Source organism: Malus domestica, chromosome 15, assembly GCF_042453785.1.
Source record: "Malus domestica chromosome 15, GDT2T_hap1".
Taxonomy (NCBI): domain Eukaryota; kingdom Viridiplantae; phylum Streptophyta; class Magnoliopsida; order Rosales; family Rosaceae; genus Malus; species Malus domestica.
Window position 1 is genome coordinate 5,223,034 of NC_091675.1, and position 68,413 is coordinate 5,291,446.

General features: G+C 38.7%; 9 protein-coding genes across 11 annotated transcripts; 3 read left to right on the forward strand and 6 right to left on the reverse strand.

The window, feature by feature from the left end:
• The first annotated feature begins 7,155 nt into the window (after window positions 1–7,155).
• On the forward strand, window positions 7,156–9,361 carry LOC103413011 (uncharacterized). 2 transcript variants are annotated; one of them, XM_070813503.1, is made up of 8 exons: window positions 7,156–7,281; window positions 7,318–7,485; window positions 7,583–7,636; window positions 7,728–7,859; window positions 7,959–8,067; window positions 8,167–8,208; window positions 8,288–8,344; window positions 8,570–9,361. In XM_070813503.1, exons 2-8 carry the CDS (start codon window positions 7,340–7,342, stop codon window positions 9,140–9,142), a joined length of 1,113 nt encoding a protein of 370 aa, XP_070669604.1. In that variant the 5' UTR covers window positions 7,156–7,281; window positions 7,318–7,339; the 3' UTR covers window positions 9,143–9,361. The 2 variants fall into 2 exon arrangements, with proteins under 2 accessions (XP_070669604.1, XP_070669605.1); XM_070813504.1 differs by having other exon boundaries at window positions 7,964–8,067.
• A 1,641-nt stretch (window positions 9,362–11,002) lies between these two features.
• On the reverse strand, window positions 11,003–16,177 carry LOC103455938 (long chain base biosynthesis protein 1-like). Its single transcript, XM_008395550.4, has 13 exons — window positions 15,885–16,177; window positions 15,251–15,446; window positions 15,041–15,135; window positions 14,386–14,477; window positions 13,932–14,025; window positions 13,767–13,839; window positions 13,545–13,677; window positions 12,934–13,114; window positions 12,433–12,573; window positions 12,250–12,345; window positions 11,900–12,041; window positions 11,565–11,695; window positions 11,003–11,478 (listed from the first exon to the last, which is right to left on the reverse strand). Exons 2-13 carry the CDS (start codon window positions 15,354–15,356, stop codon window positions 11,302–11,304), a joined length of 1,461 nt encoding a protein of 486 aa, XP_008393772.1. The 5' UTR covers window positions 15,357–15,446; window positions 15,885–16,177; the 3' UTR covers window positions 11,003–11,301.
• Window positions 16,178–20,659: 4,482 nt separating this feature from the next.
• Window positions 20,660–28,938, forward strand: LOC103455939 (kinesin-like protein KIN-4A). 2 transcript variants are annotated; one of them, XM_029094831.2, is made up of 26 exons: window positions 20,660–21,104; window positions 21,845–21,991; window positions 22,106–22,255; window positions 22,369–22,634; window positions 22,957–23,144; window positions 23,231–23,355; window positions 23,519–23,555; window positions 23,693–23,784; window positions 23,914–24,024; window positions 24,281–24,394; window positions 24,561–24,654; window positions 24,841–24,953; window positions 25,051–25,149; window positions 25,230–25,340; window positions 25,441–25,557; window positions 25,650–25,730; window positions 26,048–26,119; window positions 26,264–26,357; window positions 26,592–26,623; window positions 26,712–26,809; window positions 26,897–26,995; window positions 27,153–27,374; window positions 27,518–27,680; window positions 27,781–27,951; window positions 28,036–28,342; window positions 28,458–28,938. In XM_029094831.2, exons 1-25 carry the CDS (start codon window positions 20,985–20,987, stop codon window positions 28,237–28,239), a joined length of 3,120 nt encoding a protein of 1,039 aa, XP_028950664.1. In that variant the 5' UTR covers window positions 20,660–20,984; the 3' UTR covers window positions 28,240–28,342; window positions 28,458–28,938. The 2 variants fall into 2 exon arrangements, with proteins under 2 accessions (XP_028950664.1, XP_028950663.1); XM_029094830.2 differs by having other exon boundaries at window positions 20,708–21,104; window positions 24,838–24,953.
• A 294-nt stretch (window positions 28,939–29,232) lies between these two features.
• On the reverse strand, window positions 29,233–30,912 carry LOC103455940 (uncharacterized). The gene is made up of 2 exons (XM_008395553.4): window positions 30,608–30,912; window positions 29,233–29,907 (listed from the first exon to the last, which is right to left on the reverse strand). Exons 1-2 carry the CDS (start codon window positions 30,740–30,742, stop codon window positions 29,533–29,535), a joined length of 510 nt encoding a protein of 169 aa, XP_008393775.1. The 5' UTR covers window positions 30,743–30,912; the 3' UTR covers window positions 29,233–29,532.
• An 838-nt stretch (window positions 30,913–31,750) lies between these two features.
• LOC103415433 (probable inactive receptor kinase At5g67200) lies at window positions 31,751–34,679 on the reverse strand. Its single transcript, XM_008353768.4, has 2 exons — window positions 33,096–34,679; window positions 31,751–32,456 (listed from the first exon to the last, which is right to left on the reverse strand). The coding sequence occupies exons 1-2, from the start codon at window positions 34,492–34,494 to the stop codon at window positions 31,837–31,839; spliced, it is 2,019 nt and encodes a 672-aa protein (XP_008351990.2). The 5' UTR covers window positions 34,495–34,679; the 3' UTR covers window positions 31,751–31,836.
• A 5,952-nt stretch (window positions 34,680–40,631) lies between these two features.
• LOC103455945 (uncharacterized protein At4g06744-like) lies at window positions 40,632–42,549 on the reverse strand. Its single transcript, XM_008395556.4, has one exon. The coding sequence runs from the start codon at window positions 42,200–42,202 to the stop codon at window positions 40,814–40,816; it is 1,389 nt and encodes a 462-aa protein (XP_008393778.2). The 5' UTR covers window positions 42,203–42,549; the 3' UTR covers window positions 40,632–40,813.
• Window positions 42,550–44,751: 2,202 nt separating this feature from the next.
• LOC103455944 (probable WRKY transcription factor 7) lies at window positions 44,752–47,003 on the reverse strand. The gene is made up of 3 exons (XM_008395555.4): window positions 45,927–47,003; window positions 45,684–45,809; window positions 44,752–45,317 (listed from the first exon to the last, which is right to left on the reverse strand). Exons 1-3 carry the CDS (start codon window positions 46,664–46,666, stop codon window positions 45,155–45,157), a joined length of 1,029 nt encoding a protein of 342 aa, XP_008393777.2. The 5' UTR covers window positions 46,667–47,003; the 3' UTR covers window positions 44,752–45,154.
• Window positions 47,004–53,763: 6,760 nt separating this feature from the next.
• Window positions 53,764–58,187, reverse strand: LOC103455943 (cysteine proteinase mucunain-like). Its single transcript, XM_008395554.3, has 5 exons — window positions 56,219–58,187; window positions 55,226–55,461; window positions 54,984–55,124; window positions 54,279–54,731; window positions 53,764–54,164 (listed from the first exon to the last, which is right to left on the reverse strand). Exons 1-5 carry the CDS (start codon window positions 56,697–56,699, stop codon window positions 54,072–54,074), a joined length of 1,404 nt encoding a protein of 467 aa, XP_008393776.2. The 5' UTR covers window positions 56,700–58,187; the 3' UTR covers window positions 53,764–54,071.
• A 5,035-nt stretch (window positions 58,188–63,222) lies between these two features.
• LOC114824058 (uncharacterized) lies at window positions 63,223–66,743 on the forward strand. Its single transcript, XM_070813505.1, has 9 exons — window positions 63,223–63,232; window positions 63,691–63,732; window positions 63,832–63,939; window positions 64,578–64,851; window positions 65,081–65,319; window positions 65,451–65,669; window positions 65,784–65,882; window positions 65,970–66,050; window positions 66,152–66,743. The coding sequence occupies exons 4-9, from the start codon at window positions 64,578–64,580 to the stop codon at window positions 66,626–66,628; spliced, it is 1,389 nt and encodes a 462-aa protein (XP_070669606.1). The 5' UTR covers window positions 63,223–63,232; window positions 63,691–63,732; window positions 63,832–63,939; the 3' UTR covers window positions 66,629–66,743.
• The last annotated feature ends 1,670 nt before the right edge of the window (window positions 66,744–68,413 follow it).

Here is a 68,413-nt window from a genome sequence, read left to right on the forward strand (position 1 = left end):
AAGTTTTGTATTGAAAGTTAAGAGAGCTTTACAATTCTTGGATTCTTGGATGGTTTGGCCAAATGGCCTTACCTCCTATTTATAGGCCTAAGTCACCTCCTCAATGGAGGGTTCTAGAATCCCCTACTTACATCCAAAAATATCTAGCATAGTTCTAGATACAACTTGCCTAATCTAGATTATTCTAGGTGAGGCTTAAATATGTACACTTGTGTGGAATGTTCCGGAATGCCCTAGATTATCTTGAATGCTCCGCCACGTTCTTGATTTCTCCGGGACGTTCCAGAAGCTTCCATGAAGACATGGCTTCATGATGTCTTGGGCATTTTCTTTGTTTTTAACATATGGCCCGTGACATCCTCCCCCACTTAAGTCGTCGACGTCCTCGTCGACTCTTGCCTCTCGAATGTCTGAATCAAGTCCTTATATTGCCATAAGGACGTCTCCTTCTCCCAGGTTGCTTCGGAGTATGGTAGCCCCTTCCATTTGACAAAGTACTCCACATGCTTTGGTTGTCTTGGTCGCACCACGACACGCTTGGCTTCAATGCTCTCCACTTCTTTGTCAAATGCCTCCGTCATCAAAGGGGGTGCTCGATGAGACTCACCTCGACTTGGTTCTTCATCGTCCGCATGATAAGGCTTCAAGTTGCTCACATGGAACACCGGGTGAAACTTGAGGCGGGGTGGGAGTTCCACAACATACGCGGCTTTGCCAACCTTCTTGATGATAGGGAATGGTCCCTCATATTTCCGCAACAAGCTCTTGTGCAAGCCACGAGTACTCTTGTGCTGAGACGCATTGAGCTTCACAAAGACTTGGTCGCCAGTTTGGAACTCCACATTCCTTCGCTTGCGATCCGCCCATTTCTTCATCTTCTTTGAAGCCTTCTCCAAATGAGCTTGAGCAAGTTCGTGGGCTAATTGCCACTCCTTAGCAGTTTTGAAAGCGGCTGGACTATTCCCCGTGTAGCCAGTCACGACCGTGTTCGGGGTCAAGGGTTGTTGCCCTATAGCCAACTCGAACGGACTTTTCCCCGTCGACTCCGAACGTTGCAAGTTATAAGAGAATTGGGCAACATCAAGTAACTTAGCCCAATCTCGTTGATTGGCACTAACATAGTGCCGTAAATAAGTCTCCAACAATGCATTAACCCGCTCCGTTTGTCCATCAGTTTGGGGATGAAAAGCTGTGGAGAAGTCTAACTTCGAGCCAAGTAGTTTGAAGAGCTCATTCCAAAATCTACCCGTGAAGCGAGCATCTCGATCACTGACTATGCTTCTCGGAACTCCCCAATACTTCACCACGTGCTTTAAAAACAAGCGTGCAGCTACTTCGGCTGTGCACTCCACATGTGCGGGTATGAAAGTGGCATACTTGGTGAATCTATCGACCACGACGAAGATAGATCCACATCCATCAGACTTGGGCAAATGTGTGATGAAATCCATGGTTAAACATTCCCATGGTCTTGATGGGGTGGGAAGTGGTTCCAACAGTCCTCCCGGTTGCCTTTGTTCCACTTTGTCTTGTTGGCACACAAGACAAGTCTTCACGTATGAATCTACATCATCCCGCATTTGTGGCCAATAATAAGCATCGCTCACCAAAGCCAACGTGCGGTGAGTGCCAGGATGTCCTGCCCACATTGAGTCATGGCACTCCTTAAGGATTTCTTTCCTTAAGCTTCCCCACTTTGGGACATAGATCCGCTTGCCTTTGGTGTATAGCAAGCCGTCCTCAAGCCAAAACCTTCTTGTCTTCCCATCCTTGACAAACTCCACAATGTTCTTGGCTTGGACGTCATGTGATAAACCTTCTCGGACACGGTCCAAAAGATGGCTTTGCGGCTTGAGTACCGTAGCCATTAACTCTACTCGTCTACTTAGAGCATCGGCCACCACGTTCTCATTTCCTTGCTTGTACTCTAGCTTGTAATCAAACTCCGCTAAGAACTCTTGCCACCTTGCTTGCTTAGGTGTGAGCTTTTGTTGGGTTTGAAAGTAGCTAGTGGCAACGTTGTCCGTCTTGATGATGAATGGGGTACCAAGCAAGTAATGCCTCCAAACTCTAAGGCAATGGACGATGGCGGTCATCTCCTTTTCATGGGTCGTGTACCTTTTCTCGGCATTGTTTAGCTTGCGACTTTCATAGGCTATTGGATGTCCTTCTTGCATCAACACTCCTCCTATGGCAAAGTCGGAAGCATCAGTGTGCAACTCGAATGGCTTACTAAGGTCGGGCAACCTTAGTACAGGCTCCTCCATTAGGGCCTTCTTCAACCTCTCAAAGGCCTCTTGACACCGGTCCGTCCATTCCCATGCCTTGTTCTTCTTAAGAAGGTCTGTTAAGGGTGCTGCTATGGCTGAATACCCTTTAATGAATCTTCGATAGTAGTTGGCTAGCCCCAGAAAGGATCGTAGTGTTGGTACCTTGGTCGGCGGTTCCCACTCTTGAATGGCCTTGATCTTGCCCTTTTCCATCATAAGTTTCCCCTCCTTTATCTTGTGGCCAAGAAATTCTACTTCTTTTGTGGCAAAGGAGCATTTCTCCTTTTTGACATAGAGTTCATGCTCCCGAAGGGTCTTGAACACTATGCGCAAGTGCTTGACGTGCTCCTCCAATGTCTTGCTATAGACAACGATATCATCAATGTAAACCACGACAAACTTGTCAAGATAAGGATGGAATACCTTGTTCATCAATGTGCAGAATGTTGCGGGGGCATTGGTTAGACCAAATGGCATGACTTTATACTCGAACGCTCCATATCTGGTCACCATCGCCGTCTTCGATTCGTCTCCAGGGGCTATCCTCACTTGGTAGTATCCCGATCGAAGATCTAACTTTGTGAAGTACCTTGCTTCACCAAGTTGATCGAATAAGTCGGCGATCAACGGAAGTGGGTACTTGTTCTTGATGGTAATCTTGTTCAATGCTCTATAGTCGATGCACAACCTTAGGCTACCTTCTTTCTTGCGTTGGAACAAGACGGGTGCACCATATGGGGACTTGGAGGGTTGGATGTAGCCAGCATCAAGTAGCTCGTTGAGTTGCTTCCTCAATTTCTCCAACTCGGGTGGCGACATCCTATAAGGTGATTTGGAGGGAGGCTTAGCACCAGGCTCCAACTCAATCGCATGGTCGACCTCTCTCCTTGGTGGCAACTTCTTTGGCAGTTCCTTAGGCATCACGTCCGCAAACTTCACAAGGACGTCTTCCACTTGTTTCGGCAAAGGCCCATGCTTCTCCTCCCCTTCATTCAACATTAGGGTTGCAAGAAATGTGGCCTCGCCTTTCTTCCAAGACTTGGCAAATTGAATTGCCGACAAGTGCTGGGTACACTTCTTGGCTTGCCTTTCCAATGGCACCAGGCAAGGTTGTTTTCCGTCGGCTAGGATACAGAAAATATTGTAGAAGGGAATGGGAAAGGCTCGTACCTTGTCCATGAACTCTAACCCAATGACTACGCCATAGTCGTCCATCTTGACTACGGTGAAGTCGATCGTTCCCTTCCATGTGCCAATGTCTACGTGCACATTACGCGCAACTCCAACAATGGGGGTGGCAGCGGAATTTACCGTCTTCACGCTACCGGGCTCCTTTGTGACTCGGAGGCCAAGCCTTGTGGCTTCCTCCGACGTCATGAAGTTGTGTGTTGCTCCCGTGTCCACCAACACACGCGTCGTCTTGTCACCAGTCTTGACGTCGACGAACAATGATCCTCCCCCAACTTGAGCCTTAGGTTGTGGGAGGGTTGTCTGGATGGCATTCAGTAGACGGATGCATCCCATACTTGCATCGTTACTCTCCCTGGCCTTGTCCTCCTTGAAGGCCATGGCCTTAAGGGCCTTCTTTTGTGGGCAATCTCGCATCATGTGAGGGCCGTCGCATAGGTAACAAGTGGGTTGCCAAGACTTACCCTTGCCTTTGTCATGCTTATCGGCTTTCTTCTCCTTCGGTTTGCTTGTCTCGGCCTTGTCCTTCGGCTTGTGTTCTCCCCCACTTCTCTCATGGTTACCCCTCTTCCCCGTGGACTTGGAATCACCTTGGTGGCTTGATTTAAACTCAATCAAGGATTCGGCAGCGGCAATGGCATCAGACAATGTTTGCACGTGTCTCCTTTGTAGTTCGAGTTTTGCCCAATTTTGCAGTCCACTCATGAAGTACATGAGCTTGTCTTCCTCTAACATGTTGGGCACCTCGAATAACAAGCTCACGAAGGCGTTGACATAGTCTTTGACGCTCCCCGTTTGCTTGAGCCACCTTAGTTTCTCCTTGGCTTCATACTTGGCATTTTGGGGATAGAAGTGCAACATAAGATCTTTCTTAAATTCATCCCAAGTGGTGAGGGAGAACGTACCTTGCTCAATCTCCATGCTCCGACGACGCCACCACATAAGGGCATTGTCGGCTAAGAACATGGTTGCCGTCGAGATTTTGGACTCGTCATCTTCAAGCTTCAGGTACTTGAAGTATCGCTCCACGTTCCACACGAATGTGTCGAGCTCCTTTGCTTCCCTCTTCCCATTATAGGATTTGGGTTTAAAGGAGTCGATTACCTTGGAGTCCAACGCCTTGATTTCCCTCGGCCCTTGCACGAATTGCTTCACAACTGCTTCTTTACAAAACGCCACATCTCCCTTAAGTTCCCTTGTGTCCTTTATCTCTTCTTGAAGCGCCACAAACCTTGCCTCTATGTTGTCAAGGTGAACCTGGACTTCCCTCCGCATCTTGTCTGCCATGGTGTTGAGGGCGCCAAGGAGCTCATCTCGTAGCCCTTCCACCAAGCCACGCAGTTCATCCTTACCATTGTCCACCATGGTTTGGATTTCCTCCTTGTCGACAACATCCTCATCAAGTCGAGTATCGAACTCGAGTATGGTTCGTTCCACCTTCTCGAGTCGCTCTTCCATGGTCTCCATCGATGCTTGCAAGTCCTTTAACTTTGGCTTGCTCTTGGCAACATCTTGGACCTCGGCAGTACGCTCCCTTAGGTCGGAGACTCCAGACACCATCTCTCCACTTGCCATATCCTACTTTCCTTCAAGTGATTCACGAGCTTGGCTCTGATACCAGCTGTCACGGGATGACTCTTTAAGCCTTCCGCCCGTGCGGCACTTAGACTTGAATACCTCGATGAACAAGCTAAGTAAGCCTTCGAAGCCTCGCTTCCCCAGATCGAATCACGAAGAAAGCTAAGATAGCTTGGAGAATGCTAAGATCACTTAGAAGATGGGAGAAAGGAAGTTTTGTATTGAAAGTTAAGAGAGCTTTACAATTCTTGGATTCTTGGATGGTTTGGCCAAATGGCCTTACCTCCTATTTATAGGCCTAAGTCACCTCCTCAATGGAGGGTTCTAGAATCCCCTACTTACATCCAAAAATATCTAGCATAGTTCTAGATACAACTTGCCTAATCTAGATTATTCTAGGTGAGGCTTAAATATGTACACTTGTGTGGAATGTTCCGGAATGCCCTAGATTATCTTGAATGCTCCGCCACGTTCTTGATTTCTCCGGGACGTTCCAGAAGCTTCCATGAAGACATGGCTTCATGATGTCTTGGGCATTTTCTTTGTTTTTAACATATGGCCCGTGACACTTGGACGTGGTGAAATTCTTCTCGAGGAAATTTGGGCCATATTCTTGGGTTTACGCTTTGCTTGGAACAAAGATATTGTTCGTTTTTTGTTAGAATATGATACTTCTCTTGTTGTAAATATGATTCTGCAAGGTTTGAGTGAGAACCATTCTCTTGGTGAATTGGTGCAGGCTTGCCGTGAGCTGTTAGACAGAGATTGAGGTTGTGAACTTCGTCATGTTTATGGAGATGAATATTGTGGCTGATGAATTGGCTAACTTTAGTTTGTCATATTCTCTTGGTCCAGTTTATTTCAATCAAGCTCCTGCCTCTCGTCGTCATTTCTTGGTGTCGGACGCTATTGAAATCTCTAGACCTCGTGATGTTATGCATTAGTTTTTCTTTATTGGGCATTTAGCCCCGTTTGTTTACCAAAAATAAATAAATAAATAGTGTAATGCATATGATAAGATTAGTGCGATCATCTTCTATCCAATCCCACATCCATCTGCGAGTGCTAAACATGGGATCGGGTAATCCAATCCTACTACTTATCCTACCCACCAAATGAGGTTCGACTCCAACTGGATTTTGACAAAATAAAACACTGTTAAAGTCGATTGAGGTCTAAAGCTGATTAAACATGCATATTGCAGTTGCAGATGAGGGGCCACTGGAAGGACAAAGTTTGGTGCAATTTATGTGATGAAAGTGGATACCAGTCAGGATTTGAGGACCACTTCAAGAAAATGGACAAAACCATTAAGGTAAAGTGAGCTGCTAAAGACTGTTTGCTCAGCTTTGAGTACAAAACAAAGGATTGCAGTTGTACACCTTCCTAATTTGCCTACACCTGGTTGGGTTTTGTATTACTAATGCTTTGATTCATGATGGGACTAATGCTTTGATTCATGATGGGAATTTGATTACGATTTTTGGGAAAATTTTGAAATGGTTGTTGCATAATCCGACTATAGAATGGATGCTCGTTCCTTATCGAAGAATGGACTTCTGAATCTCTGATGTTGTCATTAACAATCAGTTAATATCATTACTGTGACAAAATGTACTGATGTGTTATCGATATATTATTAACAATATCCGGAAATATTTGTTCTTTAATCATGCACAAAAACAATGGCGGAACAATAAACAAGGCTACCATGAGTTAAAGCCTGCGAATCAATATTTTTTGTTGGTTATGTTGAATATTGATTAATCAAATTAATCTTTGTAGCCCGTCCAAATTAAACCAAGTTACACACAACTCACATATAATAAGTGTTGTATGAGATTATACAGAGAACTATTGATTCACAGGGCAAGTTAGTAGGGGAGATTCTTAGGTTTTAGCCATCTCTAACTATATATCTTGTGTTTATCTCTTTAACGTAACTTACTAGATAACAACCGACTACAAGTCACATTGCTTTACTCCCAACCGGTTACAGTGGTAGATTTCTTGATAAGTAGGGTACTCTTCTTTATCTCCTCCTTTCTGAGTTGTAAATATCCAGGTCCCACGATGAAACAAACTCCAGAGGTCCACTGCAGAGTGGGTTTGGTTGGAGGCTAACTCCAAAATCCCAACACTCCATGTCAGCCAGTGGACATTGGTTGTTTGCTCCCAAATTTCCTCTTTTCCTTTTAATTGTGGTGGAAACAACAGCACACTCAAGCTTAACTTCACTCTAAAGCTCTCTCTCTCTCTCTCTCTCTCTCTCTCTCTCTCTCTCTCTCTCTCTCTCTGTGACAATGGAAACTGGACTTCCCATGTTTAATTGTCTCTTGCAGCACACGCTGAGGAACCTCTGTTCTTGTTCAGATTCTTCTTCCAATCCTTCCAAATGGGTTTATGCTGTCTTCTGGAGAATCTTGCCTCGGAACTATCCTCCCCCAAAGTAAGAAAATTTTACTACAAAAACAGAATATACGTGAAAAGCACTTTTACGAAAAGCTACTTTCATGGAACAAGTCACAGTGCTTTGGTTTTTGCAGGTGGGATTATGGAGGGAGTGCTCTTAATCGATCCAAAGGAAACAAACGGAACTGGTAAAGTGATTAACAAAGAACTGTGACAAAACAAAACCCGTGTTTATAATTCTTATGATTTTTGAGTTTTTAAGTGAATTTTCGGTTGCAGGATTCTTGTTTGGGAAGATGGGTTCTGTGATTTCTATGAATGTGAGCAAGCAGGAAGTGGGTACATCAAGGGGAGGTTTGGAGCTGATGTCTTCTTCAAAATGTCACATGAAGTCTATAATTTTGGAGAAGGGTGAGTATTTACATTCTAAAACAGAAGCGTGTTAGGTCAGTTGGTCATAGTAGTGTGCCTATCTTAGTTCATTTGAGTTTGGATTTGTATTGGCTGCAGATTAGTGGGGAAAGTAGCAGCAGAAAATAGCCACAAATGGGTGTTCAGAGATGCACCAAATGAAGGTGATCCTACCTTCATTTCCTCTTGGAATGCATCCACTGAACCTGTAAGCCAATTCACTTGCTTTTTACAGAAGTAACTGCAAAAGCATAAAGTTTTCATTTCAATTCATCCTAATTTTCCCTTTATCCACTTTTACATGCAGCAACCAAGGGCGTGGGAATTTCAATTCCAATCAGGCATACAGGTTTTGTACTTTCAAAATCTCACTGAATTAGAACTTTAAGTAACACGATTCAACGGTTCGTTATATTGAAATTTTGCAGACTATTGCAATCATTTCTGTTAGAGAAGGCATAATTCAACTTGGCTCCTTCGACAAGGTTTGTGTTCGTCTCCCTTTGTTTTCCCTTCCAATCTCATCAACATCAACTGTAGCGATTCCTGGGCTCAATTTTTAGCCATCTACACTACAAATGAAATATTTCACAATTTTATCTGCACTGGCGTAAGGAGCGACTCAATGAGTACAGGCGGCCGAAAGAGGTGGGTTAAAATCAATAGCCTTGGGTAAAGCATCAATTGATTGACTAATTGGGATTTTTCAGATATTGGAAGATCTTAATCTTGTGATCAGCATACAGAGGAAACTCAGCTACCTCCAGAGCATACCAGGAGTTTTTGCCATGCAAAGACCTTACCTACCAATCCAACATCCCTACATCCTCAAACCAAATCCTCAGATGATTGCAAACCATGATCAAACAGCTTTATCAGTCTACGAAAAGCGCCAACTGACCGGCGTGAAAAGATTGTTCAACGAAGTCCCTGATCATTCCCAAACCAAGTCCATAAACTTGGGCTGGAACACCCCACAAAATGGACTTCCAGGATCACCACCTTGGCCAATTCTTCCTCTTCTGCCCTCCATTTCTTGCAGCCTTGGAGCTCTACTGTCGAAGCTACCTTCGGTTAATATCCCATCCTATAATTCTGGTGAAGCTCCTGACAGAGACATGCTTATGAACACCATGAGCAACAGTGGCAACAATTGTGCAGACCAGATGCTGAAGATTAGTGGTGGCATTACGAAAATAGAGTCATCCTGTCACTCGTATGCAGCTAATGAAGAAAAGCACAGTTCCATGAACCCTAATTTGGGTTTAGAAAATGAGGGTTAGACTTAAATTGCTCTCGCTGAATCTTAATTAATTACAAAGTTGCAGCCCAGTTTTCTTCCAAACGCAGATGCAAGCAGGCAATACATTGCTTTGGCCAACTGGTTTATCCCACATCTACAACTCAATCTTTTTAATTATGCTCGCTTGGGCTTTTGTCATATAGCAATATATATGTAATTATTCTTTCATGCAATAATGACGTCTCCATGGTCCCCAAAACTCAACTGAAGATGAAAACTGACCAGAGATTGTCGTAGGGTTGGATCAAAGATGTTGCATGAGACATATGGTATCCTCCTCCCGACAAAATGATGGTCTACAATCCCCAATCATTCAATTTTTCTTCATCTTATTGGTCGAGTTGGATCTGTACTTGAAACCTCTTCCGACATTAAAAATTGAATATCACGAAACTTGAAACCTCTTCCAACATTAAAAATTGAATATCACGAAACTAAGAATTAGTTGGTATGTTATTAAGTGAATACGATTTTAAGAAAGCAAGTAAAAATATTACTAATGCAGCTGTGTTTAAGCCGTTCGAAATATATTCTAAACAAGTGGTCTGGCCACCTGGGTGTCATATTTATTTAGTACGACATGCTGGACATGTGGATGTGCAACTTGTCGTTTGGAAATCCCAATACAAGTGATAACTGATAAAAGGTTGGACCATTTTAGTTGGCAAATTTTAATACCAATCCAATTTGTATTACTTAACTTTAAGACGAAATGTCACTCAATATTACAGTCTAATAGTATTCCTCTTTACTTTACTTGTAAGTGAGAGGTCTTAGGTTCGATTCTCACCAAAGTCGAATTTGAACCACATTATTGCTAGCCCATTATGAGGCTAAGCCCACAATTACCCCTTAGCGTAAATAATATGTTTGTTAAAATAAAAAACTTAGAAGTGAAAAAACCTTTTGGTGAAAAAAATAAAAAACAGGGCTCATATCCAGTGTTTAAAATATCCACAAAACTGGATGAGGCACAACTTGTTTCAAAGAAGGTGCATGTATGTTCGCGAGGCTTGGCTTCTTTCTTAAAGCGCCTCAAGAAAGGCCTTTAGTCTCATGTTTCAAAGGTGTACCCACATAAAGATTTGTAAGAAAGTGGACGTCGTTGACAGCCAAGTATTTTCTGGTCTCCTCTACTTCGCTTTTGCTCAGTGTTTAAAATATCCACAAAACTATCGATATTTCAATCGAAATATCCGAAAAATCAAGGATCGATATAAGGCGGTGAAAATGCAAGCTTCACCCATATCGGTGAAATATAGGAAAATCAATGAATATCGATGATATTTATCAATTCACTACATAAAATTTACTGCAAAAACGTTGCAAATTTTGAACTTTTGAAATTTTTTTGAGAAATTTTCTCTAATTTCGACTAAATCTGATTGAGTTGATATATCCACCCTATTGCAAATTTCATAGTTTCAGTCAAAGGAAACTGATATTCATATATTTCCATAAATTTGCATATCAATATTTTACCTATTTTAAACACTGTCTATATCTAGTGAAGACTGAGATTAATTCATAGAATTTAATAGTCCATATATATCTAAATTATTTAAGAAATTTTAATATATCTAAATTATTTGTAACTTTGTTTCAAAAAAATTTATATAGATTATGGAGACATTTTACCACGTGACAATGTTCCGAATACAAAAAACAAATTTCTCCAGTAGTGAGAAGTCAGTGTTGGGGTACAGTTATTTTGATGAGCATGCATGCTAGGAACCTTGTTTAAATAGAAATTTTATACATGCAAGTAACACATCATATTTCATCTCGAGTCATTTCCAACTAAAAGAGAAAAATCATAAGGCATCAGGAGCAACCAATGTACAATTGTAACATGAAATTTTCCACAGCATTGCCAACATATCAAAAAGATACAATCGTGTTCTACACTAAACTTCACGTTAATGTCGTTCACATGTCAAAACGCGGCAAAAAGAACGCAATTATAATCTAATCATATCTCCATCGCACAAATTATCAGCACACAGAGGCCTTTCTTTGTTAATCTGCATCACAAAACTGATCAACCGTCCAAGGGCTTCGTAAAGATGCTGGAGGTGCTCCTGCATCCTGGTCATTTCTGCGTGCTTGCGAGAGCAAGAGAATTCTGCGGTCCACCAGTCAAATATGATCCTTCAGCACCAATTCTGCAACACCTTTCAGTGATGCAGCTGCCTTGAGCAGATCAGATTCCGTATGGCCTGAGGAGACGAACAATCTAATTCCTAATGGAAGACGACTTTTATCAAGTGTTGACTTTTTGGAGGCGACCACAAAGATGGAATGCTCCTTCAACAACTGCAAAACCGCAACCATTACAATTAAGAAAGTAGAGAGGCAGAAAAGGATTCAGAAAAGTGTAATTAAGGTAACCATTTACTTACACGGTTGGCAATATCTTGAAGGAGTTTGAGTTGCAGTTCACTCTTCACAGAATCTGCTTTCTCTAGTCTGAGGAAGACAATCGGGGATTCTGGACTGCTAGCGAATGAGAGGCCCTGTATACCTGACAATCCTGCACACCACATCACATCACATCACATTTCATTTCTCAATCAAGAGCATCATAATGCAAGGCAGGCAGTAAGTGATCTCACAAAGCAAAGGGATGCCAAGGAAATTGATCGAGTGATGAGTAAACCATGGCGCTGACAACTGTCCAGATACAGAATAAAGAGCAGCAAACTACATGCATGTGAATAGGAGATCAAGAACATACCTTTCCATAATATGGCAATATTTTTCTTCAGCTTTGTTATCAGACCAGGGTTTTCCTCGAGGATATCAATGGCAGTAATGGCAGCACTTGCAAGATATGGGGGCAAAGAAGCAGAAAAGACGTACCCAGAGCTACTCAATCGCTGCCAAATACCATATCCCAAAATTTTATCATTTAGAAACTTCTGATTTTTTTTGTTTAATATATGCATGTACATACAAGTGATTGAGAGCACATAATTAAGCATTCATTACAAGAGAAAGATAAGAAAGTCATTTTCTTGTTAAAAATTTCATCTATTAACAGAGACATCATATAAATGGTTAATAGTATGTATTCAGTAAACATACTTGGTGATCGGTGACTCTAGCACTTCCAGTGCAGAATCCTCCTTCTGTGGCTAATGCGTGTCCCATTGCAGCAGTAATAATATCTATTTTTTCAACCTGCAAAATCACACCACCAGAAATCACAAACAGGTAACGGATCAATAGTTATGAGAGATACAAAAAAAGAAGGGTTTCTAAAAATACCGGAATCCCGCAGTATTCAGTTAGACCTCTTCCAGATTTTCCAAGCACGCCAAATGAGTTACTCTCATCCAATAACACACGAAACTTATATTTCTCCTTCAATTCAACTATCTTGTCTAAGGGGGCTATTTGGCCAGAATTCTGCAAATTTTATTAAAAGGAGAAAAAATTCAAATAAAATCAACCTACATCTAATTGCATTCAGCTATTGAAGTTCTCAGCAAAACTGAAGATAATTTGTCAGCATGCAAGTGACAGTGTTGAATGCTGAAAAGACAGTTTGCTTTTCTATTTGCCAGTGGTTCACGTAGAGATGGAAGCTTTCCTCAAAATGTAACATGATGCCAAGACTTTAAGAAAAACCCTAAAAAAATTGCGTGAGCTGAAGTATAAGCAACCTATTTCATGAAAGTGGATGATGCTGGATTGAATCATAAAACAGCTCACAACATATAAAAAATGAATTAAATAAAATTTGATATAAGTAATAGACTGGGATACCTGGTATACAGCTTCAACTACAATGTAGCGCCGCAATTTCTTAACTCGCCCACTTTTCTTATTTGAAGTGAGTTCCTCCAGAATTTTCCTTAAATCTTCCATGTCGTTGTGCTTGAAATACTTGATTGTGCTTCTAGAAAGATGAAGACCATTTTGTATTCCCCAATGGACACCCTCATCTCTAGAAAAAGGAAAAAGAAACCGCCTTACATGTATATTCATATACAAACAGAATTTTTCATGAAATCATTTTAGCAGCATGAGGTCCATCGACACTAAGGAAGGTACAAGATCATACAATAGAAACCCAGTGGGAATAAAATTTCACTAAAAGTTATTCCATGTCATGCAAATACATCAAAGAAAAGAAGTTTACATCAGCAAAAAGGAACAAAAGTAATGAAATAAAGGGAAAAGTAAAATCATAACTTTCATGTTTACCACTTCAGTAATTTCAGAAGTCCCTTCATCGTCATTTTGAATCACAATCAATAATAACTATCAAACGAACCAAGCATTTTCTTAACATATAAAACATTTGAAACAAACCAAGTTCTACACATGAAGAAAAAACTACAGTAATTACAATGATCAAGATTATGCATACTCACACAACAATAATATCTCCTTTCTTGGCAAATGCTGGAATTGCACTGAACATGGTCGACAGTCCATAAGAATACAGAATTGAGTCGGGAGTTCCCAAAAAGTTTGCAATTCTCGCCTCACAGTCAAGGTGGACATCTGATGCAAAATAAAATGAAATAAATAAAAAAAATCAATTAATGTACGAAACAGAAAAATCAACTTTATCTCAAGTAGTCGAAGAATACCAATTGTTCCATAAAACCCACGAGGACCACATGAGCCAACACCATATTTTTCCAATGCAGAGTTACATGACTCCTGAGATCAGACACTGCTATAAATGTTCTATTTAAGAAAATATACATAAAGGAAAAAAGTATTCAGTAATACTACGTAAAGCACTGTCTTACAAGTAACTTCTCATGTCCTATCAATCCCAGATAATTTGCTGAAGCAAAGTTCACGACTTCTTTACCATTAATTATTGTATGTGGCCCTGCAGCACTGCATAAATTCTACTCATTAGTGGAATCCCTTAGAACAATGAAGGGACTGGTAAGTTTTCACCCAAAACCTTAATACAAAAAGAATAAAAAATCTGCTAAAATGATTTTTCCTACACAAAATCTTCCACAATGAGGGGAAAATGACAACACATAAGTGGGACCATTATAGAACTCCAGGTTAAACATGCAGAAGATAGCCAGAACCATTTTGTACGGGGAAAACATGCACCAATAAAAAGGAACTCGTCTAGCTTTCTCTTCAAGAAAATTGGAGAACTGAACATACAAATCAAAGAATATGTTTTGACCAGAAAAACATGGGATTAGTTTATGAACAGATTGAAATAATCTCACTAACCTTTCCAACACGGGGGGTTCATACAGCATCTCATCAGTGATAGAAGGAATAAGAGGGTCAGGAACCCATTCCTCACATAGCTCGTCCTTTTCCTACATATATCAGATAGACCAGCAAAGTCCAATTGAGAAACAAGGACACGCCTGAGATACCAACCACAACTCAAGCATATCATACTAAATTCCATTCAATGAGTCAAAAGGTTGACCCGCCAAATCTGTAAATCACATATTTATCATATAAACTCCACTAAGGAGTCCAATCTAGTCATATCAAATTACCCTCACTAGGTTAAGGTAAGAAACTGTGACAGTTTGTTTGGAAAAAAAAATGGATAATAAAAAAGTGGCATGCAAGCAAAATGGACGTTTAGTTGTTAGGCTCTACTTACCACGAAATAGTAACAAGATAGGACTTTACTGTTAAAGTGTTATATTTAAGGCTATATAACAGAGAAGATTGCATAAGAAAACACAGGTTTTGGGTTTAAGCCTCAAAGGTCTCGTAAATGATATACAACGAAAAGGAGTCAACGACTAGATAAGCCTAATCAATAAAGATGGACATCTTATCTCAAGGAATCATAAACAATAGTATCATCTATCAGATAGAGTCCTATTCAAGGAGACAAAGGGTTGCAATCTGCACCACGAACCTGCTCTGTTAAAGGCCGCCTAGGCGGTCTGTAACTGTTCTGGGAAAATAGATAAACAATGACTAAGAAAAGCAATACTTCTACAAATAAATGTCCTGCAATAAAAAGGCCAATGAAACAAAACTTTGTTAAACATAAACATTAGTTTTCGATAGCAAGCAATAAAGGAAGACAAACAATAGAGGCAGTTATTAGAATCCAGTAAGCTACCGCCAATAGGAAATCCAAAAATAACAGCTCGAGAAGAGGGAGCATCTAAAGTAGCCGTCACCCAATCTACAGTAGCATTCACTATGTCCATAACACTTGATGACATTTTACTCGATATCCCGATTCAATTCGCAAACAGGCCTCAAAAATCACTTGTCTAGAAACTCATGTACTTCCATCATAGAGACCCAGTTCCCTGCATGTAAATACCGATTATTCACGAATTACTCATCCAGTAACAAAAATTTACAGTGTTATAAACTAAAACCCTTCAAGTGTTACAATTTTTACGAGCTAAAAGCCTAAAACTAGCATTAGTAGATTCGAAACTCCGGAAATAAATCAACTTTACATATGAATATTTATTTTTTCTTAATCGTTGTCCAAGGAATCGCCAGAATTCACGGTGCTCAATGAGATCCAACAGCAAACAAAACCCTGGAGTCGCCTCCTAAAATAAATTAACCAAAAATTCGGGGCCTTTTCGGTTCGCAATTCAAAACAATTCTCAAAATCTGAGCTGTATTCTGATTAATCTAAATTATAATTCGCGTGATCTATACATACATGTATATATACACACACAGACATGTCAATGGACGGAGACAGCGAGGAGATGAGTGAAGAGTAGTACCTGATGATGATTGAGAGCGGGTGAGACGGCGGAGGTGGTGACGGTTGGGGCGACGGAGCAACGGAAGAGGAGGATTCAGATGTGGTTCTTCTTCCTCTCCCTCGCTTCTCTCTCAGATTCAGATGAAAAAGAGTGGGACGGAGTCAACCGATTTGATTATTCGTCCGCCAGACGATTTTTCCTTTTCTTTTTCTTGTGTTTTTTATTTTTTTCTTCGCTGGCGCGTACGAGTAAAAAAAAATAAAATAAAAATTAGTGATATTTATTAGAAACATAGAAATTCATAGGTTACCGACGCCATAATACCATGATTTAAATTTTTTATTTATAATTTATGGCAGTAAATTTGTATTAGTAACGTAGAATCATGACAATAAATGAGTGTAAATGGGGTAGTAATTTTGTATGGGAGCTGGATGTGTGATTGGAAGTGAGAGTGCACCTTCCTATCATAACTCGTGAATTGACGTATTTACGCTATTTGTATTTGTGACGCTGATTGGTAATATTATGTGGCGGTTGTGATCACAATTGCAGTAGAAAAATTCTCTGGTATAAATGGATATCGTGGGCTGTTATAGTTGGATTTGCCATTTGGGCCTTGGGCCTCCATTTACAACTTTACTAGTTTCTGCTTTCTCTTTCCATGCCTTGGCCCATGGCACCTTTGAAAACAATTGACTTTGGAAACTTATGGCATCAAGAAGATATGGCAACAAAATGGACCACAATTCCTAATTTCCTAGTGAAGGGAATTTTCTCCCCTCCGTATGGGTTCCCCACCTTGCATGCCGAACTCATCACATTCGCTGTTTTCAAGCTATGAGAATAAATGGCTGAGATTTGATTGTTTTAGGGCATGTGCACTTGATGAGCACAACACATGCGCGCAACGGAGAAACGCTATCTAGTGATATTGGGAAATTGAGAATCGAACTCAATACTTAAATATTCTTAATTTATTAAGCAACAAACCTTTCACAAGATTAAATTTCTATTGCCTTACAAGTTAGAGCAAACTATGTTGAATAATACAAAGATCCCAAATGCTTTTGTGATAAAAATCTTTACGCTTGTCGTAATGTGCAGGTGCTAAATTACTGATTAACACGTACCAGTCGTGCAATTTTTACAAGTCCAAGAAAAAAAAAAGTAATAAAATTGCATGACCAATCATTAAGATTTGAATGTGAATGGAAACCAGTGAGGAGGATTTGGCCATAATCCCAAAAGCCACTTAAAAATAGTTGCATAGTGCTATCCCGTACTAATTAACACCAGAATTCGATATAAAGCAAATGATGAAAAAAATGCAGAGCTCCACATGCTTTGTCTCCTCCTCCACTCCCAAGTCCCAAATGCCTTTAGAGGGCATGAAATTGCAAGTTTAATCCAAGACAAAATATGATGGGAATACAAAGCACAACTTGGATTTGCATATTCACTTTGGGAAGACGGGAGGGCCACACTAATAATTGTTTAATTTGGGAATCATATCAATCTCCCATAAATGAAACCATAATTGTACTTAATCTCACTGTTTAGTGACTAACAACTCACTGATTAGACTGCGTAAGGTAGTCCCAAATCTGTTTAATTATTTGGGGTCAATGGTTTTGTAAATTAAAAGAGAGGAGGATTGTTTGTGACCTCTGAGGATCAAAAAATTAGGGAGATTGGGATGAAAAAAAGGAGGATTGGGAATAACAGGGTGGGATGTTAAAGGTGGTGGAAGCATGTGATGCAAAAGCTCCCACATCCACATGGTAGAAAAGCACAAGGAAAAAGGTTAGGGGTGAGAAGGATGGGAATATAATAAAGAAACACACACTGCAAAATTAGGCTGCTGCAACCTATGCTATACAACAACAACGAAGTTTTATCTCACTTAGTAGGGTGAGCTGTATGAATCATAGAACGACATTGCAATTAGTTTTACGCCAAGTCTTCCGTTAACCCCAAGTATTTCATGTCTTTTCTTAGAGTCTCTTTTAAAGTCTTCCTAGGTCTTCCTCAAATATTTAAAAAATGTGTTTAGTTTCTCCAACCGTGTGACTGGCCAATTTTTCATTTCATTATTTTCTCTCATATCTATAGGGAGGTGGATTTTGTTGCTGATGCTCTTGCAACTGTTGGTCATAATGCTTTTAGTGCTTTTTGTTGGTCGAAATCTCTTCCGGAGGGAAGCTTAGTTAGCTTGGCGTTGAAATTGCTAGTGTTGGAAACTTAAGAGTACATTCGTTTTGATGGGGATGCCATGTTAGGTGCCTTGTTTAAATGTAAGTAACACATCATGTTTCATCTACAGAGTCATTCCCAAATCGGCAGGTGAGTTCAATACGAACGTGTTAAGAGTTTTTGTTACCTCAAGTTCCCTGCCTTAGTAATCAAAATGTCATTATCCATCAAAAGCAAAGTTGTTTAGACTTCAAATCCGTTATATAGTAAGGTAATTAAGCTGCCTTAATCCATTTTTTTGATGTCGATTAAGATGATTTACTGGTAGGAACATTGAGATTAAGATCACCACAGTTAATCAACAAACTGTATTAGTGGGACCTTGTTCTAGTTGCTTGGTCTGCATCCAAACCCAACGGTCGAATTCAGAAAATTGAATCATTGGGAAGTTAGGTTTGGACAGATACAGGAAACTTCAAACTTGTGTGTTGTGGTGATCATTTTATCAGCTTTTTTTTTCCATGCTTTCCTTCATTCTCACTAAAGCAGAAGTTGTAGAACTGCAGAAACAACTGCTTTTGCTTAACTTGCAGTCTACCACTTCAGAAAAAAGCACCGATGCTGCTGCTGCAAAGTGCTGAATTATATTAATATACTAAGAACTCTATTAGGTGCTTACATATTATTATTATAAAAAAATGAAATAAAAAACAAAAAACAAAACACGCTTCTATAATTCATAAGTATTTTGAGTTTTTCTACCCAGCAAGAAATATTTTTGATTGTATTAAGTTGTTTCTCATAAATCCAGAAATAGTTTAAAAAACAAAGAATGTCTTACCTAGACCTATCGGAATCGTGACAACCCAACCAATAATACGGACTAATAATTTAGCAGAAGTATATGTCCACACTGTGCCAAGGGAGTGTACTTATTTGTGTCCAAACTCCCGTCGTGCAATTCCCACAAAAATGGAAAAAATGACATTATATATCAGCTTTGGCCCACCTAAAAAAGGTTTGGCACGCTGCAGGTATGGTGGTGGTGCCATGGATTTCTGTGTAGGATAATGTAGCTAACCTCCTTTGTCTATACACTATTTATGTTTTGTATGCGTGTGTATCGGATATTTTGATCCCAATTTCCCATATTTGGTCTTTGATTTGATTAATTTAACTCAATAATACAGATATCACAATCTCAGTTTTTTTTTCCAATAAAATTAATTGCGTTTTAGAAAAAGTGAAGTGAAGTTAATTGATCATATAATGATAACTTATGAGTCATCATTCTTAGTATCGATATAAGTTGAGCCTTAAATTCTAATATTGAAAATCATGTCCAAAACCTAACATCAATTATGTATTAACGACAAATCCGCATTTTAAAACATACCGTTGATAAAATCAGCACCTACCATCAAAATCGGAATGCAAACCTTCAATACCTCTCACTTTTGACGCCATTGATGGCCCCTTCTCATCTACTTTGTAAAAGTTCTTTAAAACCATAAAAAATCAACAATGTGCATCATTATTCACTAGACTTTGGGCTGCTGAACCTGTTCGAGCACAGCCGTGCAAATGCTATATGTAGTTAACAATAAAACTAAGGTCGAGAAAAAATCGTATGCAAACCAGTGTGATCTTCATAATATCTCGTTTTTGTATCTCTCATCTCATGAAATATTAAAAAAAGAAAAAAAGAATAGAACATTGAAAATGAAGAAGACTCGAACACCAGTACCTCTCTTCTCGTTTTTGTAACTCTTGTCATATGAATGTTGATAAAGAAGAAGATTCGATTACAGAACCTTGGGTTAAGAAATGTTATGTGTACTATTTTAAAAGTGGGGCTTTCTATGTACTTTTTGACACCTCATATTTTTGACATATATCTTACAATATTTGCAATAAAATTAACGTTAAAATATAAGATGACAGAGAGATGTTTTGATTCAAAGAAATCCGAGTATGAAGAGGACAAGATGAGCTGTTGTTTTCAAGAAGTCACACCGGAACATGATACATTGAAGTGGCAAACTAGAAAAATATGAGTTTTTTCTTCTTCTATTAACTGCCACAAAATCTGTAAAACGTGGGACCATCATCAGCGGAGTCTATGACTGGAGAGAGTGTGGGGCCCAGCAGGGTTATGGACTCTAAAAGGCCATGTGATGTGGGAGATCACCAGCTGGCTGTGTCTAATTTGTGTGGGACTATTCTTTCCGTCCAAAAGGGCAAAAGTGAGAAATCACACCTGGACACACACTCCCTTGCGGGAAGGGTGTGCGACGAGGGACCGTTGCAATTGCGAAAGCAGGAGAAGCGGCATTTTGGGAAAGAGCGGCACAAAAGATTTCAGAGGGGAACTGTGAGAGTAGTGTGGCGCAAAGAAAAATGGAAGTATTTTGCTCACCACCATTTATCATCGTTACGTAAGTTTGAATTTCGAGATTCGTGTACTAAATAGGAACAAATCTTAAAATTTAAACTCATCTAACAGTGATAAATAAAATGATGAGTATACACCACACTAAATGATGATGAACAACGATGCACTCTAAAAAAAAAATGACACGGGTGGTTGTCCCAGCAAGCAGTTACCCGCTCATTTCCCCAACTACCCTTCCCTCTCCTTTCTTACAGTATTTTTACTTTCTCTCTCCAACGCTCCTTCCTCCTCACAACCAGCTGAGCTGCTCAGCTTTCTCTCTACACTCTCTCTCTTCTTTTCTTTTTCATTTTTTTTTTCTGGCTCATGTGTAGTTGTCATTTAACTTTCCCGATTACTCAGAAAATGAGAACGGTTTGATACCTCTCTCTCTGCTCCTTTTTTTTGTATTGAATTCTCCATCTCTGTCTCTCTCTCCTCTGTCTGTCTTTCTCTCTCTAGCTATCTGGCTATCTTCCCCTGTAGCAATGGAAGCAGCAGGGGAGGACTGCTGCGTCAAAGTGGCGGTTCACATCCGGCCGCTCATCGGAGACGAGAAGCTTCAGGGGTGTAAAGATTGCGTCACTGTCGTCCCTGGGAAGCCTCAGGTACACCCTCCGCAATCTCACTCTCAGCCATTGATTCTACCGCATTCTCTTTCTGTGTCTCTATCTCTATCTCTCTAGGTATAGTTGTGTTCTAGATTAACTAACCGAATTCGAAGAATCGAACTTTTGGGAAATCTAGATCCAAATGTGCTTACTTAGTGAGCATCAGGATTGCATGCTTCACTTGTCAATCTGATTTCGGATCAGAATTCATCTTAAATTTGTGTAATTTATTGAGTTCCAGAATTTGAAGAACGGGGAATTATTTGATTTGAGGGATGTTCTAATTTAATCTAAACTACGGGATGGAGATTCAAGCACACTGTCGAGTCAACTTAGAACTGGGAATTATTGATTGGCCGACATTGGGAGGGAAGCTAATGAGTCATGGGCCTCATGGCCGCATTTGCTTTTATTTCAATCCCGAAAACTCGTGACTTTTCCTGGAAATCAAACTTTCTTTCTTTGGTTTTGCTAACATTTTGGCAGATTTTCTGTAGTTTTAATTATTTACGAACAAAAAGGGACCCTTTTATAAAATTAAATGAAATACTTTTTTCTCTCATTTCGTATTTGGAATGTGTGGTGCCTATAACATTTGTTGGTGTTCAATCTTATGTACTCTGGGATTACTTAAAGTTTCAAGGTTCTTAACACCTTGAGCAATGCTGATGCGTGCAACGGACCAAAAGCACGAGTATTTATGTTTAATCTACGAGCTGATTGTGACAATGGTGCAGGTACAAATTGGGACGCATTCGTTTACTTTTGATAATGTCTATGGGAGTACCGGTTCCCCCTCATCTGCAATGTTTGAAGAACGTATAGCTCCGCTGGTGGATGGTTTGTTTCACGGATATAATGCTACTGTCCTAGCGTATGGTCAGGTAGTTACATTTTTCTTGGAGAGCCGAGATTGCATGTCTTGCAGTTTACTGTTTTTATATAGGCTTACCTTGCAATTTACTGTCGTTTGTGTTAACCTCTTAATTCTACTGCAGACGGGTTCTGGAAAAACGTATACCATGGGCACTGGTTTTAGAGATGGTTGCCAATCAGGAATTATCCCGCAAGTTATGAATGTATTGTTCGGCAAAATTGAAAATTTGAAGCATCAAACTGAATTCCAGTTGCATGTATCTTTTATTGAGGTTTGTCAAAGTGTGTTATATTCTCAATCTTGTTAGAAGATTTTACAAGCTTTTGGACTATTACGTAGCTGCGTTGCATTATTGAAATCTAACTAAGAGACTTTGATGCGCAGATTCTAAAAGAAGAAGTACGAGACTTGCTCGATCCTAGTTTTTTGAGCAAACCAGAAGGTGCAAAAGAAGGTGCCAACGGGCATATGGTGAAAGTAGCATCCCCTGGAAAGCCACCAATACAAATTCGAGAATCATCAAATGGTGTTATTACACTGGCAGGGTCCACTGAACTCAGTGTAAGTACACTAAAAGAAATGGCTGCTTGCCTGGAACAAGGATCGTTGAGCAGAGCAACAGGGAGTACAAATATGAACAATCAATCAAGGTAAATTATGCACCTTCCTTTTCAATAAAGTTTTATGTATTTCTCCTGAATCCGGTGATTTTTTGCTACCACAATGGCTTAAACTAGTTGACTAAAGCTTTTGGGGAATGTACATCAACTGGTAGTAGTTCTTAGCTGAGCTAAAAGACTTACCTTTTTTATCTGAAATTTTTATTAAATGTGTAAAGACAATATTTTTGCCTTCTATTTCTTGAGAAAGAGTTGGTCCTTTCCAAAATAAGTTTTTATAAACTTAAAATACATTCAGTATGTGCCACTGGTTTCAATTAATGACTTGTGCCTTTTCTTTTTATGTTTACAGTCGCTCACATGCCATCTTCACCATTACATTAGAGCAAATGCATAAAGTCAACTCAGCATGCAATGAAAACAACGGTCTTAATGAGAGTATGAATGAAGAATATCTATGCGCCAAGTTGCATTTAGTAGATCTTGCTGGGTCTGAGCGAGCCAAGAGGACAGGTTCCGATGGCATGCGTTTTAAGGAAGGTAAATACTATTCTTTTATCACTTTTTGTATCTAAAGTGTATTTCTGTTATACATTTTCATGTGAATGTTCTTTTCTATTAAACAGGAGTTCATATTAATAAGGGTCTTCTTGCCCTTGGGAATGTTATCAGTGCACTTGGTGATGAGAAGAAGCGCAAAGAAGGTCTTCATGTGCCTTATCGAGATAGTAAACTTACTCGGCTTCTGCAGGTTTGGTTCCATTCTAGAATTTGTAGAACTTTGTGGTAAAGTGTTTGACAAAATGTTCTTGACTAAATTTATACTAAATAATATGTCCATGAAGCTCCTATGAACTTTTTTTTTTTTTTTAAATTATATTTTAAGTTTATACTAAATATAATGATTTTTGCAGGATTCGCTTGGTGGTAACAGTCGAACTGTTATGATAGGTAACTTTATTAGGTTAGAAAGTTTAGTTTTGCTTAATGACAGTGGAAGGGATGTTACAAGCACCTATCTGCTGATTATGTTATCCATCTGTCCGCATGATACATGATACTGCCATGTTTTCCCTTATGTCACACAGCCTGCATCAGTCCTGCTGATATCAATGCTGAAGAAACCCTGAACACTTTAAAGTATGCAAATCGTGCTCGCAATATCCAAAATAAGCCTATCGTAAGTTGTTCAGAATGAAGCTTGTCCATGGTTTTCATTCGGAGTCGTTACCATTTTAGATACTAGGTACAGAATTTCTACCTTTTGTAACGGTGTCATTTATGTGGCTTTTCTGATTTGTTGTAACAGGTAAATAGAGATCCCATGTCCAATGAGATGTTAAAGATGCGCCAACAGCTAGAGTTTTTGCAAGCTGAACTTTATTCACGTGGAGGAGGATCTTCTTCTGATGAAGTACAGGTATGATTTCAGTGAAGCGTTATGTCTGATTTCTTCCATTGACGGTCAGAGTTACCCCAGCTGTACTATTGTATAGCTCCATTAAAGAAAAACCCCAAATGATAAAACTGTGACCAAGTATAGCTTCATTAAAGAAAAACCTCAAATGATAAAACTGTGACTAATTTTTTTAACTGGAATAGATGTAATTGTCATTTTCTTTCACATTTTTAGGTATGAATATATCATTTTCTAAGTGATTTTACTAATTATCTAGGTTCTCAAGGAAAGAATTACTTGGCTTGAAGCTGCTAATGAGGATCTTTGTCGGGAACTTCATGAATATCGCAGTAGATGCAATGGTGTAAAGCCATGTGAAAGAGCTTCTCAAGTATGTGTTACATGCTCTAGTAGAGATTGACGCTATTCTTTCATCTTGTTTCTTTCAAGTACTTATATATATGATTTTGACTTGTAACTTGTCTTGGTTTCTTATTGTAAACCATGTATGATCAGCTTGAAAGATAGATTTGCAGATCTAAAACTTCATTTTGCAGGATGATAGCCCCTGCTCGGTCAAAAGCGATGGTCTAAAAAGGGGTTTGCAAAGTTTAGAACCGGCTGACTATCAAATGGGCGATGCGATAACAGGTATTGCTTATCTCGGGTTTAGGACTCTGTCGACAACATTTTCTTCTCACAATTAAATCATCTGCAACTATGTAAATTTTGTTATTGTTTTCGCAAATAAGCTATAGCTCATGTGCATCGATAGTGTTGGGGAAGTTCATTAAAGTGGAGCTATTTTACATATGGTACAATTTCCTATTTTAACAGGTGATTCCCAGGAAATTGATGAAGAAGTAGCAAAAGAATGGGAGCACAACCTTCTGCAAAATACCATGGACAAAGAGTTGCATGAATTGAATAAACGTCTACAGCAAAAAGAGGTATCATTTGCGTATGTATATTGTTCTGTGTTAAATCAAAATCACATTAATGTCATCACAGAGTTTATGTGTAACTTTGCATTTAACGCTTGTACAGTCGGAGATGAAATTTTTTGAAGGGTCCGACACTCTGGCACTCAAGCAGCATTTTGGAAAGAAAATTTTGGAACTAGAAGATGAGAAAAGAACTGTGCAGGTTCACTTAAAACCTCTATACTTGATGGTCTTATTCTGGAGAGAACTGATATTCAAGTTTGTCCTTGTTTCATGCTGCAGCAAGAGAGGGACCGATTGCTGGGTGAAGTTGAAAATCTTTCTGCTGGTGATGGACAAACACAAAAGTTGCAAGATGTTCATAACCAGAAGTTAAAGGCACTTGAGGGACAGGTAACCATATTTCTTACTACTAGATCGCTGTTTCTTTTGGACAAGCAGTGAACTTCGTTGTAATCCAATTGTGGCATCTTGTTCAATGTTTTTATACCAGATTTCGGATCTTAAGAAGAAACAAGAAAGCCAGGTTCAACTTTTGAAGCAAAAACAAAAAAGTGATGAAGCAGCAAAGCGGCTGCAAGATGAAATCCAGTCTATAAAAGCACAAAAGGTTTCGACTCATTACTCGTACTTTTTTTTCCTATTAAGGCTAATATTTTCTCTGCATCTACTGATATAGTTTACATATTTATTCAATAATAGGTTCAATTGCAACAAAGGATAAAACAAGAGGCAGAACAATTTCGGCAGTGGAAAGCCTCCCGAGAGAAGGAATTGCTGCAGGTATTTGCTTTCTTCATTTCCTTTTCTTTTTCTCTGAACTTTTAAAGTTAAATGGAACTGAAGCTCCTGCCATTTTATGTAAAAGTATATAGTCTATGAATTATTACTCTGTACTAATCTATCGGATGGAGCGAGTGCAAATTGGAAATTGCAGTAGGATTTAGAGCCTAATTACCTGTATATTTGCTTATTAGGTAGTATATGCATAAAACAGTAGAGGGTGGAAATGGGTATGACGATGTTTTAATTATTTCGTCTGAATTGGATTTCCTCTATTAATTATTGCTCCCTACTTTGATTTATGTTTGCTATAATAGTTACGGAAAGAAGGCAGGAGAAATGAATATGAAAGGCATAAGCTGCAAGCGTTAAATCAACGCCAGAAAATGGTGAGTATATCTCAGTTGCTTATTTCCCTTATTAATACAAAACCTAATTTGGGAATATTATCCTAATTGCTGCCTTCATTACAAGCTCCATGTTACGCGACATAGTATTATGGTAGTTGAATTAATCACTATCCATTCTTTCAGGTTCTTCAAAGAAAGACTGAAGAGGCTGCAATGGCTACCAAGAGGCTGAAAGAATTGCTAGAAGCTCGTAAATCTTCTGCTCGTGACAACTCAGGTATGCTTTTTATGGTGCAGTCCTGGACACTCGTTGCATTCATAATTGCATTCGTTATCTCCAAGGAGGTATTGAAAGATGAAATTCACCTTCATATGTAATCACCCAAGTTCTAAAATTACCTCATATGGGAAGAAATGCCATCTTTATAACATAGGGTCTTCACGCTTCCACTTCACAGCACGGGTCTTCTCCTTTATTGTTAAACTTTCTAATTGTGTAAACTTTTACCAGTTGTTGCCAATGGAAATGGGACACATGTACAGGTAATGCTCTTTGATTCCTCTTCTTTCCATATGTTTTCTGTTGTTCCCCTTGGATTTTGAATCCTTCTAACTCAAGTTGCACCACTAGGGCAACGAGAAATCCTTACAACGGTGGCTTGATCATGAGCTTGAAGTTATGGTGAATGTGCATGAAGTTCGTCATGAATATGAGAAACAAAGTCAAGTGTAAGAATAAATATATGTTCGTTTAATACTTGCATGTATCAGATATATTTTTGGAGATTTTAGTTATTAAAAGCTTGTGATATCCAGACGAGCTGCACTGGCAGAAGAGTTGGCCATGCTGAAACAATTAAACGAATTTGCTTCGAAGGGCCTTAGTCCTCCAAGAGGAAAGAATGGCTTTGCCCGGTATGTTTGATGTTAAACAATTATGTATACATAATTCTGTCTTCTTCCACATTTTACAGTTTGCAATCTGATGTAATGGTTAGCATGAAACATATAGAAAACAAAAAATTTTAAATCTCTCTCTCTGGTGGTTTATTTATGTATTTTGTTTGTTCAGAGCATCCTCCATGTCACCTAATGCACGAATGGCCAGAATATCTTCACTTGAGAACATGCTTAGCATAACATCAAACTCAATAGTAGCAATGGCATCACAACTTTCAGAGGCAGAAGAACGGGAGCGTGCCTTTACCAACCGTGGACGTTGGACCCAATTGCGCTCAATGGCAGATGCAAAGAACTTGCTTCAATATATGTTCAATTCTCTTGCAGATACAAGGTGTTTCCATGTGTTCTGAATGATTTTATTTAACCTTTGTTTCCTTGCAGATGCAATACGAATATCGATGTATCAGTCTGGCCTGGTTTTATTTTACCTTTTTTGTGTTATGAAATTCTAAATATCATTCCACATGCCGACAGGTGCCAGTTGTGGGAGAAAGAAATGGAAATCGATGAAATGAAAGAGCATCTCAAAGAACTCGTAGGTTTGTTGCGGCAGAGTGAGACACGAAGAAAGGAAGTTGAGAAGGAACTAAAAGTGAGAGAGCAAGCTGTTGCAGCTGCATTGGCAACATCTGCCTCGGTGAGAATATTAGTTATTGCGTAACATTTCTTCTTGTACTCTTCTTAACCTTGGCTAACGTATGTGAATGATTTTTTGTGTGTATCTTTGTTACTTTTAGGCTGGCCATGATCAGGAGAACTCACAGAATCCACTGAAACACTTTGCTGATGACACGAATGGTCCCTTGTCCCCAATCTCCGTGCCAGCACAAAAACAGCTGAAATATACAGCAGGCATCGCCAGCGGCTCAGTCAGAGAATCGATAGCTTTCATAGATAAGACACGAAAGGTCAATTTCATCCTCCTTTCAATTGCAGAGTTGTTACTTGTTTTCTGTTTTTGGCTAAGAAAGTGCGATTTTCTGTTATTGCAGATGGTACCCATCGGGCATTTGCCAACAAAAAAACTAGCAGTTATAGGGCAAGCTGGGAAGCTATGGAGGTGGAAGAGGAGTCATCACCAGTGGTTAGTACAATTCAAATGGAAATGGCAGAAGCCTTGGAGACTCTCGGAATGGATTAGGCACAGCGATGAAACAATCATCAGGACCAAACCTCGCTTACAAGGTCAATCCTGATGTAATGTTCTGCAGTCATCTGCCTATTGTTGCCCAAATTTCATCTTTGACCTATAAGCATCATCCCAACGCATAGCATAGGGAACCCAAGAATCAAGTACAGGTACTATAAAGTCACAAAAATTATGATTGAGAATCTCATATCTATCGAAATAACTTGTTCAACAGGATAGCTTAGCACAGCGATTAACCTACTTCGACTGTTTTGAATAATGCAGTGTGCTATAAGTAGTCGTTGAGGATCTGTGCTACTGTCGTGGAGATCATTTTGGGAAGCATGGGTTTTTATTGAAAGTTTTGCAATGGTTACTGCGCTCGGAGCATATTGTAAATTCGTGTTGATGCTGCCGATGATATACTATGTAGCTAGAAGATAACACCAATGGTGCAAGACTGCAAGTGGTGATATACTGGTGAAGGGAGAAATCGAGCCGTGTAATGTTGTAGTACATTTCTGTTAATAACACAACTTGAGAGGAAAAATCCTTCAAAGTTACAGAAATATGTATAAAAGGCTCTCTTCGTCGTTCTTTTTTTAGAATGTCGTTTGTGTGTAGCGTTTTTTGTTGCATCAAAGTTTTCGACGAAAGGGGAATTCTTTTGTAGAAAATTTTTTTTCCTGGTGTAAACATTATAGTCATTCCATTGGAGAGATTGCTTCTTGTATGCCTATCTGTAATAAATCCTTCCCTTGTACGACATATACGTATGAAATCATTCTTCGGTTCGACGTAGCCACCTAAGCCTAAGCAACAAGAAAAGTTCGGTAAGGCAGCTCTCTCACCGGGTACGATCAGCACAGGTCAGATCGGATGGGATCAAGATACAGAGAGAGTTCATGTTTTTGTGAGAGATGCCCCTATGGATCCGTGAGTCAGAGTGTCACTACCCACGTTTTTCTCACGAGCGATGTTACTAACTATCCATAGAGACCTTGATCAGAACACCATTTGTATTTTGTACCCAAAAAGAAAGTTGAACCACGTTGGCGTATTTTCTTGTGAAAAAAATTTGATTACTACAAGGTATTACAAGATTCCAAACTAACTAATACAAGATAAGGTATTTTATCGATACATTCCAAACCAACCGATACACAATCTGGACAACCTGAACCGAACCATAATATGCATATGTTTTGTTTGCTGATAGTCAATATCTAACAACGCGGACCATTTGAGAGGAGCTGGGATCAGTAGTACCTACTCCATCGGAGGCTCACAGAAGTTGAATAATAGTACAGAATCACATGCGATGCGAGTAGCGTTGTAGAAGTGGGCTTGTATCCATACGTCAAGTTTGGCAACACCAGTATGTGTAGTGCTCGTCTTTGCGGTGATTGCTAACTAGACCTCCACACTGTAAACAAATGAAGCTACTCCCATCTGAAAATGCATCCAACACAACCTGCATCCTGCCAGTTTCCGCCAGTATGGAACTTCCTTGATCATCAGGTCCAGGACCAACTGACGGACCACCCACGTTACCTGCTGCTTCTGGTTCAGTCTTCCAAGGATGAGCTTCGGCAATTGCACACTCCGCAAACAAAGAAGCTAGTTGATCAGCAGCAGCGCTTTCTTGCAATCTACTTCTGTACAGCTCACGAGCACGATGTAAGGACTGAAATACAGCCTCCTCCCCACCCCTTGTTCTCATTGCCATAACAACCTGTTCCAAAAACGAAATCAGCATGCGATGAAGGTTCTCCATGGACACACTTCACTTGATTCTTAAAACTTCTAACAACATAAATATGTTATCTGTTCGTACTCGTAGTAGCTCCATGCTTTGACATTTAACTTGACCGAAGGAGCATCTACATACATTCATCAGACACACATACGAGGTACCAACATCTAGACAAGTCTCTCACTACGAAGCTCCCTCTAAGGCGGTGCTTGGTGATCTCCAAAATCACAACCCCAAACGCCATAACCACCGGCCAACACTACCTTTCTGTCAACAGTTAACTACTCGTCTACTCCTACTAGACAATTAACAAGTAAATCATTATCTTTCCTCATCCAACAACTTACGCCAATCGTTCGTGTTCAGCTTTGAAATCCTATATATGCTAACATACAATCTCCTTTTGCTCCAAATTTATACACGCTATAACTAGTAATGTTCTCTTTACACATTCAGGCATGAATCCAATCATTTTCTTGAAAGAAAAAACAAAAAGAAGAAATCAGTACAAAATTGGCAGGCAAGACAGTATAAACCCTAACATTCAAATCGCATTAATGAGAATTAAATCAGTTTTACTCAATTCCATGGACGATGCGAATCAAACAGAAGGAAAATTGGAGGAAGCTGATAAATTATAAAAATTTAATACATAAAAAATGATGAAGTTGAAGATTACCGCTTGAAGGGCCTGGGAAGGCTTGCCTTGATTAAGGAGCTGGCGAGACAATGTGAGCAAGTCCCTGACGACGTCGCCTTGGCCGGTGTTGGACGGCGCCGCCGTCTCCATCATCTCCGTGTCCGTATGGTTCATGGTGGCATTCTCTAATCTCGAAATCGTACGCCGATTTCGGATTTGGTCCTAATATTTATATATTTTTTGGGTGAGGAAATGTTTGATGAAAGAAAAGTGGAGGATTCTAGCAATTTCTTCAGGTTAAAGGTGTCGGCTTCCTCAGCCATCTCTCTCGCAGAGGCTTGTGATCTTTTCTTGTTATGGGCTTTCATTTCAGATCCTTCCTTTATGGGCCTGTTTATTTATTGGGCTTCTTGGGCCTGTCACGTTTTCCAGTCCAATACACATTTTTCAACAATCTTTTTTATTTTTGTCATCAGATGGACCCTCCTTGATATCCATATACATTCGAGTGTGAAATCCAACACGAGTTGAGTGGGACCAGGGTAGAACTGGGCGGATCCACTTAATTGTGAGTGTGAAGGAATTTATATCCACCGAAAAACACGTCACATAGTGTTACGATTTCACATTTCCTTCATTATATGGGTGTTGATATAATTATAACAACATGAGGGGTGACGTTATGAATATGATTGTGAAGTCATGATGGCCTTCACACTCCACCACTTGTGAAGTCCACGTAACGTTATGAATCTTATAAAAAATAGCAAGAATGTAACCAGTTAAAAAGCACAATCATATGCTGCATTCATGTCACCACCTAATTTCTCTCAACTTTAATAGCTCTTCATCATTTGAATTTACACCTTGTTAGGCCGTCTCCATACATTACTTTCACACAGCTCACTGTCATTACTTTCACACAGCTCACTGTCCTTATCATTACCTTATGAATTAGGACACGCCGGACAAGCAATTATACATTCCTATTCTGTAAGACCGCATCTCATCCCAATCGAGCACTGTCACGTGTTGAACTTTCTCACATGACAGTTTTTGAATGATCTGAAATACAGCCACAATAATTTATCACCCCCAACAAACATATCTTATATACTAAAAAGCAATTTCTGCAGCACTGTTCATCAAGAGTGAACGGATGGAAAAAGATCACAAATAATGTAGCAGAGAAAAAAGTGACCATTAATAACTAATATATCATAATCATGTGTGATAAATCTATTTCTTTTCTACAAATAGTTAGCTAGCTAGCTAGCTAGCATGTGTGTTCGTCTCAATTCACTTTCAACCTCCTCCATGGATGATATCATCTCCTCTTTAATCTCCTGTAACATCTTCAACACCTGCCACATGGTCGGTCTCTGCTCCGGCGAAGTTGAACTGCAAGCGATCGCCACGTCCAGCAGCATTGCCATCTTATCATGCCCATCGTCACAATCATCTTCCCTCAAAGATCTCACCCATTCCATCGTATCATCCGGCGCTAAGACTAAGTGTTGCGATGGAGGCTTCCCCGTGAGAAGCTCCACCAACAAAACCCCGAATGCATAGACATCGGACTTTGGAGTTGGTTGCCGCCGTTGTCGATAATGATCGTGATCGTTTGATGAGTTGGTGCGAGTCTCCGGGGCTTTGTACGCAGTTGAATCGGGGTCCGCTTCGGACGTTGGGGTAGGGGTGGCGAGAACGGAGAGGCAGTAGTCGGTGAGACATGCTTCGAAGTTGGAGCCAAGAAGGACGTTGGAGGACTTGAGATTGCCGTGGACGAGCTTCCATGCTTGGTGGATGTAGGAGAGGCCTTGTGCTACGTCCTCTGCTATTTTCAAGCAGGATGTCCAGTGCAGCGGCCTTGCCCTTGTTGATTTCCCTGCAACGCATTAATCATATTAGGGACTCGGTTTAAGGTTAATTAATTAAGCAGATTCCTGCACTTAATCACAAGCAAGATTCTCGGCGCCGATCCAAATATAGTACAATCAATCATGTGCTAATAATCCAATTCTAATGATAACCCCAAAAAGTACGTAAACGTAGTATTTAAAGAAAGTGAACAGATTTTTCAATGTGACCAGTACACTCACGTGTCACTGTACAAATTGTAGGATATATGTGCTAAAATATTAATAACTTAAAAATTAAAATTTCTCACCATTCCTATTAAATCACGTGTACCACTTGTATTCTTATCACAACTAAAAATTTCTCAAGAAAGTGAAATTTAAGTATGCTTACGTGTCAACCTCCTATCTGCCTCCCCTCAAATTTCCGAGAAATTTTTCAATATAACCAGCATAATGTGATACACCATGTGTCAATAGTAAAATATATATACGTTACAAAGTTAATAACTTAACAAATAAAATTTCTCATTATTTATATAAAAATTGTAACTTCTGCAGAAAATTTTCTGCAAATTCTCAATCAACAAAATAGTCAAAAGAATCAAACAGCAGTCAAACCAGCTCGCTACTCGCTCGCTCGCTCAACTGAAAGATTGAAACATTACCGTGAACGAGGGAGAAGACGCTGCCGTTAGGCTGGTAATCGTAGACGAGCAGCCGCTCGTCCTTCGCCTGAAAATATGCTCTTAGCGGCACGAGATTCGGGTGTCTCAGCGCACCCACCGACTCCAGGTGCCGCTCGAACACCTCTCTGCTAGTCCCACCCAGCTTCCCGGCATCGAGCCTCTTTACGCTCGCGATCAGGCGGATGTCCAGCACCGCCTTGTACGTCTTCCCGATCGTCCCCTTCCCCAGCAGCTCCGCCGAAGCCCGCATCAGCTGGTCCAGCGAGTACAGCTGCGGCTCTCCCGCGCAGAACATGAGGCTCCCGCTCTTCACCACTTGAATCCCCTGCGCCTTCTTCACCTTCTGCTCCAGCTCCTCTTCTATTTCCACGACCGCCGCCGCTGTTTCCTCCGTTACGGTTGGTCCCGCCGAATTAACTGTTTTGCGGGTTTGGGGTGTCCTTTGTTTCTTCACCGCCATTGCGAAACAGAGAAGGGAGCAGATCAGGAAGAAGACGCCGGAGGAAAACCCAATAATGACGGCAGTTCTTCTGTGCTTTTTGTGACTAGGCTGAGTCAACTCAACGCCCTGGATATCTTCTGCACTGCTCTGCCCGAGCGCCTTCGCTGGCGGAGGGGCTCCGTGGGCTTCAGTAGTACCAAAAAAGGGTGTCGTATCGTTGCATTCTTTGTTCACAATCTCGCCGCAGAGGAAGGGGTTCCAAGAGAAGGAGGATGCACCGAACCGGAGCAGAGTCGGAGTGACAGGGATTGCACCGGTGAGGTTGTTTCCGGAGACATTGAAGGTCTGGAGGTTGGACTGGTTTAGCGCCGGGACCGGTCCAGTGAACCGGTTCCATTCGAGACGAAGGTAGTACAGCCGGTCCAGATCGGTGATTAGAAATGCGGGTAATGATCCGGTGAGGTTGTTGTACGACAAATCGAGGGTTCGGAGGAGGTAGAGGGAGGAGAGCGATGGCGGGAAGGAACCCGAGAAGGAGTTGTGGTCGAGGAAGAGGGTTTTGAGGTTAGTGAATCCAGCGAGGTCGGGAACCGGTCCGGTAAGCGAGTTGTTCTGCAGACTCAGGACTCTGAGTTGGTCCAACCGAGTCAGGGTGTCAGGCGCGAAAATGCCGCCGAGGTTCTGGGACTTGATTACGAGGCGAACTATTTTGTACCGGGCGGCGCATTGGACGCCAGTCCAGCGGCAGATGGACTGGACGGCGGTGGCGTTGGAAGAGAAGGGGAGGGCGTCATGTAAATCCGCTTTGGATTTGAAGGCGAGGAGCGCGAGAGCGTCGGGTGGGAGAGATGGATGAGCGAGGGAAGGCCTAGAGGAAGTAAGTGTGGAGGTGCAGAGTGAGAGAAGAAGTAAAAGGAGCTGCCATTTCCTGAGCATTGTAGAAGAAACAGAGTGTAACTGCGTCTCTCTGGTATGTAATTTACAGAGAAGTCATGGAGAATAAGAGAGAGAAGGGGCAGAAAGGTGACAAAAGCATGTAAGAGCTGAGAGGAGCAGGTGTCGGACCCAAAAGCTCAGAGTCACGTGAAAGTAAGTTCTCAAAGCCAGAGGCTAATTTTATCTCACTTTAATCCCTATAAATAAAAAATCGTGATTTAATCTTTAAAACTAAGTTCGTTCAATTTTATTTTCTAGGACTCGATTTTAATTTTATTTTGTCTCCTGAAACTTAGAATTCGATTTTAATCTCATTTTAAATCATTATCTAAATGCTCTAAAGACGGTCTAGTCAATTTATATGTAAAATCAAATTAACGATTATGGTAACAATTAAAATACTCACAAATAAAACATCAATTTATTTTATACATACATATCACTAAAAATTTCAAGTTCAAGAAGTATTTGCCTAAAGTTTTAAATAATGATTAAGAAAACGAGCTGACTTTGACTAAAATACGTGTACAACGAGAATTCATTCATCACAATTGAGCGAACAAGAAGGTATACTCAAATGTCGTTCTATTCACATGTTACCATACATAGCATAATATGATTTCTTATATTTTATTATTTTATCACTTGATTTATTAAAGTGATTGATGGTGAGCAATGTCAGAGACTACTTATGTGGATTTTAAATCTCAGAGACTAAAGTGAAAAGTTATGTCAATCTCAAATACTATTTTAGCTAAAAAAACCTTTATTCTAAACTTTTTTTTTTTATGTAAAACTAAAGAAGGAAGGCAAACAAGCATGTTACAATTAAAGTTAAGAATTTGGAAGAGTATTGTTCACGTTCATTCATCATTTGATCCTTGATTTTCACACTCTCGTTTTTTTCTCTTCAGCACTCTAATTTGTTTATAATCTTTATTTTCGTTTGATTTATTAAATTATGTGAGACGAGACTGAGAAAAAAAATACAGATAGATGTCACTTTCTACATGAGAAGAAAACGGAGGTGGTTTGTCTGCCTTCCCATTTCCATACTCTTCTCATCCCCTCCTGTTTTATGTTAACGTGGTTTAACCGTGACCACACAAAACAGGAGAGGATGAAAAGAGTATGGAAATGGGAGGGCAAACAATCCACCTCCGAAGAAAACAAAACAAAACAAAATGGATATTGTTTATACACGGACCCCATGAGTCTAGTCTAGTAGTGTCCTTAAAAAGAAAGTGAAATCAATGTCATGTGATTGAATAGCATTGTCCGTGAATTACAAGGAGGAAGCATTTTGCTTCGATTTTGCGGGACACCTTAGTAGTCGTATTTCTTTCTTCTTTACAAGGGGGCCCAATGCCTTCGTAAATAGGCCCAGATGCTACGTTGGATGTGTCGGCCCAAGTTTAGAATCACGATTATTTGGGCCTAATTACCACAAGTGATGGACTAGTCGTGTTGGGCTTCCTTTCCAGACTATACATCTTTTCTCTGTTTCATTTGAACGGGCGATTTGCCATTACCAACAAACTTATGCTAAATATAATTAAAAATGAACTACAAAAGATTAGAGGTAGGGATTAAGAAATGAGTGGATGCAATGCATTTAGAGAGATTTATAAAATGACTACTTAGAATAAATCATTTGTAGCCACTTAGTATTATAGTACAGTCTAGTGGTTTTCTTCTTCACTTGTAAGTAAGATGTATTATGTTCGATTTTCGCCAAAGGTGAATTTGAATTACATTATTATTGGCACATTGTGAGGCTTAACCCACTGCTCTCCCCTTTAGTATAGATAATATCATTAATTTGTTAAAAAAAAATTGAAGTCATCTATAGTCAATTCTAATTACATATCTAAATCTCTTGGTACTTGCAAATTTGTCATCCAAACGTAGTCTAAATTCAACAATTGTGTACATAAGTTTTGAACTAAAGCACCTCTAATAATAATCAGGCTAATGTCTATGGACCAAATGATCATTGGTTACTCAACCCAAAGTAGTAGGTACCATCAAAAAATTTCCACTATTGTAAAAAAAAAAAAAGGATTCCTCACAAAATTTCCTCTCAAAACTCTCTTTCACAATGAAAAACCACTTAAACGCTGTTAAGAAGAAAAATAACACCTAAACCTAATTGTTGCAAGTCTTCTTACACACGTTTTTGCGCTCGTGAAAGCCCTTTTTGATTACTATTTGCTCTGATTCAGCATTTTGTATTTTATTTTTTAACATGTGAATAAATACTGAATTGTAAAATATTAGGATTTTGGTGTGGAGCTTTGAAGTGCCGTGCCACTGCCACCGCCCCCTGTAAACCAAGCAACATTTGAGTATTTTCCATCCTTATCCCCCACGACTTTTTTGAGTAGTGCCCCTCCCCATTGATAATAAAAAGAGATTCTCAGTTCCATATTGGTTTCCAACCACTTCCAAATTTGCATCATTCCATCCGTCATCTTGTAACCATTTGTTTTTTATAAGTAAAACTCGACGGCAAGCATACACCAAAGTGTACAACGAGCCGGGTAGTTGAGATCATGTCCCAAGGCCTCCATGGCCGTCTAAAAGCAGGAGAGATTTGAATAACTGGGACAGCCAAATCAAACAGTAGATGTTTAGTGGCTAGTTCCACTTGGTACACTTCTTTTGCTTCCCACTTGCTGCATCCAGTGCAGCTCTCCAAGTCTCCATTAACAGATAAATAGTAATTTAACGATAGATACTTACAAAAGTTACCAAATTTTAAATTCCAATATATATATAATTGGTGGTGAGTTCATCTAACCGTCTGCCTTACCTCACTCACTCAACTAGGGCACAGGGGACATTTCCTACCTACCAAGCACTTGGCTCATGAAAAAGGTGTCCCTAGAAAGTGACATTGCCAAAAGGCCTTCAAGACTTAAATTTGCAGGTTCTTCTACGATTGTAACAGAGGCAAAGCACCCTTTTCTTTCTCTGTGGACAATTTTTTGGGACCATACCTTAGTTTTTGATAAAGCAAGCACCTTTCTCTTCTTTTGCGTTTGTCCTTCCCCACTAACTTCGATTTTTAACTTGTCACAAAGTGTGAAAATTCTGAATGGACTAGATGAATGAACGGCTAGATGTGTGGTCAAGGATTTAATGGCTAAGGATCCAACGGTGCATACTATGCTCCGATCTTTAAAACCGCACACACTACAAAACTTAGAACAAGTAGAGGCTAGAACATTTGCATCTATTAGTTAAAAATAGGGGCAAAAAATGAAGATTTCTTCACCTAATAGTAAGAAGGGGTGGATATTAAATTTGCACCTAAAAAAGACGTTGCTATTGATAAATAGAGACGAAAGGGTACATATTTCTACCCCTAATAGTTATTATGCTATGTAGGCAAGTGTGGCGTGGAAAAAAAATTAGGTGCAAATGTTGAAAGCTTTAGGGGCGATTATTAATAACAACGCATTTTTATTTGTCATATTGCATTTTGGAAATTGCTTTAATTGAGAAACGATTTCCATTCCACCATTAATTATTTGATACGTATTCTCACATTTTCAAAGTCAAGTATATTTATAATTCTTTTCAGTTCTTCGAAAATTATTATTCAAAACTAATCTTATCACCAACCCAAATGAAGAAACAAGAACTATTGCCAACAAATTAATATTAAAGTTACATTCTTCAATTTATTAGATACAAATGTTACATGATTGGAGTACAATGAATACATACAAATCCACCTCAGTACATAAGGTTCTCTAAATGTTCTCTCCAAATCTAAATCTAATCAAAGACTTAATCCCTTGATTCAAACACATAGTATGATTAAAAGTCTGTCTTCAATCTCCCCTTGATGCATATGAAAAGTATGTGTTCCATCTTCCCTGTAAACACAAAACACAAGATCATAATAATTGTTACAAATTTTCCCTAAAATAAAAATACGTACTCGAATACTGCCTTCCTTTCCAAATCGAATACAAAACAAAACCTACAGAACATATAAAAACAAAAGAGAAAGCTCAAACTCAAATAGAGACAAGTTGGGTTCTGTAACTTCTGCTGATCCTAAAAACTACCAAGCCTACGTGGTGCGCAAGCCGAATAATTAATAAGCTAACTACATCCTTCAGTTATGTACGGGGCATGCCAACTTGATGACCAAGCTTGGCCAGGGAGTAAAATTTATTGATGTTGCGTTGAGCGCACTGCTAACTTCTTGATCTTGCAACTGCGGCTTATGAAGGAACATGTCTCGGCCTTCGGGTTCTAGAGCCTGAAGACAAGGCTGCTAGTCTTGCGAAGTTCACGGATCGTCGGTGTCGGGTTCAATCATGGGGATTATATTCGTAAGAGTATAAGCACGCCGAACTGACACCAAACTATACGGACACAAGTACTCAAAAAAGATGTATGTCTTGATGGTGAATGTGGTTCGACCATCAGAATGCCGAACTCTAAAACTTACTTGTGAATATCTAATTATAAAACAACTCGGCATTCAATGCGCCAAGCCCAGTAATCTGTAACACCTCACTTCGCTGATAAGGCTAGTGAGATGACCTCTGCCAATAAGGATTTGAAAATCATTCTCGACCGAGACTTGGATAGATAATTAGTCGGCCTCGAAGCAGTGCTGTTTATCCAATCTGAAGGTGCTCCGCGATGGGTTGAGTCTACGACAACAGCGTTGTTTATCCAAATTGAAGATGTGTTGGCGAAAAAGAAAATAAAAATCTCAAGGTTGTTGAGAGGTTTCGTGTAGAGCGATAGTTTGCACATGGCAGTTTATGTGTTGAGTTGGAGGGGCTAGAATGATGCACCCCCTTCTTATTTATAGCAGCCAATCTTATCATGGCCGAACCAAAACTATACTCGGGTTAGGATTCCTTAACCTAATCCAACCAGATCTCGGCCAATCCTGCCTCCATTAGGGCTTTGAACCAACCACTTTATCCGGTCACATTCACTTCTCAAATCTCAGCATCCTCATCCCATTGAGACTTCTTGTTATACTACAATTCGACTTACCCATCAATCCGCCTCATACTACGACTCGGCCGAACTTAACCAAGCGACCCATAATAACTAAAATTCGCGATGATTCTAGAAACATCTTGTCGGGCCGAGAATAACTCCTAGCTCGGCCCACATCAATATTTTGGACCCAAACAAGTTCATAACGTAATCGCACAAAATAACTGGGTAAAGAAAAATAATGAAAATTAATACTTGTATGAATGTTGCAGAACAAGAGAAAAGAAAGAATAATAAACTTTAGAAATCAATCGAAGTTTTAAACTTTCTCAATCCGTAATGATCTCTTTATCTTGATTTCAATCCACCAATGACAAGCATTAAGAAATAAAGAAAAAGGGAGAACGAAAAATGAAGGGAAAGAACAAAGAGAAGGAGAAGAGAGAAAGCTATTGATACTTGATAGAGTGAATAAACAGCACAAGAGAGAAAAACAATTAATATAGGAAGAGATAATGCATATCCGACCTAGGGTTAGGTGCTGATACATTTAAACGATAGAAATTAAAATAAAACAAAAAATAAACAGTTAGAGAAAGTGGCGATTGATAAGGTATTAGGATGAGGGTATTAAATAATTAAATCTTATTGACAATAAGGACGGTTGTTTCCCCTTGTAGTTATTAAAATTAACAGCTGTAAATTGTTCCCATATTAAGGGCTGATTTAAACGCCCCTAATAGAACTAATAGGGGCAAATACTATTTATGCATCTAATATCTTATTAATAGAGGCGAATTCTTCCATTTGCCCCTAGTTGACCACACCTAATAATCACTTTTCTTGCAGCGACAAAGTGGGTTATATAGAAATGCTCTCTGAAGGACCTCCATCCTTTAACAAATGATTGTTTTGTATCAATAATGTCACACTTGGATATTTTGCTATTGAAATGTTATTATCCACAAATAATTGAGATTACGCCATTTAATAAATAATGGATATCCTATGCAGATAAGTGTCTTGTCTTGTCCTATCCTTTCATCCAATAAAAATTAAAAAGAAAAGCTACAACAATCGTTGGTTTCTTAATGATACAAACAATATTGAGGAAGGGTGGATTCAAACTGGAATCCTCTAGTGATGACCAACTAAGCTAAAAGCCCGAATCACTGATTTCTTATAATTACAAAATCATCAAGGAAACATCTCAATAATTCTCATATTAAATGTACCATGCATTATGTTACACTGAAATAAGTGAAAAGAATGAATCACCATGTTTACATTGAAATTTTTACACCCACAAGCCTTGGAGAAGATGAACAAATTTACTACGTCACGGTGGAGGAGGCAATGGAGGAAACAAAGAACCAAAACCAGGAGGCTTACATGGAATGTAAGTATAAGTCCACATGAAGGGACAAAACCTTGGGTGCGCAAAGAAATCCGCACATTCCTCCACCGGTCTCTGAAACGGAAGATCGGGAACGCAGTTGTTCGTAACATCGAGCACTCCTTTCCCGATCAAGCTTCTACAAATCGGACCAACATTTGTGAAGTAATTATCGGACAGCGAAAAGTTCTCCAAGCTTTGCAGCTCATGACACACCACCTCAGGTACCATGCCATGCAACAAGTTACCCGCAAAATTCAGCTGCTCCACGTTTTCGAGGCACGCCAGTGAAAACGGTAACGGCCCGGTTAACTGGTTGTTTCCGACATCTAAAACTAAGGCCTGTTTTAGCAACCCTATTTCGTAAGGCAAGCATCCTGTGAGCTGGTTGTTCAGTAGCAGAACCTCAGTCAGAGCAGCGAAAGCTTTTGAAATGCCCGATGGAATCGAGCCCGTGAATTTGTTGTTTGCTAAGGTGAGGAGGAGAATATGAGAGCTGCCGAGATTGTCGGGAAGATTCTGCATGAAATTGTTGTTGTTTAGGAATAGGGCGTCAAGTTCTTGAGTGAAAATCTCCGGTGGGACTGCCCCAGTGAAGAAATTGAACCTTATGTCCAAGAAACCTAGGGTGTTCATGCCGAGAACGGCGGAGGGAAACGCCCCGGAGAATTGGTTGTTGCTTATGTCGAGTTCGTAGAGGTAGGGGAGGTTGGCAATGGCGGGGGAGACAGTGCCGGAAAAATTGTTGGAGTTTGCATGGAAGAGGGCAATGTCCGGGAGCTGGTCGAGAAATCCGTCGAGAGAAGGGGCCCCTAGTTGGAATCCGTTGAAGTCGATCGAGGCGAGGGCAATGGCGGAGCTGTTGTTTGGAGGGCTGTCACAGTAGAAGCCTTTGTAACTGCATATGTTGGATCCCACCCACGTTTTTGTGATGTTTAGTGGATCTGAGGTGATAAGGGACTTGAAGTTTTGGATAATTGGGTAGACTATTTTGAGCCTTTGGTCTGCAAATACAAGTTGGTTGTCTGGCAATTTTGTAGGAGGAGGTGCTTGTGGCGGCCGTAGTGGTACTTGTGGTGGTGGTACCGGTGGTGGTGGTGGTGCTGCTGGTGGGGTTTTGTGCTTTTGGTGGCTTCTGTGTCCGCTGCCTCTTCTGCGGTGGCCACCTAAATCGAACTCGAGGGTTTGTCTGTTGGAATAGTTTGTTACGGGAGAAGAATTTTCATGCAACGAGAATGCTACTGCTACACAACTAGGAATACAAAGATAGGATAGAAGAAAAAAGAAGGTTGAGAATGAAACTAGAGCTTTGGTGGAATCAGAGCTTCTCATTCTTTCCACAGAGATAAGAAAAGGCTATGATTTTCTTATGCTAGACCAAATCGAACAAGACACTCGCTGATGGGGTTTTAATGCCAAATTATACACACTTTTTCATAATTCATAATTTTTTTTCTTTTTTTACTAAACCGTAATTACTGATTTTTTTCGTAACTCATAATTTAATTTAAATTGAAAAAAAAAATATCCAAAAAATAAGTGGATGATTCATGATTGGGTGGCTCAATGAAGCACTAATTCAACACTTTAGAGACTTTCTTTCCAAGTGTCATACTTTTATATTGAATTAATTTCACACATTTAAAATGAAAAGAGTTGAGAAATCAAAATATAAGAGTCCCATGGAAATTATTTTAATTAACTCTGCAGAGACTTCATCTTAAAGTTTCGATCAGACCAGTAAACATGGCAAGATCTTCCCGGACCCTCAGTCCACTGCCGTCAAAAAGATACAGAATAATGCCAAAGCAGATGCTTGAGAAGTCAATGTTGCTGGACCTCCACCGTGTTCGTTGTTAAATGTTTAAATCTAAATGTACAGCTGGGTTTTGTTTCTTTCGTTATTTTCTTGTAGATTGTACGTCACTTGACGAGCGAGGCAGGGTGGTGTGAATTCTCAGTTTCAACCGATACTTTTTGTGGATCTTGAGGGGCAGCAGCGGGTTTATAAATCCATTGACCTACCGACATCCATTACCTTTGGTGGGGGCTAATGCTTCATTATGTCAATAATATTGAAACTCTGAATTCTGGATGAAAATGGACACCAATTTGTTTATTTATTCACTGAGTAATCTTAAGGAGACTAATTTTTTATATCAAATTTGTGAATTATGTGATGTGTCAATTGTCATCATGCGTTACTCATCGTGGAGATGAATTCTAGGCCCTTATTCTACATTGCACATTTTGGGTTCGATTTTTGACGCTAGTGAATCATACGATGGTGGCCAAAGATATGTTGAAATGCTTATGTGAGTCTTCTCAACCCTTAAAAGGTTGGACTACCGTGACGAAGCCACCGACTGATCCCATTTTTAAGATGAAAAAGTTTGTCTAGGTTTGGACTTGGATCATTAATAACTAAGCCCAATGTTATTTGAAACATGGACCAGTATTTTTCTGGGCTTCTTCTGGGCCGTGCAGCAGAAATTTTGCATGACCAAAAACCCAAAAGAGGGAAATAAAGAGAGGAGAAAATATGCCATGTAACTGATGAAGAGGACTAATAATCTCAGTTTTGGATTTAGTGATGGAATCCAATTCACCATCCAAACAATTAAATGGGATTGAATATGTCTGTTTACCCGGATTGGTTTGAATCTTCAACAACCTAGTTTATGAGAGATTTTTTCATGCATTCAGAATACTGTGTGTCATAATAAGTAGATAATTATATTTTTCAGTGTCGTTTCAGTTGTATTATATCACGTGGTGCATAACTTTGTGTTTTGAAAACACTAAAAAATATCTCCTAATTTAAAGGGATTTCTCATGCATAATTGAAGATGTCATGCATACCTTTTTTTTTCGAAAGATAAGTATTATTAAACTCGAAGTGCAATGTTTACATCGAAAGCCAGAGTATTGAACAACAACCACTTTGGTTCAAAAGCATCCCATGTATGAACACCACCTATACGAGACAAACTAAGTCACTAGATGTGCTGCCCTATTACAACTGCGAGGACCAAAAATAAACTATATTGACATCAATTGCATTTGCACACACTTAATGTCAAAGAGAAGACTTTAAATAACAACGTTTAGTTCTGTTGTTTCATTGATCATATCCACAAGCTCCTTAGAATCCGTTTCCACTTGAATCACATCAAACCCTCTATCGAAGCAAGCAAGCAAGGTTGCTCGTACACCCTCTGCTTCCAACTTGATTCACAAGGAAAATTCCCCATTCCTCCCGCCGCCTTAAAAATCCTTGCAAAGTCCTGTGCCACCCAATCATAGCATGAAACGTATCACTCATCTCTCCACATTTGGAACTGGAAAGACTTCCAATGCGTGCAAAGTTAACTCTTAATTGAACAATTAGTGTTGGAATTAAGCTTGCTTTGAAATTAAACAACTTATCACTCCTCTCGCCATTAATTCTGCGTCTCGTGAAAAGTTCACCTCCATTTAGGTACTCAATTCCAAGTAAATTAGGAATTCGAATACTGATATTAAGTGGACTCTACCCATTCCCTTTTTTAATTTCCCAAATATTAGTAAATGCTGAAATACTTTAAAAGATGTACGATTTCATTGCATTTCACTTTTATCCCGTTTGATAAACGCGTCACAATCCAAATTAGTCCTCCATACCATACGAGGCTCAAAGTCCTTTCGCTCCCTAGCTCCCTCACCAGTACTAAATTAGGACTCAAACTTGTCTAAGTCCCACCATCACTCCTCCATATAAACAAATGCAAAACTTATAAAATGCCCATGCATTGGCTGACTCTCAATATCACAAAAAAAAAATAAATAAATAAAGATAAAGTTAATGAAAAGATATTAGTGGGAATTGGAACAATTAAAAGTGGCATCCTAATCAAAATCCACCATCATATATTAATTAAATAACACCAATAACAAGTATACAGGAACATAATTAAATAAAAATAAAAACAAACAAAACCCACTAGTTAGCATGATTGACTTAACACCAAATCCATCATCTCTAAACCTAATCCTATTATCTCTTTTCATTTCTATATTAAAATTCTTAACAAGAAAACCCAAAAAATTAATAAAAAATTAAAATACAAAGGAAAAAGACGAATCTAATTTTATATTGGCGTTCCCACTAATCCTCTAGGAGACGGTGCAAAGCATGATCGTTGACTAATTTGCAGCACAAATCATGGTATTCCTTGTTCTTCTTTTAATTCGAATTTTTCTTAATAAAAGAAGAACATCTCGGGCCGTTGGATGAGTTGACTTTCAAGACGATTCGAGGATAAGGGTGGCCGTTGGATCGGTAACGCAGAGGGAGTGATTGTGATCGCCTTCGTAGGTCACGATCAGCATGGTGGGATCGTCTACAGCGCGCTCCACGTGCTTGCGTGCAAGGCAACCTCTCTCGCTGCTACACTTGTAATACCCTCTGCATTCGGACAAAAAAGCGACCAGACATTCAGAAAGCAATGTGGCTACGTTACTGAATTGATTGACTCAGAAGGCATAAAACAATGCTCACGTCCAACATACATTTTTAAGTGTGCTCGGAACAGACGCAACGAAAACTTTCTACGCTACAATGGTATTCCGTATCAGTATGGGTCGTGTTTATAATGGTTTTGGATTTAAAAATAATTTAAAAGTGATTGACCGTTAAACTCAGCAATGTATCTCAATTACGTTAAAGTTTCAGTGTCTCTAATAATAGTTGATTAAAGATGCCTTTATGTACGATCAAACAATCATTCAATAAAAAGAAAATGAAGTAATGAATGAAGGAAAGAAATAATACCTTGGATAAGGGGAACCCTTGATGGGTTTTTGACCGTACTTTCTCCAAGAATAATCATCAGGTGGAATATCAGCCAATTTCATACTAATTGCAGGAACCCTAATAACTCTTTTCACTTTAAGTTTCCTGCTCAATCCAATTAACCAATTCAAGTAATTAAAAATACAAAATTTTGAAGAAAAAAAACCCGCACCGAACATCTGAACAAAAATTGAAAAATCATGATAATTGATGAACACCAACCTTGTCTTCGAACAGTGGCAACGCCCCGTAGTAGAGCCGCACCGGAGACGAGAAACATTGTCGACGGAGCTGCACTTCCTCTTCAACGACGACGAAGACAGCGGCGGCCTACCGGAAGACGACTGCGACATGTTTGTGAATTGAAACCCAGAAGAGATCGATTGCTCAGCAGCGTCCCCAGCTGTTAAAGAAGAAATGAACGAGTTCGCGGCAGTTTTGGGTGCCGAAGGCGAGAAACTGATGGTAGCAGCAGCGGCAGAATCCATCTTTCTCTCAGCGCACCCAATACCTTTTGTCAGCATAACCGGAGTGGTTTTTGGATGAGGATTTTGCGGCAGCGGCGGAAGGTAAACCACCGGCGTCGGACAGTAAACCTTGAAAGCAGAAGATTGTTCTGTTCTGAAAACAGAAGGTTGCTCTGTTTCTTGATCATGGGGTTCTGAAATTGAAGGTGTCGGAATTTGGGTTACCGGAGCTTTCCGGAACCGGGCGTGGCCGGTTCTTCCTTTGTCCAACAACGAAATGACCTTCCTGAACTTGGTCACTGCCATGTCCGCCACCGCTTTATACTCCGTTGCATCTTCCGTGTTCGACGACAAGGACTGGTGGTGGTGTTGCGAAATCAAGCTGATAAACTTCTCGACGCTCTGGATTCCGGCGGAGGCCGCCTCCTTCACGGCATTCTCCTCCCCCTTCGCTGCAAAACTGTCAATCAATCCCATCATTAGTTCCAGGGCCATTTACAGCCCTCGACACGGCATATGAGTCGGTCGAGAAACCAAAAAACGACGGGCTGTTTGAACTTTTGGGGTTGTTTAAACTTATAGAGATCGTTGCTTGAAGATTAATACAACGGCGGAAGAAAAATGGAAAATAAAAGGCGGAAGAAAACAGAGGAAAAGGGTAAAAGGATGATTCGAGTCAAACACAAGACGCCCTGCCTCATGAGAAAGAAAACAGAGCATTGGCCCTCTCTTTCTCTTGCTCTTTATATTCTGTTTCGTCTGCCGTCAAAGGCAGAGGCCAGTGATGTGTTTCCACGTGGCACAGCTCTGGCAGGGTCACTGAACTGCTGGAAGACCGTGTATAAATGATAAGAGAGAGAGAGAGTGATAACGTCAAAAGGCTAAGAATAGCCGTTGGATTGCTGACTGAAGAGGGAATTAAGGTTAATTGGGAGACAGTGTGGTAGAGTTGACCTTTTACAGCTTTTAATGCAAAAGTCATTGGCGTGAGATGGTGGGTGGTGGGGGTTGTTTTCGGCAGAAATACCGAAACAAGAAGTTCGGCAGGAAAACCGAAACAAGAAGATAATTGAGAAATGCTATGAGAATTTTTCAAAAGTGACACGTTCGATGAATTATCTATCACCTCAATTTTTTTATATAATATTTGATAAATCAGCACAATAATTAACGTTGCTGTAATGTGTTATATAATTCATAGAAAGTTTCACATTGAAAAACCCTCCTTAGTATTTCTCTTAGAAATTAGCTAAAAGAACATATATATGAATTTTAAAAAGGATTCTTCGATTGAGCCCTAGGATATGACACTACACACTATCACATACCGTCTTGTGTTAATAATATAATATTATATGAGAAAAAAAACTTATATATTACTGTATAACAAGCATAAAGTATCACAGTAAAAATGTATCATACTCAAAAGTTACTCGATTTTAAATTTTTTTTGGTAAAAAGAAAAGATGGTGAGGTTGTGGGAGGGTTCGACTTAACCAGACCCTGTAAGCTACGTCAAAGGCTCAACTCTCTTTGTACCCAAAACAAAAAAAAAGGCTCAACTCTCAAGTCACATCGGATTCTCCTTTGTCACCAATGACCATATACCAAATATCCGTTGGATTAATATGAACCTACTCGGAGCCGTTGATGCCACTGTTCATCCGGGTACGCTATTGCGTAGTTGGAGTTTAGGTTGAGAAGGTTATGAACAATTTTATGAACTTTGTTATCCTATCCTCACTATGAATCTCAACCATTCGTGTCTAACTTAACAACTCTTAATTGTGCACATGTCAAACCATTTGTTACTAGAAACATGTTAGTTTTAGTCATTTGCCTGCGTTTCACAGACTCGTGTATAATGTAAATTCTCATTAATTTGTATGAACACTGTAAACTACCAATCCATTCTTGTGGCGCAATAAATCTAAGACTAACAGTCATTGGCTAATTAAGTTTTGTCAACTTTTATGTTGGTTATCCTTTGATGTTTTAGTGACGCTACTTAAACACAACAACAAACTAATGTTACTAAACAAGATACTGATCGATCATCCATCACTATTAGGATGTGTAACTTAGTATCGAACGACATGAATAGTTTTGTGCGCTTAAATAATTTTAAATGTTTTTACCCGTAAATAACAAATGGGGAAGTTGTCAGACCATAACAATATTACTTTTGATGTTGCTAAGATTGGTCATAGATCCTCAAATTCTCATGTACTTGGATGTTCTCTCTGTCTTTTGATACTCAGTCCTTCTCTTTGTAATTTTCTTTTATAAAGAAAATGGAACTCTTTAACTTTCTTTCTAATGTGGCAAACTGGCAATGTCCATTAGTTTGGTCAACATTCTCTTTGTTAGATGGAATTCGAACTGTGTAGCATTACGATTTCAAAAATCAACACCTACAGTTACGGCAATATTTAGTCATAATTGCTATGACGTTGATAATCCTTTTTCTTTTTTTTGAGAAATGCAAGGGAGACTCTTTGTAAGTATAACTGTTCATGGGATCTCAGTCACCTTACAATTTAACGTCAATTTTCGTGCCGAAAACATAAGGTGACAGAAAGTTCGTAAAGAGTCTTACTTTTGAGAGTCACTTTAGCATTTATGACTTTCCAATTTCTCATCTCTGCTTTCCATTCACATCTTTTGTTTGTGTGCGGTTCTCTATAATTTCGTGTTCTTGAAAATTGCTCTTTATTGGACATTCTATCTTTAGTACATTCCGCAAGCATAATAATATACTTGTTTCATATAAGTTGTTCTTCTTTCTAAAATTAATATACGCAAAGTTGATCAACATAAAAATGATGTGACCTAATTCAGACTAACTAGAAAGGAGAACTCTAGTCTATAACGTTGTGTCGTTGTGAACACAGAGGATGAACCTTAACCTTTTGTTTCTTTTATAACTATTATATATTTTCTGGGAGCATCTAGCTTGTAGAATTTTTCAGTTTCTTAATTAATCAAGCATAAAAATATTCATAACCCTTTAATTATGCGTATTCGTAATTTTTTTTATAGACAGCTAGTTGTTATTGCCATAATTAAAATAATCCATAAAAATTTAAAATTAATCCAATGTCTAACTTTAGTTCTTTTATGATGCTTTAATTACTATTTTTAAAAGCATATATTACTACTCCAAAATCAATGTCTTGAATATGATTCCACGTACCCAAAGTTTCTTCCTAATTACAGGATGAGGATTATTATTCACTCTCTCAAAAGTAATTTATATGGACTGTTTGATGTAAAATCCTAGCAGAGCAGTAATATAAGTTCTAAAATAGTGTAACCATTCATTTAAAGAATCCAAAATAATGTAAAGCAATGAATGATAATAATTAACAAAATACCTAGTTAATTAATTTGAACACAAAAAATGTTAATTACTATTTCACAAAAAAAGAAAAAAAAGAAATATGAAGTTACCTGTTTGGATGAAGAACTAAAGAATGCATCGAGAAGGTTTCTGGGTTTGCCCTTGAATGAATCTTCAATTGTGAAGGCCACTGAAAAAAAAAAAACCGCTATCGTTTCACCTCAAATTAAAATCTAAACGTTCTGAAATTTTTTGAAGTGCAAGGAGTTTTGTTCTTCCGATTGTTACATGAAGAACAAGAACAATGATGAAGTGAGACAAAATTAATGGAAGAATACAAAGAGTAGAAGATATATAGAGCAGAATTTTTAGAATAGACGCGTGGCATTGAAAGGTGGTCAATGGGTGGTCAAATGTAATATAAAGTTTTGTTTTAATGGTATGATTTATTTATTTTTGAGAAATTTCGAGGAAATATGCAATGTTTGCGGGTAATTCTGGAGCCCCCAATTTTTGACTTGCAAAGTTTTCCTATTTGGAATTTTGGAGACGTTATTTGGTGAAGAGAAGACTTCCCGATTTGGGATCCTTGTAATTGGCTTAAACGTCGCGTCCCACCCAATTACGAAAACACTGCCATTTACAGCAGATTTTGGTTGGACGTCAAACTCATCATATTTCTACGTAATTACTGCATGCGTGCGAAGGGCCCTACGGGTAATTAATGATATTATTTAGCGTGTTCAATTAGATATTTGACGCTAACCACCACAGTATGTCTTGGGTTAGAAACCATTACGAATTTCAGGTCTGTATTCTATTCGGTACGTTCTGGATTCGATTCATAGCGCTAGTGAATCACAAGATGGTGACCATAGGAGGCTAAAAGGTCTATGTGAGTCTTCTTAGCCTTCGAAATGATGAATTGCTGCAGCAAAGCCACCAACTGGTCCTATTTTTAAAAATAAAAATTAGATATTTTACATTTAATTTGTCTTAACTATAGTCTATAAAGGGAAATAATTTCGAATTTAAGTGCAAAGAGGGAAGTAAGTGGTTCTCACCAACTTGGCTAACCCTAGGTTTGCCCATTTGGTGATTTGTTTGTATGGACGAATTGGTGTGTCGATGAAAGAGCCGCTTGAGCATGTGGTCCAATATCCTAGTGGATAAGGTGTTGAGTTTCTGCCCCCATGCATCCAGGTTCAAAACTCTCATCCCCTAAATTATTGTAATGGTTTCGAACCGTCCCCTCTCTTGAGAATTTAAAAAAAAAGAAAAAAAAAAAGAAAGAGCCGCTTGAATTTCCTATTCTTTCGATTATGTTTCGTCTATACTTGTTTCATATCCAGCATGTTTTAACTAAAGTGATGTTTTTGTTTTGCTACCTTATATTACGATCTAGTGATATTCTTCTTCAATTGCAAGTAAGAAGTTTTGGATTTAATTCTAATGCATGTATATATGATTACAAAAAGTTGAGCACCAATGAAAATACAGAAATTCAAATAGCATGTAGAGAAGCTCGAATCTTCCTTCCTTTACTATGTAGTGGGCTAAAAAGCCTATAACCAATCCAACGTGTTTGCTGCATATTGCATGCATGTATTTCTGGCGAAATTTTTGCACGTAAACGTCAGTCACGTTCTCTGCATTTTCCATAATTTTTATTTTATTTTTTTAACAAATTGACTGAATTGTTCTGCTTGCGACTTGTTACTTTGAAATATGCAAGATTTTCAGCATCTCAAATGTAAAACCATAGAGTAGAGAGATTCTTATAGTGGAAGCAACACTGGATGCTGAGAAGACTTGACTACGTACTCCTCCTATAGTTTGAAATTAAGAAACAAATAACTTTTGTGGTGCAAATATTTGACTTGACTCGTCGATACAAGTTTCTAGCTATGTAGTTGTCAAACTGACTGTGGCACACCTGCCTCTACTAGAAGGCTCAACTTTGAAACTGGATTGGTTAGGATTTTTTTCTTCGACCTACTATGTTTTGACTTCAAAATACCGCTTTGTAATGAAAAAAATAAATGAAAGTTCAATTGAGATTTCAAGATATTTTTCAAACAGTGATATGTATCGTTATTTGGAACTTAGAATCTGTTTGGTATTTGATTGAATTGAAAATTTATTCATCTCTAATTACTGATTACTCTCTCTTGCTCTTCCAAGATCTCTAATTTCTTTCAATTATTCTTCCGATTTGGGTGTATAAGAATGTTGGAATATGATTACGATTATTTCCATGAACGTTATATTCATATGGAAGAAGTTGTACACTCGTACCAAAGAGTTGTGATGAGTTTATATATGACTCAACCTTTGTCAAATGATACATTTTGTTCAACGTTTCTCTAACATACTTCCTATGAAACACCGCATTGTGATTGACAATCTATCAAAAGAGAACAAATGGCCCAAACCAAAAAAAAAAAAAAAAAAGCCTAAACCCTCCTATGCAAGAAGCCAAGGCTAAACATATTGAGGCCTGTATATGTATTGGCCGGGGCCTATGTCTTGCAGAGGGAGAAAAAGTACAAAGTTATTCCACAACCAGCTGCTGGTGAATTGTCATGCTCATGCCCACGCATGAACGTGACATTCAGCGTTGCTTCCATTTATGACTTTGTATGTTTCTGCGTTGTAATTTGTCGTGGAGGAGACAAGTCACATTCGGCAAACGGCGCTCACCTCTCACTTCCCCCTTTATTCGATCCATGATTAATTTACACTATGGGCTTCCGGGCCCACTACCAATTCCCTTCGGAAAGAGAAACGAAAAGCTCACCAGCTATTATGAATACGTTTTTTTTTTCTTTTTTTTTAACATAACATAACATTATTAAATTAAAAGAAAATTAATAAAAATAGTTTGAAAATTTTGAGTTTTAACGATAAGAAAAAAATAAAAGGTAAAGTGAATAATACAATGATTGACTTTTTAATGTAAAAATATGATTTTTTGTTAAAATAAATAGTACTGAAAGTTTTTCGTTAAAATTATCTCAATTAAATTGTGAGTGACAGTGGACATATTCCATGCTATTATTGTTCTGCATGACAGCTTCGAAGGTTTGGTACTCTACATTTCCACATGGGGTATGTTGGTGACTCAAAGCCAAGATTTCTTTTTTTCATTTTTTTTTTACTAGTGTCAAATTGTATTTGGGATCTGCTATCCACACAACCCTTGTTAATTTTTATCCGTTGATCTTCTTTAATTCATCCGATCCGACGGTCAAAAATTAAAAGGATGTCTGAGAAGTAAAATGAGATGTGTGAATATTACATCCCTTGTTTTTTCTTTCTTTCTGAATTTGAAGTAGAGACAGAGAGTATCGTGGGGTTTGTTTTGTTAGGCTGACAGCTTTTAAAATAAGGAATCAATTTGCATCTTTCGGACCCCTCTAGCCTCCACATAGATATATAAACGGATCGGGTTTATTGGGTTTGGATCAGGTTCAATCTGATCCGTTAGCAATTATTATTATTATTTTGTTTGCATAGATTTTATTTTTTGTTGTTAAAACTTACTGAAATTACTAAAACATCCTCAACTAACGAGTGCTAACGGGTTAATCCAAAGTGACATGTTAGCGATCCGACCTGTTAAGCATCCATTCAAATACTAATATTAAAGGGACGAGTCAACGGGTCGGGTCCAAAATGCCAGGTCTACCTCCACGTCTGTCGTAGAAACTTTTACCGGAATTGGATCCTCTCCTGAGCAAATGGTGGGGACTCTCATGACCACACAACACGGATCGTTGGATTTTAATCCAACAGCTACAATTATTATAACTTTTAGAGGGATCTCCTGTTTGTAGCCGTTGGATCAAAATCCAATGGCCCATATTTTGTGGTCATGAGGATCTCCACCATTTGCGGATCCTCTTTTACCTATTGATACGTAATTTTCACTTCTCTCATTATTATTATTATTATTATTTATAAAGTTTTTATTTTATTTTATTTTATAATTTACCTACATTTTTATCAAACATTGGTTTAATAACTATGTTTACCAACTACATTTTTATTAAAGATTGGTTTAATAACTATGTTTACCAACAACACTTTCAGTCATTTTAGAAACGCTTCAAGTTACAAACGAACTCTTAATGATCGGATTGAGAAGCACATTAATTCGTCTCAACCATTTACACTTGAAAAGTAATAGCACATTCTGGCGAAATGAAATATCAGGTTGCATTTATTAAGCAAATTACAACGAGGATTGGGAATGAAGCACTTTTGATAAAAGACAATGCCAAAGTCATGACAGAACGTACAGAGCATATTTGCTAAATTCACAACAATCCGTAAATCTTTCAACTGATCAAATGCAACACATTATAGATAGAGCCCTATATACAAATCAGCATCTGAAGTAATCCATCACAAACCATCATTTTCTTGGAATCTAAATTATGATTAAGACCGTAATCGCGGGTATGATTAACGAACAAGGAGAATATCAAGCATGCTTTGATGTTCTTCTTCTTAAATTTTGTTAAACCACTGCATCAAGGTTTACGTGTTTGTTTAAGCACTGCTGCTCTTTCCACCACCAATGGCCCAGTGAGGTTTTGCGGGGGTGCGCTTCAATGCCTTCACCCCCAACGGATTGCCCTTGCTCTGTTTCAACACGAAAGCAAAACAACGTAAGAAAACAATTTAACGGGCGACGAACGAAATACAATTAAAATAAAAAATGAAATGGTTATCATATGAGGCTTTAGGTGTTCTTACCATCAGACAAGCTCCGGCATTGACATCGCACACGGGATAGTCACTTGGGCAGCAACTGTAATGGTCGTCACAGCAGGTGGCTCCTTCGAGTGGACAACATCCCCAAGCAAAGCAATAGTTTGCATACTCATAGATACAGCAGCAGGTGTTGCTCTCAGGGCAGGAGTAGTGGTTGTCACAAACTGACGGGGGCTTTACCGGAGACGGAGGAGAAGGGCCAGGGTTAGGGGGATTCTGGCCTTTCTTGATGGGGTAAGAAGGCTCCATGGCAATTCCACATATCCCATTGGCGGTGTTGCCCAGATTACGCTGCATCCTGATGTATCCCTCCTCTCCCCAGCTTCCACCCCATGAGTTTCTCACTATCCAGTAATCAAGTCCGTCGTCCGTGCCATATCCCACAACTGTAACACCATGGTCTAGTGCTGTCCCACAACGTCCCGTAAACACACCCTGAAATAATATTTAAAGCAACGCAAATTAGTTAGTTCATGTTCTTCAGAAGCCATCAACACAAAAATATCAAACTTCATATGAAAAATTGAGGTGTTCTTGGTTCATATGCTATAATGGACAATGAAATATTCTTCAAGGAGTAATGTTCTCTAGTCAAATTGTTAGCAACATAAGTAATTGTTGTACTGACAAGAGAGCATTTCTCATTGCTTTTCCCAAAGATTGTGACACAAAGCGAAGAAAACTTACGGAGTTATACAACTGGAAGTCTCTGCCACCCCCTTCAATGGCAACGGCAATTGGCTGATTGGCAACAGCCTTCTGCAGTGCTTTCTCATTGTATGTAGGAACATCTTCGTAATCGTCAATCGAAACAACCTTGGCATTTTTCTGCATAGAAGATAATAAAGACCAAAAGGGTGAGACGAAACTGCTTTTCAAATTATGTTCAGCTTAAGCTAAGCAAGTTACAAAGTATACTGATCACTGACCCTGTAGGTGTCACATGTGGCATCATATCCTTTGTAAGGATAGTCCTCTTCGCTATCAATGCCGCCATTGTTGATGATGAACTCGAAACCATAGTCCATAAGACCTCCATTGCAGCCTTCATTGTACGTTCTATCGCAGTCTACCAGCTCCTGCTCAGATAGGGAGATGAGATCTCCGGTGACTAGCTTATTGATACCTTCCACGGCGGAGATAGTTGAGAATGCCCAGCAACTCCCTGCATTATATAATCAGAGATTCAACTGGTTACCACTCAAAATTATTCCAAGAGTAAATTAACATGATTTCATATGCAAATATTTGGCCATGGCAGTATCTGAACCTACATATCACTTGCCAGGGACTCATGGTAAGGTTAGAGCAAATGCATCAACTAATTATTTCTCCGATAATTATGATACGCTAGTCCAATTGAGTACTAGTTGAATCCAAAACTATCTACTTTTTCGGAGAATTTATATCACAAAGCCAACGAATTACAAAGAGAGCCTGATAAGAGGACCCTTTTACTTCAATGGAGCTGAGATTCTTGTGTCAGATATTTTTACCTGTTCTTTTTCCTACCACAAAAGTAGGGAGATATTTTTATCCATTTTTCATTTTTACAACACAAAAAATTGGAATTATGTTCACATATGTGGTCTCAAAATACATGGTAACTCCTGGAAACATGGAAACTGCAAAATCTATGTCTGATTACGAAATTATCAGCGACCATCAGCTGTTAAGTCAACAATCGAAGGTTGATTTAGGTTAAACACTTTTGATTAAGCAACAAACAATCAGATAGGAAAGTCAACGACTCCCTAATCACACCTTTGCTCTATCATCAAGCAAACCCAAAAGTCTAAACGGATTATGAACACGCAACAAGATAAACATCAATGATTAATCATTAACAAACAAATAAATCCAGAATTATTTTCGTATTAACAAAAAAAATAATTAAATAAATAGGATTAGAAAAAACTTACCGCAGCTGCCTTGGTCTTTGACTGGACTCACCGCGCCCTCCTTCCTCCAATCAACGGAGTCGGGCAACGAATCGCCGACACGTGGCGCGTACCGGTCGCTCTTGGTGTTCCTGTTGGACACCCGCTTCATCTGCGCGCGAGTCTTGGCGCCGAGGTAAGTGTTCCGGTACTCCTCGTTCGACAGATCGGCGAACCTGTTCAGACCGAGCTTGTAGCTGAGGTTCTTGGAGTTTTGTTCGTCGATGTACCTAAGGTTGTCCTTGAAGATCTGGAACCTTCTCTCCTTCTCTCCCAAAGCGTTGTATGCCTTTCCGTGCTCCACCAGCCACCCCTCGTATATCGACATCACCTCATCGTCTGTCCTCCAGCTGCCCGACGACTTGCTGTCGTAGGAGATGATCGACATGTCGAGGGCCGATGAGACGGTGAAGATCGTGAGGAGGAGGATCGCCACGACCGGCGATGATCGGTACGGCCGCATGTTTTTTTGGTGTGTTTGGTTACTGAGAAAATAGAGGGGGGGGGGGGGGGGGGGGTGTGGAGGATGGGAATGGCAAGAAGTAGGAAACGAAGGTGTGAGAAAAGTGAGAGGTGGTGAGGTGCTTATAGAGGGGGAAGGATGACGGGGTCGCTCAATATATTTATTAAAATTAAATTAACTTTTAGAATAATTGGATCTGATTTTTTTTTTTTTTTAATGGATTACAATATATAAAACGTTGTAATCTTATTTGGGTACAAAATGTGTTCTCTCTCTGTTACCATTTAAATTAAAATCTCGATTTCTGTTAAAATATTTTATAATACATGATTTTCACATGGAAAAATAAAATTTAAATGACTAAATTAGGTTTTGAAAGATCATTTTGATGAGGAATGTGAGGTGGCAAAACTCAATTCGGACTTAAACTCTTTACTGATTTCATCGCATAAGTTTGAATTACATTTGTAACCTTATCGATGACTAATATTATTACACATAAAGAATATTGACCAAAAAAAAGAATTACACATAAAGAATGTAAGAAATGTTAAATATTCTTTCAAAAATAAGATTTTTTATGAATTATTTGTCATTTTATAATTTAATGTTAATTTATATATACAAAAAAAATGACAAAAATACATGAAAAGTCTTAATTTTAAAAGAGTTTCTTTAGCATTTCTTAAACAACATACAAGAAGTTTTGTTTAAAAAAAAACAAAAACCACACTTTTGCTTTTTCTTTTTATTGAGAAATTAAAAAAATTGAACAAACGATATTATTCACTAAAAAAATACGTTAAATTTAATAATAAAATTTAAAATTACCTTTAACGAGAATCAAATATAAATTTATTAATAATGAATAATATTATTATACTCTAGTACTAAATGGTAATATTAAAAAAAATTAGTAATTAGAAAATGGATCAAAATTGTCTGCCCTTCGAGTTTTCATCCCTTCCACTTTATCAATCATTTATTCCATAACAAATTAATTTAAGGCTCCAGATTTCGCCACGTCAGCAACAACACTCAAGCTTCTTTAATGCCCAATTTTTCTGTTTTTCCCGCTGCCTTTCCCTCCCACTCCACTTTTCCTGCCGTAAAATGAACCAAGATTGTGAAGATGTTGGTGATGATGAAGATGTTGTGTGCACAGTTTTGCACCTTATGGTGCTTTTATGGAACCACATGTGAGGAGGAGAGAGAGAGAGCATTGAATTTTGGCAAGAGCAGCGAAGACTTTCCAATTGCTGTGTTGTGTTCTGAAAGAAAGAGAAAGCAGAGAGGAGAACGCAGAGCAATTGATGCAATAAGAAAAGCAGAAGCAGAAGTACTTCTTACTCGGAGGCCGCAGAGAAATAAGGGAAATGGAAACATGCGAAAGACCAAGGTGACAAGCCCATCTGCTTCTTCCTAAAGCCCACTCTTTTGCAGCACCAAAATCTGCAGATTCAAAATTTTACAAAAATATTTACGGCAGGAAAATTGAGTGGGAAGGAAAGGCAGCGGGAAAGGCAGAAAATTGGGCATTAAAGAAACTTGGGTGTTGTTGGTGACGTGGCGAAATCTGGAGCTTAAATTAACTTGGTATAGAATGAAAGGTGGATAAGGGATGGAAACTGGGGCAGACAATTTGGTCCTTAAAAAATAAAGAAAGTGGATGAGACGAGTACAACAAGGAGTGTGGGACCCATCAGAGTTTAGTTTGCTGCGTAGCGTTGTATTTTTGTATGAGTTGGCTCAGTTGGAGAGCGTCGGAAAGGACCTTTCGTGTTGGCTTGTGCCCATTGTTTTCTTACCTTTCACTATCGCCCCACATTGTGTCACCTCAATTGTAATTTTTTATTTTCCAAATCAACTATGATTTTTCAGGACTCAAATATTCAACGAGTTATGGAGACTAATAAATTTCTTTGCTGTTTTTTTGTTTTAATAACCGTTAGGGGCGTTTAATTGATTGGATTCGGATTGGATTTTCGTTTCGTTTAACACCAATTTTAGCTTAAAAATTGTTACTCTTATCATTTATTTTTATTTATTTTTAATTGAGATAGAATTCACATATGTTTGTAGGTTTTATTCTATTAGGAACAGAGTACAAATAAATGGTAAGCGTATTATTACTCTTTCAACTTAGATCAAATATGTTCGACAAAAAAAAAAACTTAGATCAAATATGGTTAACAGCTGGATAAGTTAATACATTTTCTTTACAAGGATATTTTACACTCTTTAAAATGAAGGGCCAAAGTAGAAGCAAGTCAACCTAATTCATTCTCTATAATTAGCCAAGCCAATCCACTAGTAGAAAAAACACTTTGCGCGACGCAGCCAAATTCGTCGCGCAAAGTATGTTTGCGTGACGTCAAACACAAAGCGTCGCGCAAACGGACTTCGTGCGACGGAAGTTTGCGCGACGAAGACCGACGTCACGCAAAAGTGTTTTGCGCGACTTAACTGAACCTACGTCGCGCAAACTTGTTTTGCGCGACCAAGACCGACGTCGCGCAACTTGCCGTCACGCAAAGGCCGTTTGTGCGACGTTTTGTGCGTCCCGCAAGATTTTGGCGCCAAATATAGATTGCTTTACCGTTTTTTTCATTGACTTTGCGCGACGCAAGGCCACCTACGTCAAGCAAACCAGCTTAGCGTGACGGATGTTGACCTACGTCACGCAAAGCTGTTTTGCGTGACGTAGGTGGCGTCGCGCAAAGTCAACGACCTTTTCTTACTTCATTTAATCAGTTACCTCCCTCCCCCATCTCTCTTCAAAACATTCTCCATTCTTGGCGTATGAGATCTTGAAGCATATAAAAACATGTTTGACAGTTTGATCGTTGAAATTAATTTCGTACAATGCGTTTCCCATCAAAACAATTGATTTACTAACACTTAGAGTTTAATTATATTTTCATTAAGTATAACTTCATATTTTGTGGTATCCGCTTGTGTAAATACTTTAAATTGACGATCGAATATGTTCATTGTATTCATAAAGGGTCAAGGAGTGTATCTGTAAAAATTCATCAAAATCGGAGTTAAATGTACCGCTAAATCGTGATTTTTCGTTTATAACCGTCGAAATATTTTGTCATGTTACTTGATCTCTGCATGTTCGTTTTTTGCCATTCTTGGCGTATGAGATCTTGAAGCATATAAAAACATGTTTGACGGTTGGATCGTTGAAATTAATTTCGTACAATGCGTTTCCCATCAAAACAATTGATTTACTACACTTAGAGTTTAATTATATTTTCATTAAGTATAACTTCATATTTTGTGGTATCCGCTTGTGTAAATACTTTAAATTGACGATCGAATATGTTCATTGTATTCATAAAGGGTCAAGGAGTGTATCTGTAAAAATTCATCAAAATCGGAGTTAAATGTACCGCTAAATCGTGATTTTTCGTTTATAACCGTCGAAATATTTTGTCTTGTTGCTTGATCTCTGCATGTTCATTTTTTGCCATTCTTGGCGTATGAGATCTTGAAGCATATAAAAACATGTTTGACGGTTGGATCGTTGAAATTAATTTCGTACAATGCGTTTCCCATCAAAATAATTAATTTACTAACACATAGAGTTTAATTATATTTTCATTAAGTATAACTTAATATTTTGTGGTATCCACTTGTGTAAACACTTTAAATTGACGATCGAATATGTTCATTGTATTCATATAGGGTCAAGGAGTGTATCTGTAAAAAATCATCAAAATCGGAGTTAAAAGTACCGTTAAATCGTGATTTTTCGTTTATAACCGTCGAAATATTTTGTCTTGTTGCTTGATCTCCGCATGTTCGTTTTTTGCCATTCTTGGCGTATGAGATCTTGAAGCATATAAAAACATGTTTGACGGTTGGATCGTTGAAATTAATTTCGTACAATGCGTTTCCCATCAAAATAATTAATTTACTAACACATAGAGTTTAATTATATTTTCATTAAGTATAACTTAATATTTTGTGGTATCCGCTTCTGTAAACACTTTAAATTGACGATCGAATATGTTCATTGTATTCATATAGGGTCAAGGAGTGTATCTGTAAAAAATCATCAAAATCGGAGTTAAAAGTACCGTTAAATCGTGATTTTTCGTTTATAACCGTCGAAATATTTTGTCTTGTTGCTTGATCTCTGCATGTTCGTTTTTTGCCATTCTTGGCGTATGAGATCTTGAAGCATATAAAAACATGTTTGACGGTTGGATCGTTGAAATTAATTTCGTACAATGCGTTTCCCATCAAAACAATTGATTTACTAACACATAGAGTTTAATTATATTTTCATTAAGTATAACTTAATATTTTGTGGTATCCGCTTGTGTAAATACTTTAAATTGACGATCGAATATGTTCATTGTATTCATAAAGGGTCAAGGAGTGTATCTGTAAAAATTCATCAAAATCGGAGTTAAATGTACCGCTAAATCGTGATTTTTCGTTTATAACCGTCGAAATATTTTGTCATGTTACTTGATCTCTGCATGTTCGTTTTTTGCCATTCTTGGCGTATGAGATCTTGAAGCATATAAAAACATGTTTGACGGTTGGATCGTTGAAATTAATTTCGTACAATGCGTTTCCCATCAAAACAATTGATTTACTACACTTAGAGTTTAATTATATTTTCATTAAGTATAACTTCATATTTTGTGGTATCCGCTTGTGTAAATACTTTAAATTGACGATCGAATATGTTCATTGTATTCATAAAGGGTCAAGGAGTGTATCTGTAAAAATTCATCAAAATCGGAGTTAAATGTACCGCTAAATCGTGATTTTTCGTTTATAACCGTCGAAATATTTTGTCTTGTTGCTTGATCTCTGCATGTTCATTTTTTGCCATTCTTGGCATATGAGATCTTGAAGCATATAAAAACATGTTTGACGGTTGGATCGTTGAAATTAATTTCGTACAATGCGTTTCCTATCAAAACAATTGGTTTACTAACACTTAAAGTTTAATTATATTTTCATTAAGTATAACTTAATATTTTGTGGTATCCACTTGTGTAAATACTTTAAATTGACGATCGAATATGTTCATTGTATTCATAAAGGGTCAAGGAATGTATCTGTAAAAAATCATCAAAATCGGAGTTAAATGTACCGTTAAATCGTGATTTTTCGTTTATAACCGTCGAAATATTTTGTCCCCGTTACTTGATATTTGCATGTTCGTTTGTTGCCATTTTTGGCATACGCGATCTCGAATCATATACAAACAAGTTTGACGGTTGGATCGTTCAAAATATTTTCGTACAGTGCGTTTCCTTTCAAGTTCAGTGGTATATATATTTACTATGTAGATTTTAATTTATTTATTTTGTAGTTATAACACTTAAGAGATTGAATGATATATATGTTAAAAAATTATTATGGATTTTTGTTAGAAAAATATATTATTGTGGGGTTTAAGTAAAAAAAAGAATTGAACTTGAATGGAGTAAAATCACATTTTCAGTAAAATTTTTAATAATTTTTTAAAAATAAAAATAACTTGCGTGACGCTTTAATGTAATCGTCGCGCAAAACCACTTTGCGCGACGTCAAATTGTATACCTACGTCACGCAAACTTGATAATTTTGGCGGTGAATAATGAAAAATAGGTGAATAATGAAAATTTTTGGCGCTGAACCCGTTGACCTATTTCTTCCCTTTCGCTCTTTCTTTCCCGTATCTCCCCTACCCTTTCGCATAATCCTTCATCTTTCCCCTTTCCCGTATCTCCCTCTCGCTATATCTTTCCCTCATCTACTCTTCCCCTTTCGCATTATCTTCATCTTTCCCCGCATAATCCTTCATCCCAATTAGTTGCAGCAAAAGAAAATTTCTTAATTGTGGATCCGCAAATGCTTCATCTTTCCCCTTTCCCCTTTCCCGTATCTCCCTCTCGCTCTATCTTTCCCTCTCGCCCTCTCGCTCTATCTTCCCCGTCACTCTATCTTCCCTTTCCATAATCCTCATCTACTCTTCCCGTAGTCCTCATCTCCTCTATCTCTCATTTTCGCCTTGATCCCCAAATCTTGAACCCAGTACCGCAGCCACACGAATCTCGAAGCCGACGTGAATCAAGTCTCAAATTCAAGGTAAGGGTTTCTGATGCAAATGTTGGTCTGGTTACTGAATTTAGCTGATGCAAATCTCGAAGGCTTCAACATTCGAAGGCTTGACTGATTAATTTATGATTATGAGATGGGTTTTGTTTAGTCTCCAATAACTCTCAATATCTCTGATTTTATGAGATGGGTTTTACTGATTAATTTATGCAAATGTTGGTTTGGTTGAAATAGCAATTGAGTCTCCAACATTCGAAGGCTTGACGTTCTTGTGTGGTGTTTTTCTCCCTCTGTGTGCAGACGGTTCCTGCTTGTCAAAATCTCCAAGGCTTGACGGTTCCTGCAGACGGTTCCGGCTTGACGTTCTTTGCTGCTCCGTATAAATTAGCTTGAGGGTGAGCCTATCACTGTCCCTCACCTAATTGTAAACAGCAGTTTCTCAGCAGCCTCACCTACTTGTGGGGTTTCCTTCTTTGAATGGTTTTAATATGGTATTCCTGACGTTGCTGTTATGTAATTGCCTTTTCTTTTCAAAATTTCCCTTAATATGATATATGTAAGAAAAGGAGGGCGAGGGTTTTGGTTTACAGTGAGGGATGAATGGGCACTATTCAGCTTTGAATTTACAGAAATGCCAAAAATTTAACTCTTGATATGTTTCGTGTGTTAAGGAACTAGTACATCAAACTGTAGAGCCAATAGGTAACTTACTATTGGGCTTTGCTTCTCATTAGACTTGGTCTCCAGTCTCAGCCAGAATATTCTCCAGTGAAGACTCAATTTTCAATACAACTCCAGTGGATGCCTTTACCAAACCAAAAATGAATAAACGTAAAATGAACCAATAGAAATACAATTCCATTATGATTTCTTGAAAAATGTGTAGAGTACCTTTTAAATTGTTGCTCGTCCTCAGGTCTTTGAGAAGTCTCTGCTATGCACTTTAACCCTTGATGAGGTACATATGTTCTTATAATTGATTTGTCTTTCTGTCTTTGTATCTAAACATGTGACAATATTTTTTAATATCTTTGTTCATTGAGCTTCTTTTCTTTAGTACCTAGATTTGTACCTCATCCGCGTAGATGGCTTAAGAAGAAGAATATCATGCGCTGTTGAAAGAGAGCATGGCTTGGAGTATTCATTAATCAGGGAAACCTTTCAGGTTTGTTTTTATTTTTCACTTATATAAAAACGTAATTCATTTTTGCGGCGAAGTTACAAGGAAAACTAGTTGGGATTAAACTTACCACAATTACTAAATTGCAATTAAATTGTATGTGTCTCTTGGTCTTCTAAATTAAGTGAGGTTTGGTCAGGGGTGGGTGGGGTGGGATTACAGGTGTTACATTGTTGTTTGCATATTCACTAGCTTGTTATTTTGTATATAAGCGTAACTCAGCTAAGTTTATTACGAAAGTTGCTTGACAAGTGCTAAATTGCTGATCGGGCATATGTCAAGTTTTGTTTAAACTGCTGAAATGGCATGCTGTTAAATGGAAGAATGAATAGAGAGTACTAGTGTATTTGGATATGTTTTCGGTGATTACTGCCTAGTTGGTTGTTAACATAATTTTGTTATTCTTCTGCCTGGAATCAGGTGGAAGGTTGCGTTATATGTTTGTTAAAATCATTGTGTCTCCTGCTGTCATCTCCGGGATGACTAGAGCACATGTAGTGAGCAGTCTTGCAATTTTTTCACACATGGTTTATTTGTTCAGTTTTCTTGCCTTTTTCTTCTAGTTTCAAATGCAAGAAAGGATTAGTTTCTAATGTTATATTTTTATGGTTCAAAAAGTGTAGATGTCGCGGTTGATCACTCGTCGTAGGAGTGTGACCAATGCGCCTCCCGCATTATCACCATCTACTGCTCCGGCCGTGAGTGCTCCATTGATTGGGGAGCCTACACCTTTCATTGAGGCTACTGCTACGACATCCCAGGTGCCATTATCATCGACGTCATCAGTGTCCGTTCAGTTTCTCAATGCACGGCGGCCTCACCGGCGCCGCCGTGATTCAGAGTCTTCTATTCACAGTTCCTCGTCATCCAGAGTCGAGGATGGGGGCTCCCCTCCAGGTAGTTTTTTTTTTCTAATTCTCATTATGTTGTATTTTTTTTTCATTTTAAAATTATTATTTTTATGATTGTGAAAATCTGCTGGATTGTGAAAATCTGTTACGGGTTGTGAATTACTGTTATTTTACTTTTTTAAGGTTTTGGGAAATGATATATTGTTAGGGGAGGTTTTGCAGAATTTTTTGTAGAAATTTAAGCTTAGGGTTTTCACCATAGTTTTTTTGGGCAGCTAAAAAAAACACCAGGGGGCCTAATCGAATGCTGAAGGCGGCACAAATGGTACGTCTGTCCGCCTCCTTGATCAAGATTGCATATGACTCGCGACATCGTGGAGCGGCTACCTCACAGCAACATAGTATCGTCGTTACTAGCTGTGGTTATGTTATTAAAAATTGTTGTCCTATGCAATGGAAATCTTGGGTAGAAATTCCCGAGGAGACGAAGATACTGGTGCGAGACAAGTTGTCGGTTAGTATATTAATTTTTAGCCTTTTGTCATTTTTTTTTTCAATTATGTTTACAAATATTATAAGCCAAAGTGTACTATCTTAATATTATTAAATTTCTTACTATTATTTTGTTGTTTTTCATATTTGTAGGTCAATTTTGATTTTAAGGACATATCCCCCGAGGTCATCACCTACTTAGATGAGACCTTTGCAAACCGGTACAAAAATTGGAAGAGCGATCTTCATGCGCATTTTAAGATATGGGGTGATGTGGAGACTGCTCGCCTACAGGGTTGCCCATCCGAGTTGGCGGACCGGCGAGAGGATTGGGAGTGGCTTTGCAACCATTTTACGGACCCAAAATTTGTGGTATGTACATAATATTTTAATAATAATTCATTAATGTTTTAGTTATTTTTTTAAGCATTTTAAAATAATTGCTTTTAAATCGTCACACTAACATCTATATTATGTGTTTCACAGAAGAAATCTATTGCTGGCAAGATTGCTCGGGAGTCAAAGACACTTCTCCACCATTCCGGTTCGAAACCCTTTTCGTATAGGCTTGAGGCACGACGTGAGGTAAAAGTATATTACTTTTGAAATTTTATACAATTTATTTTTTATTATTGATTAATAAAATTTTCTTAATGTTTTTTTTTTCTTCAGGAGGGTTCTAAGTTCCCAGAGATCGACGTGTTCAATGACGTTTACGTTCAACCTGGCGATGAGACCAGTGAGCAGCTTTATGTAAGTATATGTAATTGTTATTATTCTTATATTTATGAATCGTTCAAATAATATTTATATTTTGTTATTAAACATTATATGTTTTTTCTTTATTATTACAGGCTTCTATGGTGGAAAAGCGTGATGTTGTTCTCCAAGAAGCAACATCGCAACTTCCCCCGGATACCCCGATTGAGGACGTCACTGTATCCGATGATGCAGGTTTTGAGATCATGACTGAGGTCCTGAATCAGAAGTTCGGTCGTCGTCATGGCAAAGTTGTTCGGGGCATGGGGAAGGCGCGTGTTCGTGAAACGGGTGCCTCCTCTTCCAGATCGACCACAGGAGAGGTCAATGCTCTGAAGGAGGAAGTGACAACCTTAAAAGGTCAGCTTGTAGCCCAGAATGAGCAGATGAAGGTTCAGAACGAGCAGTTGAGGGCCGAGAACAAGCAGATGAAGGCTCAGGTTAGGACCCATGACGACAAGATGAATATGATTCTACAGGCCTTAGCGATATCCGGTCTTCAAATCCAGATGCCATCACCTGATCTTGTTCCACCTTCGACTTCCCAGCCATTTCATCCAACTGATACCTAGTAGTTTGATGTATCAAACCTAGAAGACTACTTATTGTAGTTTTTTCTTTTTTTGTTCGGACATGTTGTATGTATATTTTTATGTAGTTTATAATTAAATACTTTTTATTGGTTTATTATTTATTTTTTAGAATTGAATTACAGTATTTATTAAAAATTATATCAAAACTTTTTTTGTCCCCAAAAAAAAAAAGTTTGCGTGACGAAGAAGTTGCATAGGTCACGCAAAGTGCCTTTGCGTGACGCACAATCCTACGTCATGCAATTTTTTTGTCCAAAAAAAAGTTTGCGTGACGACGAAGAAGTTTCCTACGTCGCGCAAATATCTTTGCGTGACGCATATACGTCGCGCAAAGTAGCTTTGAGCGACGCAGGCAACTTCTTAGTCGTCACGCAAAGTAGCTTTGCGTGACGTATATCTACGTCACTCAAAGCTACTTTGCGCGACGTAGGTAAGTGCGTCACGCAAAGTGGCTTTGCGCGACGCATGCAACTTCTTCGTCACGCAAACCCTGCTTTCACAGGCTTGGCGCGACGTGTGGTGCGTGACGAAGGTTCGTCGTGCAAAAACTTGCGTGACGTTTTTATGACTTTGCGCGACGAAGGACCTACGTCACGCAAAGTGTTTTTTTTACTAGTGATCCTATGTATTAAACATGTCATATATATTGTGAAGGTTTATAGCTTCAATGATTAAGAATAGTTGTATCTATAAAACTTATATGAAACAATTAACCGATACATGGTTTCCGTATCCAATAATCCAATAGTTTATTTTTCACATGATATTACATTTTGTGAATTTTCTCTAGCGGACATTTAAATTGTAATCTGAACAAGAACCGTTAGATCCCATTAGGCTAAAAAATCTAAGTTTTGTTCAAATTTGTAACTTAAATGTTAAATTTTGAGATGCACTAGAGAAAGCCTCTTACATTTTGACTAAAACGTCACAACAACGGTGAACATGTTCCTTTTAATTTGTTGGTCTGCACTTAAAGTCATGAGTTCGACTTCTCCCTCATTGGATTTTGCTTGTATTAAAAGAAAAACTCTTTAATATGTTAATTTCCAGAATGAAAATATTTTCTTATACAAATAATTCTAATTTATAAGATTACGTGTTTGGAATATTTATATTATATGTCACACATGTGAACGGGCAATATTTTTCAGTTGTGATATTCATATTTTATACGTAAAAATGAATTTGCCCCTCTTCAGCCTCTTAATTACGGTCAAACATCCTCCTTCACAAAAATTAATAATTGTCATTATATTGGGCCCAACAATATTAATTGAGAAAATACAAAAGGTTAATGGCTGCTTCCGTGGGCCATGAAGTACCGTTTGAACGAAGTAGATATTTTTTTTGCAAATGGTCCCAATCCAATCAAAAAGACCCACACGCGACATCAAGGTACCGTTTGGTACGTGGGACGAGACGGAACGAAATTGGACGAGACGTTCAGTCCCACATTTGGTTCGTCTAAAACAGGTGGAACGCGCTGTTCCACGGGACGAATTTTTGATGAATTTTCGTTCCGCCTCACCCCCTGGAACGACTATTTCCACATCCGTATAACACAAAATTATAACATCTCCGTCTCCTTCTTCTTCCTCCTTGTTTCCATCCGAGGGCATCTTTGCTCCATGTCCATCCTGTCCCGTCTGCATACCAAACGATACCTAAGGGTCAGGTCCGTACTACCCATCCTCGCTTGGGAGAGTTGATATCATTAGAGCAAATCCACCCTTAAAAAATGGGTAGGCATTCGGTCCATTT

Excerpts from the sequence above, each read along its gene's own strand:
- LOC114824058 (XM_070813505.1), top strand. The coding sequence starts at position 64,578 with ATGTCGCGGTTGATCACTCGTCGTAGGAGTGTGACCAATGCGCCTCCC. Across the intron at positions 64,852-65,080 it reads GGATGGGGGCTCCCCTCCAG|CTAAAAAAAACACCAGGGGG; the intron begins GTAGTTTTTTTT and ends TTTTTTGGGCAG. Across the intron at positions 66,051-66,151 it reads AGACCAGTGAGCAGCTTTAT|GCTTCTATGGTGGAAAAGCG; the intron begins GTAAGTATATGT and ends TTATTATTACAG.
- LOC103455938 (XM_008395550.4), bottom strand. The coding sequence starts at position 15,356 with ATGTCATCAAGTGTTATGGACATAGTGAATGCTACTGTAGATTGGGTG. Across the intron at positions 13,115-13,544 it reads AAAGGAGATATTATTGTTGT|AGATGAGGGTGTCCATTGGG; the intron begins GTGAGTATGCAT and ends TCCTTTTTCTAG. Across the intron at positions 11,696-11,899 it reads TATTGCCATATTATGGAAAG|GATTGTCAGGTATACAGGGC; the intron begins GTATGTTCTTGA and ends TGTGGTGTGCAG.
- LOC103455944 (XM_008395555.4), bottom strand. The coding sequence starts at position 46,666 with ATGGCCCTGGAACTAATGATGGGATTGATTGACAGTTTTGCAGCGAAG. Across the intron at positions 45,810-45,926 it reads TGCCACTGTTCGAAGACAAG|GAAACTTAAAGTGAAAAGAG; the intron begins GTTGGTGTTCAT and ends TGGATTGAGCAG. Across the intron at positions 45,318-45,683 it reads AAGGGTTCCCCTTATCCAAG|AGGGTATTACAAGTGTAGCA; the intron begins GTATTATTTCTT and ends GTCCGAATGCAG.
- LOC103455939 (XM_029094830.2), top strand. The coding sequence starts at position 20,985 with ATGGAAGCAGCAGGGGAGGACTGCTGCGTCAAAGTGGCGGTTCACATC. Across the intron at positions 23,556-23,692 it reads CAGTCGAACTGTTATGATAG|CCTGCATCAGTCCTGCTGAT; the intron begins GTAACTTTATTA and ends TATGTCACACAG. Across the intron at positions 26,120-26,263 it reads TAAATCAACGCCAGAAAATG|GTTCTTCAAAGAAAGACTGA; the intron begins GTGAGTATATCT and ends CCATTCTTTCAG.
- LOC103415433 (XM_008353768.4), bottom strand. The coding sequence starts at position 34,494 with ATGCTCAGGAAATGGCAGCTCCTTTTACTTCTTCTCTCACTCTGCACC. Across the intron at positions 32,457-33,095 it reads CGTCTTCTCCCTCGTTCACG|GGAAATCAACAAGGGCAAGG; the intron begins GTAATGTTTCAA and ends AATGCGTTGCAG.
- LOC103455943 (XM_008395554.3), bottom strand. The coding sequence starts at position 56,699 with ATGCGGCCGTACCGATCATCGCCGGTCGTGGCGATCCTCCTCCTCACG. Across the intron at positions 55,125-55,225 it reads CCACATGTGACACCTACAGG|AAAAATGCCAAGGTTGTTTC; the intron begins GTCAGTGATCAG and ends TCTTCTATGCAG. Across the intron at positions 54,732-54,983 it reads ACTTCCAGTTGTATAACTCC|GGTGTGTTTACGGGACGTTG; the intron begins GTAAGTTTTCTT and ends ATATTATTTCAG.
- LOC103455940 (XM_008395553.4), bottom strand. The coding sequence starts at position 30,742 with ATGAACCATACGGACACGGAGATGATGGAGACGGCGGCGCCGTCCAAC. Across the intron at positions 29,908-30,607 it reads CTTCCCAGGCCCTTCAAGCG|GTTGTTATGGCAATGAGAAC; the intron begins GTAATCTTCAAC and ends TTTTTGGAACAG.
- LOC103455945 (XM_008395556.4), bottom strand. The coding sequence starts at position 42,202 with ATGAGAAGCTCTGATTCCACCAAAGCTCTAGTTTCATTCTCAACCTTC.
- LOC103413011 (XM_070813503.1), top strand. The coding sequence starts at position 7,340 with ATGGAAACTGGACTTCCCATGTTTAATTGTCTCTTGCAGCACACGCTG. Across the intron at positions 7,637-7,727 it reads AAAGGAAACAAACGGAACTG|GATTCTTGTTTGGGAAGATG; the intron begins GTAAAGTGATTA and ends TTTCGGTTGCAG. Across the intron at positions 8,209-8,287 it reads AATTCCAATCAGGCATACAG|ACTATTGCAATCATTTCTGT; the intron begins GTTTTGTACTTT and ends GAAATTTTGCAG.